Here is a 72,089-nt window from a genome sequence, read left to right as displayed (position 1 = left end):
ATAGGTATTCTGAGATTGATATTGAGGAAGATAGCTTGAATATGAATAAAGATGGCCCTCTTCCAATATTTCTGAAGGTAATTAACAGCCAATCTTTTCTTTCTCTTATTCGTTTATCGTCATCTTGAAGGCTAAAATAGATTGAGATTTTTTTACCAATCATTTCAAGTGCGGGTAAATATGCCAAGATAACTGTAAATTGGATCATGCTTGTGCTATATCTATGCAATGCAGTTTGAATATGTGGAGTGCAAGGTGAGGAATTGAAAAGCTTCCTCCGCCAACCCAGTGAAGGCAGTGGTTTCAAAGGTATAGCCTCACGGCGGAAGTGTCTGCCCTGGTGAAATCCTTGCTTAGATGGGTCCTTCTGGTAGTGGTAAAACAAGCTTGTTGAAGATAATAGGAGGAAGATTGAGTTAAGATGTTAAAGGAAGAATAACGGATGATGATATCCCTTATAATGCAGCTATTAAGAGAAGGTTAGCAAACTTTAAAGAAAGCTCGTGTCTCGTTCATTAATGGCTGCCTACTACTTAAAAATCATTATTCTGTGTCATTGTTATGCCTTTAAATGAATTTTTTGTGCATAGGATTGGACTTGTGACACAAGATGATGTGCTCCTCCCGCAACTCACAGTGGATGAAACTTTAGTCGCTGCATTTTTAAGACTTCCAGGAAACATTATCCGGCGACAGAGGTACCCGGAGTTGAGATGATTATAAAGGAGCTAGGCCTTGAGAGGTAACGTGTGCAACTTTACTGAACAAGGACAGTAGGTAGTTCTTTGCTCGAGTTATAACTTCGTAAGAAGATTATTGCATGATCACAGATGGTGGCACACGAAAATTGGAGGGGCTTTGTTTTTTTTATTTTATTATTATTTATTAACATGGATGTTTGGACGAGTTTGCGTGTATTTTGACTAATTCCATGGATTTTAAAATTAATGATCATATAAGCTTTCAATAATTCTGAAATTTATGGGATTTAAACTGGTAATTTTTAAAAAGTAAATTCAGGACTTAACCAGTTGGAGTATTTTAAAAAAGAAATATTCGGAGGAGAAAGAAAAGGAAAGGTTATGAAATTCTTGTCGACCCTTCATTACTGTTACTTGATGAACCAACTTCAGGCCTTGATTCCACATCAGCCAATAGACTCCTTCAAATCCTTCAAGGACTAGCTAAGGTATCAAAGTAGAAGGGTTGTATTATTTTTCAAATTGATTAAACTCCTCAAGCTATTTGAAAACGTCCTGATAAGAATATGCTTGATGGTCTACAGGCAGGAAGGACAATAATTACTACAATCCACCAGCCTTCGAGCAGAATGTTCCACATGTTTGATAAGCTTCTGCTGATATCAGAAGGCTACCCTTTGTACTATGGGAAGGCTAGAGAATCTATGGAATGTTTTTCGGATTTGCGATTCATTCCTGAGATAGCCATGAATCCAGCGGAGTTCTTGCTGGATTTAGCAACCGGAGTGAATGACATAAGCGTGCCTGAAGATCTATCAGCACCAAACGGGGTCCTTGATTCTGAAAAGGCAGTGATCAATATAATAAACTCTTAATTTCTCTCTCTCTATGACCCTTTTTCCCTACACATGTGCTTCTTAAGATTGGTTTCTTCTGTATTTATTGTATTTAGTACCTTCAAGTAAAATTCAAAACTCAGCTGGAGCCAAAAGGAAGAGAATCACCGAAGTAAAAAGGTACCTGAGCTTCTTCAACTGGCGATTCAAGTTAAAAAGGATTGGCCACTTACTAGGCGGGAGCAGCTCATCATATTAATGTACAGGAAAACATTTAGAGAGAGGTGTAGAGATTATTTTGATAAGCTGAGATTCATCCAAGCGCTAGCAGTAGCAGTCTTATTAGGCCTTCTATGGTGGAAATAAAAAACTGGAACTGAGGCTCAATTAAGGAACCAGGTTAATTTCCATGACACATTTTATGAATCTACAAGTGGAATCAACTTTAAATATTTAAGCTACTTTAGTCCTTTATATCTGGAATGGGCTGTTATACAGGTCGGTTTAATGTTCTACATCTGCATTTTCTGGACATCATCATCGATACTTGGAGCAGTATACGTCTTTCCATTCGAGAAGATCTATTTGGTGAAAGAAAGGTGTCGATACATGACGTCGGGCGACGGCTCCATATCATTTTTGTTTATTTAACAAAAAGATTTTTTATTTTTATTGGGGAAATGAATATTTTATTGGAGTCGCCATCTAGTAATTTGAGGGAACTAGAAATCCCAAATTAAACACTGGTTCCAGAGATTCAGGTACTGGGTTAGTTATGATTAAGGGAAGGTAGACACCACCCTTAAAACATCCTTTCAAAAGAAAGGTTACCCTTACTTGTGTGTTTTTTATTTGATTTAAATGCTATTATATTTTGAGCATATTTGCAATTTCGTTTTTTTAAATAGTTAACGTCGGTCCCTAAAAATAGGAGACGCGTTAAAAAAATGACATCAGTCCCTAAAAATAGAAGACTTGTCTAAAATTATATTTCGAGCTTATTTGCAATTTCCTTTTTTTAAATAGTTAACGTCAGTCGCTAAAAATAGAAGACGCGTTAAAAAAATGACATCAGTCCCTAAAAATAGAAGACTTGTCTAAAATATCGACGTTCAACCCTAAAAAGGAGAATTGCATCTGAGTTACAAAAAAAAAAAACAAAATTTATGGACATAATCCATATTTGTTTGGTATTTAAACTTTTTTATTTGACATCGGTCCTTTTCTATAAAAAGAGACATGTCGATAAACATCGTTTATAGGAGATGCGTTAAAAAAATGACATCAGTTCCTAAAAATAGGAAACTCATCTAAAATATTGACGTGTCGACAAACAACGTTCGTAAGAGAGTCACATTTTTTTAAAAAAATGATTTTGGGGTTTATTATTTTTTATTTTTTTTATTTTTTTTAAAAAATTATAATACACACACACACACACACACACACATATATATATATATATATATATATATAATTCACGTCCTGCATGAACAGTAGGGAAGGAAGAAGAAGGGGAAAGGGAGAAGAAGAAGAAGGGTGGCTTACCTGGCTGAAGGGTTGTGGCTACCGTCACTATTCTGGCTGAGGAAGATGTGCTGCCGGTGGTTGCAACGGTGGAGCTGAAGGAAGAGATGTTGATGGCGTCGGTTTCCTGTGGCAGAGGAAGAAAGAAGAAGAAGAAAAAAAAAACACGCGGGAGGGGCTGTAGCGAGGAGAGAGAAACCAACGGTGGCTCTTGGTGGTCGGCTGGTGGTTTTGTTGGCTGCCTGTGGTGTAGATGATGGTGGGAAGACCGGTGATGAGGGTGGTGGTGGCTGAAGGCCACGGTGGAGAGAGAAAGAAAGAATAAATGTGCAAAAACCAGAAAAAAACTGGTTTTTTGGCTGACTTTGGACTCGATTTTCTCTTCCCTCAGGCCATTAAATCCACCTCTATTTATAGGCGGTGGAAGAGGGCAATCTTGTCTATATTGAGGAAAAATTTCAGCCTTTGATTCAGTTGGGAAGGATCCCAACCATTGGCTCAAAGTAGGTATCATGAGTTGAAAATTTGCAGACAAAAGCTGATTGAGTAGGCCTTTTTAGGCTGTCACCAGTGCTAATATATTGTCATTTAGCCCAACCTAATCACATGGGGTTGTAGAAAAAATGCAGAGGATCAGTTTCATATAAGATTTGTTAAATTCGGTGGATATTAGGTACATTAAATGCAGCTGCAAAGTAGTCAACTAGACCAGCTTTTTTCAAAAAATAAAATAAAATATGTAGACAAAAGCTGATTGAGTAGGCCTCTTTAGGCTGTCACCAGTGCTAATATATTGTCATTTAGCCCAACTTGATCACATGGGGTTGTAGAAAAACTGCAGAGGATCATTTTCGTATAAGATTTGTTAAATTTAGTGGACGTTAGGTACATTAAATGCAGTTGCAAAGTAGTCAACCAGACCAGCTTTTTCAGAAAAAATAAAGAAGATAATGAACAGTGATTTTTGATCAAAGTCCATTTCAGTCCTTTCTCTTTCAATTGAGCCCTAATTGACCCTAAACCTTTTTATTTAATGCAATTAGCCCCCTAATTAACTTGGTAAAAATTAAATTTGGTCTTTTAAAATTCGGATTTTCTCAATTAAGCCCAAATTAAACTCCCAAACTTAATTTTTCACCAATTAAACCTCAAATAAAATTAATTTGACCCATTTAAAGTATAATTAAGTCCTTGCACTTAATCAAATCCTTCAATTGGACCCAAATTAATTCTTAAACATAATTAAAATTTAATTCGGCCCATGATTAAATCAAATTGGCCCATTAAAAATTTAATTATGTCATTGAACTTAATTTTTATGCAAATTCATCCAATAATCATTTAATTTGACCTTGAATTTGCATTTTTTCTTCATTTCTTAGGCACAATAAGGTACAATTAGGCCTTGAACTTCCTCCAAAATTGCAGCTTGATTCCCCGATTTCCTTTCTCCACATTGTCAGCCTTTATTTTATTTTTTTATTTTTATTTTTTGAAAAAGAAATTGATTTTTTTTGGATTTTTATAAATAATAATAGAAATAAAATAACATTCAAGAAAATCTTGTGAGTCCAAAATTGGGTTACAACAGTTGCCCCCTCTTTACAATGCTTACGATGCAAAGGCATTGGAAAATTCATTTTCTTTTGACTTTGCATAGTAAGTTTTGTAAAGAAAAAAAATAATGGTGGTATTAAAAAAAATATACAGATTTTCAGTTGGTCTATTCTTCTAGGCGACCTGCCCAAGTGAAAAACATGAAAGTGTTTTCAACAATGGTTTAGTGAAATACATGAAAGTGATTTCAACAATGGTTTTGTGAACTGACCTGTCTGTGAAATACATGAGAGTGATTTCAACTTTTTTTTTTTTTGTTTTTACTACCACGATGATAAAATGCGAGGAAACTCGCAAGTGGTTTCATTGTTCCAGGCGACCTGCCCAATAGTAAAATGCGAGGAAACTCGCAAGTGGTCTAATTGTTCCAGGCGACCTGTCGCAAGTAAAATGCGAAGAAATTCGCAAGTGGTCTAATTGTTCCAGGCGACCTGCCCGATGATAAAATGCGAGGAGACTCGCAAGTGGTCTAATTGTTCCAGGCGACCTGCCCGATGATAAAATGCGAGGAAACTCGCAAGTGGTCTAATTGTTCCAAGCGACCTACCCGATTGATAAAAGGCGAGGAAACTCGCAAGTGGTCTAATTGTTCCAGGCGACCTGCCCGATTGATAAAACATGAAGAACTCGCAAGTGGTCTAATTGTTCAAGGCGACCTGCCCGATGATAAAATGCGAGGAGACTCGCAAGTGGTCTAATTGTTCCAGGCGACCTGCCCGATTGATAAAATGCGAGGAAACTCGCAAGTGGTCTAATTGTTCAAGGCGACCTGTCCGATTGATAAAATGCGAAGGACTCGCAAGTGGTCTAATTGTTCCAGGCGACCTGCCCGATTGATAAAATGCGAGGAAACTCGTAAGTGGTCTAATTGTTCAAGGCGACCTACCCGATAATGAGCTTCAGGGTTGATGAAAACTTCTAAAGGAAGTCATACCTGTATGGTTGAGATTTGATTTGTAAATCGATCTCAAAGATGATGTAAGCTTCTCACGAAAGTCTTATATGTATAGCTGAGATCTGATTTGCAAATTAATCTTAAAGACGACGCTCAAGAAAGTCTTATATGTACAGTTGAGATCTGATTTGCAAATCAATCTCAAAGACGACGCTCAAGAAAGTCTTATATGTACAGCTGAGATCTGAGCTTCTATTCAAAATGATGGCAAGAGCAAATTCCCTATAAATCACGTAGTATTTTGCAAAAGACATCATCAACTTCTCACATTTTCAATACTCTTAAAGTTTTCAACTTTTGAAGTTTTAATCATGTCTTCCTCTTCTTCCAATGCTAGTGCAAACCTTGTTCCTGAGGCAGAGCCTGTAGTTTGGCGTACTACTTTTGAAGTGAATGGTCGTCCAGTTACAATAGAGGATACTGTAATGGACAACGAAGATACTGCTGTAGCCGTGGCTAGAGACATGATCCTTCCTCGTGATGAAATAATGCTGGCAGCCAGGACTGATATTGAAGTAGTGAATTAGTCACTTGCTCTCAGTATCCGAGCTATTTCGTCTTTGGTGAACCTTGCGGAGCGTCTTCATGCCAAAAGACTTGAGTTGAATACTCAAATTTCTGAGCTCCATCGTCAGATTGAGAATTTAAGGAAAAGACTCCGTGATGAGAGACATCATAGAAACGACTTGGAGAGGAGAAACGAAGAGCTCAACGCACGTGTTGACTTTTGGAGGGACTATGTTAAAACACGACACCTCGAGTTTGAGGAACAAATGGAGCGCATAGTTAACCAGTTTGAGGAATTTCGAGTAATGATGGATCATCATCGAAATGAAAATATCCCTACTTGTCCTCGCAGTGTTTAACGTTCGTACTTGTAAACCGTTTGGCCATGAATAAAAATCCATCTTTCTCGTCTCTATTCATGAATTTTGCTTTTATGGAATTGCCATATTTGATATGATTTATAAGAACTTCATTTCATCCGAGTCTCATTGTGTGAGATATCTGCAAAACAAAATATGTGATGCTTGTGAAGTGAGATGATATGCAATGCATCTTACCTGTTTTTGAAATATAGATCCCTATTCATTGTGTTTGAGGGTCTTGACTTTGAGTGAGCTCTTTTGATTTACGCGTACTTCAAGTCTACTCAAGCCGACCCTTGTTGTTCATTCTTCTAAGGTACGCTTTGTTTAAGTTTCCCAACAGTCACTGCACTTTTCTCTATTGGTAACTTCACTGAGAGAATTAACTTCTCCCTGGCTCGACATTGTTCTATAGGCAACATTCCCATTATTGAAGATTATTTAACCAATTCATATGGTCAATGTAAGAGGATTATCCCGCTTCACCTGGGATTTCATCTTTATTCCTCTTACTGAAGATGTATCAGTTATCTTGTTGTCTAACTGATCATATTGTGAGTGTCAACAATCTCCTTTCATGGACACTGTAAATCATACTATTTCAGCCCTCATGCTGGAAGAAGTCCACAGTTTTATCATGTGTATTTTCCACTAGGGAAGCAAATTTCTTTGTGCCATTAAGGATCTAGTAACTGCTTCTCTGCCCCCTCAGAGAATTAACTGCCTCAATTCATTTCCTCCTTTGCTCTTGTTGTCATTAGAATCTCTGATTTTCTAATGGTGCCTCGTAGTGTGCTGTATATTCATTTTTCTTACAAAGAAAACCTTTTTTCCAAAATGATTTTTCAAAAGATCTGTTTTGTTCTCGAAAACTGAAACTCTCAATGTCTGTTTATAACAATGTTCAGGCAACTCTGGGGCTTTATATCAAATCTCTTAGTAAAAGTAATCTCAGATGAAGGTAAGTGATGAGATGACCTTCTGCTTTGGTTTTCAAAGTGTTCAAGCGATTGCTTGAAGGTATTTTGAGACAAAAGAAGCAATTTGCCTTTTATCTTTAGAAACACTCTTTTTAACAGCATGAATAATAATGAGTAATTATTTGTTACACCATGACTCTTTATGGAAAAGTCTCTTATATTTTGAGAACGTCGTTTATTGATCCAGGTTGCTTACTTGATTAGAAAGGACTTCAAAGGCACGTAATGTATTTTATGGCTCAAAGCTATAAAAGAAAGAGTATTCCATAAGCTCAAAAAAGTGTTTAAGGGCTTATAAACTATAGATCACTATTATCTTGTCTTGGCATTTTCTTTTGCTACCTTGACAACAAAAATGATGATGAATATTTCAAATGAGGAACTTCTGTTTTTTGTTATTCCCATATTTGTTAGGAATTCTCTCAATTGTTTGGAGTTTTATTGAATTCTTTGTTGTCAGACTTTCTTTGTAAGCTCACATGCCTTCAAGACAATTTTCTTAATTATATTTCTCTTTTTGCCCCCTAGTGTAGGGTGTGATCTTAGTGAAGGTTCTTGTGAAAGAAAAAAAAAACTTTAAATAGACTCGGCTCAAATTGGGACTGCAAAGGATAATTTTAAAGAAAGTGAAAGGAATATCAAAGATGGCCTTTCCTCATTTCAAGTGAGATCAGTTAAAACCAATAAACTTTGCCTACATCCAACGTAATGCTTTGGATTTGTAAGATACCATGTTTTGGAGTCCATGACAAACTAACGTACTACCAATCATTATTCATGCTGATAAAATGTGGATCCAAGACATAATTTGAGTGATAGTTGTTCCAATTGCATGTTTTTTTTTTTACTTGTTTGGTCATCTCTTTCAAGGGAATTGCTCTGAACATTATTCCAAACAAAACATTGATTTATTTCATTAAAATCACAAACAAAATCAGTTCTTTTAAAACCTCATTTAAAAAGAATGGATTCTCCTGTAAAAAAGAAGATCAAATTATTGAGTCATTGAGATCATGCATGGGTTTTTTTGGTGAGGTATATGCAAAGAGAATTTCCTGGCCAAAGCTTCATTGATTTGATTGGATGAAACACATCATACATAATACTTTTTCACAGAATCAGAGTTCACAGGCCTAGGTAAATCATCTCCATCCATCCTAGTTAATAACAGAGCTCCTCCGGAGAATGCTTTCTTCACTACATATGGGCCTTCATAGTTTGGTGCCCACTTGCTTCGGTCTTCACTTGGTAATGGCAAGATTTTTCGTAGTACAAGATCCCCTTCTTTGAATTCTCTAGGTCGAACTTTCCGGTCATATGCTTTGGCCATCCTTCTTTGGTACAGCTGGTGATGGCAAATTGCAGCCAACCTCTTCTCACTTATCATGTTCAGCTGTTCATATCTCACTTTAGCCCATTCAGCTTCTTCTAGTTCAGATTATATTAGTACTCTCAAAGAGGGAATTTCCACTTCTAAAGGCATCACCGCTTCCATCCCAAATACTAATGAATAAGGTGTAGCTCCAGTGGATGTCCTTACTGTTGTACGATATGCATGCAGAGTAAAGGGAAGCATCTCATGCCAATCCTTGTAAGTGACTACCATCTTCTGGATAATCTTCTTGATATTCTTGTTTGCAGCTTCAACAGCACCATTCATCTTTGGTTTGTAAGGAGACGAGTTTGAATGTTTAATTTTCCACTTCACACATAATTCTGTGATTATTTTCCCATTAAAATTTTGAGCGTTGTCGGTCACTATCTTCTCAGGTGAACCGTACCGACATATCAAATCTTTCTCAATGAAGCACTTGACCACTTTTTGAGTTACATGAGCATAAGAGCTGGCCTCCACCCACTTTGTGAAGTAATCAATGGCTACTAAGATAAATTGATGCCTATTGATGGCCTTTGGGTTGATTGGACCAATCACATCTATTCCTCACATTGCAAACGGCCATGGTGATGTCATATTAAACAGAGGAGCTGGAGGTGCATTTATCTTATCACTGTACACTTGACATTTATGGTATTTTCTGACATAATCGATGCAATCTTTCTCCATAGTCATCCAGAAGTACCCAGATCGTTGCATTTGTCTAGCCATCATGTGCCCACTTGCATGAGTTGCACAGATTCCTTCATGAATTTCTTGCAATGCTACCTTAGCTTCGATTTCGTCTGGACATCTTAGTAAAGTTCCATTGAATGATCTTTATATAGAATTTCTCCATCTAGGTAAAATTTCATGGCTAACCTTCTCAAGGTCTTCATATCTGTTTTAGATGCCCCCAAGGGATATTCTTGATATTGGATAAACCGCTTGATGTCATAAAACCATGGGTTCCCATCTATTTCTCCTTCGACTGAACAACAATGAGCTGGAAAATTTTTAATCTCAATGTGGATTGGTTGTACCCTGATTCCGTAATCAATTTTGGCCATAGAAGCTAAGGTTGCCAAAGCATCAGCAAACTGGTTTTTGTCTCTTCCCATATGGGTAAAATCTATCTCATCAAAGCCCTCAGTCAGTTTTAAGAGATATTGTTGATATGAGATCAATTTTTCTTCTTTGGTCTGCCATTCACCTTTCACTTGACAGATTATTAACATTGAATCCCCATAGACATCAAGCTTCTTTATTTTCATCTCTAAAGCAGCTTCCAACCCAAGGATACAAGCCTCATATTCAGCAGTATTGTTGGTACATTCAAATTGTAGTTTGATTGAGATGGGATATTGCTTCTGGTCAGGTGAGATTATCACAGCCCCCGCTCCATTGCCAGATACATTCACTGCCCCATCAAAATACATAATCCACCAATCATTCTTCTCTTTGTCTTCTTCTATTATCAACACATCCTTATCCGGGAAGTCAAATTTCAAAGGCTCATAATCTTTGATAGCATTATCTGCCAAATGATCAGCAATTACACTTCCTTTTACAGATTTTCTTGTCTTGTATACAATGTCATACTCGGCCAACATTACTTGCCACCTTGCTATTCGGCTTGATAAGTAAGGTTTCTCAAAGATGTATTTAAGAGGATCCATTTTTGAGATCAACCAGGTGGTATAATACAACATATATTGTCGAAAACGCTTCGTGCTCCATACAAGAGCACAACATAGCTTCTCAATCATAGTATATCTGGATTCACAATCGGTAAACTTCTTACTCAGATAATAGATAGCTTGCTCCTTTCTTCCAGACTCATCATGTTGTCCCAACACACAACCCATTACTTCCTTAGTTACTGTCAAATATAAGATCAAAGGTCTTCCAGGCATAGGTTGCACTAACAAAGGTGGATTCTGTAAGTATTGCTTTATTTTATCAAAAGCTTCTTGACAATCTTTGTCCCAAGTACCAGGATTCTTTTTCCGAAGCAGTCGGAAAATTGGCTCACATGTTGCTGTTAACTGAGATATGAATCGTGCAATGTAATTCAACCGTCCCAAGAAACCTCTTACTTCTTTTTCAGTTTTAGGAGCTGTCATTGCCTGAATTGCTTTCACTTTATCAGGATCGACCTCTATTCCTTTGTTGCTTATCACAAACCCTAGCAACTTTCCAGACTTCACCCTAAATGAGCATTTTGCAGGATTCAATTTCAATTGATACTTCCTCAGTCTATCAAATAATTTTCTTAGAATCTGAACGTGATCTTCTTCATTTGTAGACTTGGCAATCATGTCATCCACATACACTTCAATCTCTTTGTGTATCATATCATGAAAAAGTGTCACCATTGCCCTTTGATATGTGGCTTCAGCATTCTTTAACCCGAATGGCATCACTTTATAGCAAAATGTTCCTCATGGTGTGACAAAAGTGGTCTTCTCTTTATCTTCTTCAGCCATTTTAATCTGGTTATACCCGGAGAATCCGTCCATGAAGGAATAAGTTGAGCTTCTAGCAGCATTGTCTACCAAGAAGTCTATATGAGGCAAAGGGAAATTATCCTTTGGACTAGCTTTGTTTAGATCCCTAAAGTCCACACATACTCTGATTTTGTCATCCTTTTTTGGTACTACCACTATGTTCGATACCCATTGAGGGTATTTAATGACTTCTAGAAAACCAGCATCCCACTGCTTCTTTATCTCGGCCTTGACCTTGAGTAGAATATCCGGGCGAGTTCTTCTCAATTTCTGCTTGACAGGTTTACATCCTTCTATCAAAGGCAATCTGTGTACTACAATAAGACCAGGCAAACACATCCACATACTCTCGTAGTAGTGAGGTTAAACAACATCTTTCTTCTGTAGTAATCAAAGTTCCGATCTTTAACTCTCTTTTATCTTGCTCGGTGCCTACATTTATCACCTCTAATTCTTCTTTTGCAGGTTTCCAAGCATGTTCAGACTGTTCTACCTGTCTAGTAAACTCTTTCATATAATCTTCATTCCATTCCTCTTCGTCCATTGCAATCACATCCTTATCAAAGTTTGGCCATTCATTTTCAATGCAATATGTTTGTGGATTTATGGAGGATTCACTTTCAGAATTCCTGAAAGCGGAAGGTGTTTTGTGTAAATGCGTATCTTGTAGCAAAAAAAAACAATTGTTGAAGAAAATGCAAGATCTCAATAATATTTTAAAAGTTGACTCAATAATTATGAAAAGACCTTATGTTGACATCTTGAACCAAGATTTCCAACTAGGTACAAAAATACAAAGCAAACTACAAAGCAAAGCACACAAAGTACATAAGAGCAAATATAAGCAGACGCTTATTCATTACTTCTTGAAAACAACTGGGGCTTCTTCAATCTCCCAATTATGGAATACTTCGTCAACAGCAAGCTTTTGCACAAAGGTGTTGGTTGGAGCCTCCTCTAGAGAGTGTACAGTTAACTGAGGTAATAGTTCATCTTCTTTTGCTATTTTTGGCTCGTCATCAGAATTCCAGCCTTTTCCTTCACCTTCCTCTACATTGTTGATATCCATGAAAGCAAGTTTCTGCCCTAAGACTTCCATCATGTTTTCAGGTTTCATCACATATGCTGACTTTGGGAAAGAAACATGGATAAGTGGGATTACAATGTCTTCTTCTTCTGGCTTCCTTCCTTCCATTCTGGCCAACCTTCTTTATCGCTTAATCCTAGCAGCTCTCTAGTAATCATCTTTCTTAGGCTTAAAGCCAAGCTCAAACCTTTGATCAACAGCCTTAATTTTCATTATGTTGACTCTCTTGAGATTTCCAGCAATTGGATCATTCTAGAATGGTAGCCCATGTTTCAAAAAGCACTTAGCTATCATTCGGGCAGTATCAGAAATCATTGGTCTTCTTAACACCGTATTCTCTGGTACCCATTCAGTGTTCACAACCTCGAAGGCATAGAGATTTCCATCTTTGCAATCTTCTGCTTTAATATAAGGGACCGACACATTCCTTATCATGAGGGATTAGCCCCTAAATTTTGAGACGTGAATACAACAGGAGTTGCTGGCATAGATATAGATGGAGTTGCAACTGCCGGTTGAGTAGAGGTACCTTCCCCAGACTTGGATACTAGGGCTTGCTCGAGTAGACTTGTAAGTCGTGTTATATCATTTTTCATGTTCTCCAACTCTCTTTGATATTGAGCCTCTAGGTGTGCCCTTTCTTCGTTCTCCATTATCTTCCTTCGTTGTCGAGTGTAATGAATTTTACGGCCTTTTGGGGGATCTATATTTTAACCTGAATGAATGCAAGTAAACTAAATGAAATGCATAAATGGATGCAAAATGTCATATGGTGTATACATGATTGTTATTTTGTTTCAAATTTCCCTTAACTTATGACGAGGAACAAATCAGATCAGATTTTCTTAAGAAAGTTCTCACTAAGGACTCCAAACCTATAGGGACTTAAACCGATTTAGGGGAGAAATTTGATGTCATATTCTGATGGCAATCCCCTTCATCATGTTGGTTCAATTCTGATCTAGTCAAAAAATTCCTCAATAGCAATGGGTCTTTCCATCTCACACTTCCTATAAGGATCGGTGGAGATTTAATGAGAATATGAAATGTATATGAACATGTATGTTAATGCATTGACATTTGTTTGTGTCCTAAAAGGTATATCCTTAATTGATAGGATCTAGCTCATAAGATGTGGCTTAGTTTAGTCTATCCCTAAAGATATTTTTTTTTTGGCTCTTAGATTGCCCGAATTACCCATGGGGTAGTCGGCCTCTTAACCTTATGCAACATGAGTATGGGAAGAAAATTCCACAATACCCGTTACATAGGATGAGTTACAATCCAAGCGAAAGTCCATATGAGCATCAGTGGACATAAGTCACACTTGCCACCTGAATCTTTTTTTTCTAATCTTAAAAAGGATGAGCTCGGGTCCAGAGCTTTTATGGGTTCATTGTGAAGTGTGTGAATACACAAATAAATAACATGCATGCATGTGTAATTAAAAAATGAAATGATTTACAATTGATATTGCATAAAATAAATAGTGCAAATAAAATAAATACTCAAAAAATAAATAGCAATAAAAAAAATGAAAAGCACACACAAGCAGTTGGTTCAACCTTGTCCCCAGTGGAGTCGCCATTTTGTCGATACACGACGTCGGGCGACGGCTCCATATCATTTTTGTTTATTTAACAAAAAGATTTTTTATTTTTATTGGGGAAATGAAAATTTTATTGGAGTCGCCATCTAGTAATTTGAGGGAACTAGAAATCCTAAATTAAACACTGGTTCCAGAGATTCGGGTACTTGGTTAGTTATGATTAAGGGAAGGTAGACACCACCCTTAAAACATCCTTTCAAAAGAAAGGTTACCCTTACTTGTGTGTTTTTTATTTGATTTAAATGCTATTATATTTTGAGCTTATTTGCAATTTCATTTTTTTAAATAGTTAACGTCGGTCCCTAAAAATAGGAGACGCGTTAAAAAAATGACATCAGTCCCTAAAAATAGAAGACTTGTCTAAATTATATTTCGAGCTTATTTGCAATTTTGTTTTTTTAAATAGTTAACGTCGGTCCCTAAAAATAGGAGACGCGTTAAAAAAATGACATCAGTCCCTAAAAATAGAAGACTTGTCTAAAATATCGATGTTCAACCCTAAAAAGGAAAATTGCATCTGAGTTACAAAAAAAAAAAAAACAAAATTTATGGACATAATCCATATTTGTTTGGTATTTAAACTTTTTTATTTGACATCGGTCCTTTTCTATAAAAAGAGACATGTCGATAAACATCGTTTATAGGAGATGCGTTAAAAAAATGACATCAGTTCCTAAAAATAGGAAACTCGTCTAAAAATATTGATGTGTCGACAAACAACGTTCGTAAGAGAGTCATTTTTTTTTAAAAAAAATGATTTTGGGGTTTATTATTTTTTTTATTTTTTTATTTTTTTATTTTTTAAAAAAAAATTATAATAAACACACACACACACACACACACACACACACATATATATAATTCACGGTCCTGCATGAACAGTAGGATGTGAATTATAATTCACACCTACTGTTCACGCAGGAACAGTAAGGAAGGAAGAAGAAGGGGAAGGGGAGAAGAAGAAGAAAAAGAAGAAGAAGAAGGGTGGCTTACCTGGCTGAAGGGTCGTGGCTACCGTCACTATTCTGCCTGAGGAAGATGTGCTGCCGGTGGTTGCAACGGTGGAGCTGAAGGAAGAGATGTTGATGGCGTCGATTTCCTGTGGCAGAGGAAGAAAGAAGAAAAAAAAAACACGTGGGAGGGGCTGTAGCGAGGAGAGAGAAACCGACGGTGGCTCTTGGTGGTCGGCTGGTGGTTTTGTTGGCTGCCTGTGGTGTAGATGATAGTGGGAAGACCGGTGATGAGGGTGGTGGTGGCTGAAGGCCACGGTGGAGAGAGAAAGAAAGAAGAAATGTGCAGAAACCGAAAGAAAAACTGGTTTTTTGGCTGACTTTGGACCCGATTTTCTCTTCCCTCAAGCCATGAAATCCACCTCTATTTATAGGCGGTGGAAGAGGGCAATCTTGTCTACATTGAGGAAAAATTTCAGCCTTTGATTCAGTTGGGAAGGATCCCAACCATTGGCTCAAAGTAGGTATCATGAGTTGAAAATTTGCAAACGAAAGCTGATTGAGTGGGCCTCTTTAGGCTGTCACCAGTGTTAATATATTGTCATTTAGCCCAACCTAATCACATTGGGTTATAGAAAAAATGCAGAGGATCAGTTTCATATAAGATTTGTTAAATTCGGTGAACATTAGGTACATTAAATGCAGCTGCAAAGTAATCAACTAGACCAACTTTTTTCAAAAAATAAAATAAAATCTGCAGACAAAAGCTGATTGAGTAGGCCTCTTTAGGCTGCCACCAGTGCTAATATATTGTCATTTAGCCCAACTTGATCACATGGGGTTGTAGAAAAACTGCAGAGGATCATTTTCGTATAAGATTTGTTAAATTTAGTGGACGTTAGGTACATTAAATGCAGTTGCAAAGTAGTCAACCAGACCAGCTTTTTCAGAAAAAATAAAGAAGATAATGAACAATGATTTTTGATCAAAGTCCATTTCAGTCCTTTCTCTTTCAATTGAGCCCTAATTGACCCTAAACCTTTTTATTTAATGCAATTAGCCCCCTAATTAACTTGGTAAAAATTAAATTTGGTCTTTTAAAATTCGGATTTTCTCAATTAAGCCCAAATTAAACTCCCAAACTTAATTTTTCACCAATTAAGCCCCAAATAAAATTAATTTGACCCATTTAAAGTATAATTAAGTCCTTGCACTTAATCAAATCCTTCAATTGGACCCAAATTAATTCTTAAACATAATTAAAATTTAATTCGGCCCATGATTAAATCAAATTGGCCCATTAAAAATTTAATTATGTCATTGAACTTAATTTTTATGCAAATTCATCCAATAATCATTTAATTTGACCTTGAATTTGCATTTTTTCTTCATTTCTTAGGCACAATAAGGTACAATTAGGCCTTGAACTTCCTCCAAAATTGCAGCTTGATTCCCCGATTTCCTTTCTCTACATTGTCAGCCTTTATTTTATTTTTTTTATTTTTATTTTTTAAAAAAAGAAATTAATTTTTTTTGGATTTTTATAAATAATAATAGAAATAAAATAACATTCAAGAAAATCTTGGTGAGTTCAAAATTGGGTTACAACAAAAGGAAAGCAGACATGTACAGATTAAGCGCATACTATGCGTGCAGCACTCTGAGTGACATGGTGGCTCATGTATATCCAACATTTTTCATGGTCATAGTGTACTTCATGGCAGGGTTCAAGAGAACAGTCCCTTGCTTCTTCTTGAACTTGTTCGCCACGCTATTGATAGCCATCACAAGCCAAGTAATGACCTGTTTGGAAACGTGGTAGATGTTCATAAATTTTCAAAACGCAATTGAACTGCAATGCTAAACAGGGTCTTAAAAACAGTGTGTGTGTGTGTGTGTGTGTGTATACCTGCATGCTTTGTGTGTTTAGGTTAAAATCTATATATATTTATGAGTATCAATTACATAATGTATTTCTTTGTGATTAAAAGGGAGTGGGGGGACTATTTGGAGCTGCAAGTTTGAGTATCAAGAGAGCTGGGATGTTTGCTTCTTTGATATTAATGCTGTTCCTTCTCACTGGAGGCTTTTTATACATGTCCAGGTATGTGAATGGAGATTTCTTTCAAGGGTTTACTTTGTTTACTGGGTAGCAAAATCTCAATTATTTGAGTGAGAGAGGCTGCGAGATAAATTTCTCACGCATGCACCAGTACTGGTTTCAGCTCAAGACTCGATCAGTAAGAGACTTGTAGAGTGGCAAATGCATCAGTACTTTGCTAATGTATTAGTATTCGACGAAACCTCCGAATTCACCAAGAATCATGCATTCCCAGGACTGACTAGCTAAGTTTCCTGAAAATTGATTTTCGAGAAATCATGTTTTAAATTTTTCTGTGTTTGATTGTTATTAGAAAAGTTGATCAACGAAAAATACTTTATAGTTAAAAAAAAAAAAATTATTTTGGTTTCCAGAAAAGTGTTTTTCAGAAAAATTTAGGTGAAAAAACAATTTTCAGAAATTGTAAAAAAATTAGAAATGTCATATTATTTGCTAATTATATCAAATTTGGTTCTCAAATTTTTGATTGCTATAATATTTTGTTTTGAATATTTATTTTTCAATTTCATTTTTTAAAATTTAATTTTTATATTCACTCTGGTCCTCGTTTTTATAATTGTTATTTTTTTCCTTTATCATTTTTTTATTGAAATTTTTTATCTATCAAATTTGGTTCTCATTCTTTTGATTGTTACTTATTTTATTTAAAATAATATATGAAATGTTAATTATTATTATTTTAATTTCTTCATCTTTCATTTTTTTTTAGATTTGATCTCTATTATTTTGATTATTATTTATTTTATTTGAGATAATTTATGAATTTTTTTTTTTCAATTTCATTCTCATCCAACCTTTTAAGTTGTAAGATTTATTTTTTATTATTTTAATAAACTTGAAAAAAATAAAACATTAATAAGTTATTTTACAGCTTATTTTCCATGACATAACCAAACACTGGAAAATGTTTTTCAACTTATTTTTCATTACACTATCAAACATTGAAAAATAATTCACTTTCTCATAATTCACTATCTAAAAAAAAAATTATTTTCCAGCAAAACAAACGGGACCAAATTTTAAAATTGAGTATCTACGGTTGACCCTCATTTACAATAGTATTTAGCTTTATTTATACTATTACAAATTTTGAATTTGACTTACATAGGTAATTTGAATCCTATACTTATATTGATATTAAATAAAGAGGCTTATTAAATCATAATATAAGTTATGTTAGGTTATCAATATGAATTGTTCAAAATGATGCCTAGTGAATCCATAACTAATAGTTTACTAGAATGACTATAATCTTCTTGGTTTTACTTATACTAATACAAAATTTATAAGCAAAATTTTTAAACCGAAGACTTGGGAAGCAAAGATAATGGCAATTCAAGAAGCCAATGATCTCACCAAACTTCCATTAAAAGAGCTCATTGGTTCTTTAATAATATATAAAGCTTTAGGTGGTTTGATTTTACTTCCCAGGGTAATTGACTTTGAAAGGGCATCCCTTTCTCCTCTATAATTCAACCTTCAAGTTGAAAAAGAAATTTGAATTACCTTATTAGTGTGTACTTTCGTTTCTTTTTTATTGTCTCTCTATCTTGATAGCCATTGAACCATACTTTTAGCTCAACATAATATTGTAATTCAACCACATTACATGTCTCTATGTTCAAACCATTCAAAAATCTTGTTATTGTAGCCTCTGTATCCTCTATAATATTAGCTCTGATCATGGTAATCTCCATCTTATTATGATAATCCTCTACACTCTAAGACTCTTAGGCCAAACTTTACTATCTTTGAAATAATTATTTATAATAATAATGTCTTAAAATAAACCTCTTTCTTATGATTCCTTTTATCTCATCCCAAGTTTTTTATAAGTCTCTCTTCATTCCTTATTCTGTCTAAAATAATTTGATACTACCAAATAATAACATCGTAAGTAAACTTAATAACAACAAGTTTTTACTTCTTTTCTTCAAATCAATGATGATAATAAAAAATCAACAATACTTTCTTCTCATATTTCAAATATGCTTTAGGATCATTTTTGTCCTAAAAAACCAAAATTTTAATCTTAATACTACCTACACTTACAAACCTTCTACCCTCAAGATCTCTACGGACTAGCTCATCTTAAAGGCTTGCTACTTTAGTTCTTAATCCAACCGTCTCATTCATAACCTCTTCATATTTTTTATTCACCATCTCCAATTGTTATTGCATAACCAAATAACCACATTCTAGATTATTCCTATCATTTGACAGTGATAAACCACTTTTAGTTGACATCATCAAGATTTGAAAATCATATTAGTAGCAAGAGAAATATATCATCACACACTCTTTCATGTGTTTACACTCATTAAATGTCACTTCTCTTATGTTTCACATAATTTTTTGGCTTTTCACTATAATAAACTCACATTTCACAATTTACCACTTGATCTAAAAACTTTTAGTTCTTTAAGGAACTAATATAGAACAAATTAGAAAAATTAACCATTTAATAGTGCAATCCAAAATAATATATAGACTTAAAAGGCAATAAAAACCTAAAAATTATCAATACAAATCTATGAATACAAAATTATGAATAGCAAGCGAAATATAAAGAATACAAAGACATGAAAAAAATATATTAAAGAATAAGAAAGCTAATGAAATAAGAATCAAATAACCCAAATTAATCAAAGACAATATGTGTGTGTGTGCGCGCGTGCGTGTTGACTTTAGTCAAAACTAACAAGAAATAAAGTATTGACACAAAAACTACCTGTTATGAATTTTCTTTGTAATTTTTAGAAATAACCCAACAAAGTATATCTAAATAATTCCAAAACCAAGATGAGTCACTAAGATATCACAATAATAAAAAAGTTTCAAATTTGAGTTATTGCATCCAAGATTTGATGAAAACCTTTTTATTTTCTGGCCAAACCCTATTTTTTTTCCTTTTTTGATTTATTTGATCCTTTTTTAATGTAAACAACCAGATCACAAATAATCATTCTCTTCTAGATGAAAATAATGATAAAATAACATGAAAACTAAAAGATAAAGAGATGTAACCTGATTTTAAAGCGTTGCTTATATAGTAACTGAATTGAACCTCATGGATATAAAGATTCAAAAACCCATAGTCAAATCGACCATTTCCAAGAAAACTGAATTCAAGTTTGTGATTGAACTTGACACAACGATAACTTATAATGAGGCATCAAGACTATAGAAACTGAACCATTATCTAATGCCTATGAAGAAGCACAAATAAGTAGTATGGAAGATACCATGAAGCTTGGTTAATTCTGCGATGAGTCAAAGTAGTTCAATGAAAAACCTAATTAAAAAACTTTTCTCTCTCTCTCTCTCTCTCTCTCTCTCACACACACACACACATAATATATTATTCTGAAATCAAAGTCTGAAAAAAAAAAACTAATTACTAGTTAAATAACCCTATTATACTAGGTTAAAAGTCTGAGAAATTCTTAAAAAATTTAACAAAAGATATCTAAATAAAATAGAAAAAAAAATAAAACCAAATAAGAAACTAATACAAATCTTACATGGTAGCTTTTAGACTTTATCGCAAGGCTTTCCTAATGTGTGATCAATATGAAGTTTTAACTGTATATAAAATAAAGTCTTTGAAGTCTTTTAATAAAATTTCAGCTCAATGTTTGTTATCATAAAATGATGCACTATGAAAAATAAGCCCAAAAATCACCTCTAGTTGTCGAAATTAATTAGATAATTAAGTAAATGGATCAAGCCCCCTTTCATACATAGATAAAATTGACTAAAGTCTAATCATAACTTGTTGTGGCCTCTTTGAAATCTACATGTGGCCCAAATACTCTAAATAAGCTTATTGAACGCATATATGAGTTTTTTCACCCTTGATCTTGTAATTATCCCAACTAGAACTTCTATTAGATCCTTTAGTGTAGTTTGGATTGCTTCAAATACACCTACGAATAGGGAACTCAAGGTGTTGAGGAAATATTCAATTGTATTGGTTTAGAGTAATTAAAGCATTAAAGATCAAATTTGATTCTTTGAAAACTTTTATATACATATAATTTTGTCCTTTTATGGACTGGTTTCCAATTTTAGTTGTTGTTCTTTTTTATTTTAATTTGATCCTTTCATATTATTATTTTTTAGCAAATTGACTTCATAATTTTTTTTACCTAGATATAAAAGTCTCACAATGTCAAGGAAATGTTTTGGTGTTTGGTTTGTCAAAATATATTTAAATTATATTAATTTAGAGTAATAAGGGCTTAAGGGACCGAATTTGATTATGAAAAAAAAATGAGGGACTTAAGTTAAAGGAAAAGATTAAACTGATTGGTATGTGAAATGCATGTGCTAGAGAGTGGGAGAGGTCGCAATGCTTTGAGGGCATGTACGACCTCCTTTAGTGTATGTATTCTCATTCTTATTGGTGTGTTATCAACATCATTTTATTTTATCTTTTTACTTTTTTCTCCTCAAACTTCATGATGGTCATTCTAAATTTCAAAGTTATCCTCTTATTTTATTATCATTTTAAATTCCCTCCTTCTTTTTTTGATTACTAAGTTTTTGTCAGGATCCTTCTAAAATTTAAAATTGTTTTTAATCTCATCATTTAATAAAAATTTAAAGATTGTCCTTTTATTTTTTATTTTTCAAAATTTGTCCTCATTCTTCTAATTTTTATTTTTAGTTTTTGATCCTTTTATGAAATTGAATTTTCTTTTTATTTGCATCCTTCGATTAAAAAAAGGGCAAAATCTCTTCATAATTGATTTTTTTTTCTAATATGGTCCCCATTATGTTACTTTTTTTTTTGTCATTTTATAAAATTAATTTTTTTAAAAAAATTGAGCTTTATAATTTTCTTTGATTTCCTTTCAATTTAGTTATCTTGACCTCATTATCAGGACCACAAGTTTGACGTGGTTAGCCTAGGTCGATCTAGATCTATTTTTTAGTCATTGCATTTTAATTTAATATTTTTTTTTTAGTTTTATCCTTCAACATTAAGTTACTTAAGAATTGAGCTTCATAATATTTCTTGATTTTTCTTATATTAGGTTATCTCATTTATCTGATCAGGGTCATAAGGTTTTGTGGGCATGCCTGACTTTCTAGTTTATCTTTTTTTATCCTTTTCTAGATTTTTTTTCGTTATTATCCTTCTACATTGATTTTTTTAGGAACTAGGCTCCATCATTTTTTTATTTGCTTTCTCTTGCATATTTTGGTCTAATGAACCAACTTGCAAATTTTGCATGCTCATTCAGGTTGATTTAGGTTAGGATTTTTTTTTAAAATTTTGATATTCATTATTGAATTGAATTAAAACTGAGTTGCATCATTAATTTCTTTATTTTTTCAAGCTCTCATAAAAACTTCTTTTTGTTTGATTCAGTCCATGTATTATTATTATATGTTCTTTTATTATATAATTAAATGATACTAGTAGGGGGTGATCATTTTCGATTCGGTTCTATTTTTATCTAAAAATTAACCAAACCGAATTAAAAAAAAATCAAAACTGGTTCAAATCGACTGGTTTTGGCTCCATTCGGTTCGGTTATTTTAAAACAAAAACCAAAACCCAACCGATTGGTTTTGATTTGGTTCGGTTATTTTATATTAAAAATCAAAAACTATATATTTTTTTTTGTAATTTCTAATGAATTTAGTTTCGGTTTAACTCGGTTTTTTCCTGCTTGACTCGGTTTTTTATATTAATTTCGGTCTGGTTTAGTTTTTCAATTTCAAACTTATATAACCGAACCGAACCGGTCGGTTTTTTAAAATATATTTTTTTTTTCATGATTTGGTTTTTTTTTTTATTTTTTCTAATTAATTTAATCAATTTTTTAATTTTTTTTATAACCCCTGGATACCAGTATCAAATTTACAGCTTAAGTGACAAACTTTTTTTCTTACTTCTCGGAGCACACGCTCAAATATATATTTTTTTTCTCTAAATAAAAAAAAATTTCGGATATATTATTTTCTATTATTTAACATATCCTAAATTTTTTGCCTAATATTGGTTCCGGAGAGAACCCAAATAGATTATTTTAAAATCCAAGCTCCGTTTAAGTGAAGCCCATGCGCCTCTGGCACTCCATTCCTCGAAAAAGCTCATTAGGGTGTGCAGATCTTCCTTGCTGATCTCCGCTCACTCTGCTCTCTTGAAGACAAGCCGACTAAACCATGGTTCACGTCAATTTTTACAGAAACTGTATACCCTCTTTCTCTATGTCACTACCTCCCTAATCTGTTTTACGCGTTTGTAATGCTTAGTTCGATATCTGGGTGAATCTTGAATATTTTTTCTTCCTTGCATCCTCTTGGCTCTAATTATTTTTGTGGATACCATTAGTCGCCGTCTTCGCACATAATAACGTTTTGTAAGATTGAATTTTATCTGATTCCGTGTTTTTTTTCTTTTAAAAAAAAATATCAGATGAGAATGAATACCCATGCCTGAAAGATCATAATTTTAACCTGATAATGGTAGCAAGGCAATGGTCTTAGATCGCGTGATTTTTTGTGAGACAGGCATTTTGTCTGCTAATTATTCAGGACAGACAAAACACTAGATTTGAAAATTGATTATGAATGCCAAGTAGTAAATATGATTTTGTTTATTAGAAATTGATTATGAATGCCAAGTGGTAAATATGTCCAATTGGTATCTACTCGACATTGCGTTGCAAGATATTTTCTCTTTGTTAGCAATAAATCGAAACCTAAGCAATCGACCTTTTATTTTTATTAGATTTGAGTTTGGGTCAGCAGCCCATTTAATTTTCTGATCCAGGACAAATCTTCGAAGCTCATACCTTTTATTTTTATACCCTTTTATTCTTCATCAAAAGCTTAAAATAGCTTCTAAATTTGGTGATCTTATTTTTCTGTCATTAATTTGAATGTGCAATTTGGGTGGTTCTAGATGGGAAGACTTTCAAGAAGCCACGGCGTCCATATGAGAAGGAACGGTTGGATGCCGAGCTGAAACTTGTTGGAGAGTATGGGCTCCGTGCTAAGAGGGAGTTATGGAGGGTTCAATATGCCTTGAGCCGCATCCGTAATGCTGCAAGAATGCTTCTCACCCTGGATGAAAAGAATCCACGCCGAATATTTGAAGGTGAAGCCCTTCTCCGCAGGATGAACAGGTATGGTCTTCTGGAGGAGAACCAGAACAAGCTTGATTATGTCCTGGCCCTCACTGTTGAGAGCTTCCTTGAGCGTCGCCTCCAGACCCTTGTGTTCAAGGCTGGCATGGCGAAGTCTATTCACCATGCTCGCGTGCTCATCAAGCAGAGGCACATTAGGTAAAATTAGTTATTTTTTGTTTGCTAGAATAATATTGTTGTTTCTTACATTATTTTTATAGTACACAATTTCGTTGTTTGCTTAATAAAGTGTCGTTGTGAACAGTAGTTGCTCTTGTTCTTTAGTTGCGTACTGTGTTAATGGTGTTCTATGCTCCTCTTTGGTTGCTGTTTTTTAATTAAGGTACTTGCTACTAGCGGGGCAAGTGTAGATGAGTGACTGTTTGTTGATGAATGCAAGTATTTTATCATCAAATTGACAGCTTAGAAAAAAAGGCTTTACAGCATTTCTAATTTTAGGCATGTAAGATTGCCCTGTTTTTTTTTTTTTATTATTATTGTCATAAACTTTACTTAATCTGGATTAAGTAAAGTTGTGGTTTACATACCAAAGTATCTATTTCATATTAAATAGATTTTACTCTTGTTTCTTCAATTAAGCACAGCATAACAAGTTACTTTCCATGTACCCTACTCTCCAATGCCATTTGTTTTGTGGAGTTCCTCCTTTTGCCATTGTTTCTAGAGCTTTCAAAAATTGGAGAGGTGCCAATACAGTGGTGAGCAATGCATTTGTGTCTTGTCATCAGTGAGCTCGACTGGAATTATCAGTGGACATATTTTATTGCCCCTGGTGTTTTACTTTTTTTGGTTTCCTGTATGTGTCATATAGGCTTGTTCTTAATTGGGAGCCTAAAATCTGCAAATCCACAACCCATTATTAGTACTTTAATAGTTCAATTTTATACATCGAGGCATATATGAGGAACTAATCTACAAGTTTTCTTTCTACGAGAAATATGATAACAAGACTTTGGTAATTCATTGGTATTACCTCAATGGTCAATTTATCATCTTTCTTACTTGGGGATTTTTCTGTTACTATAGTTAGGAAGCACTATATTAGAATATGGAAGATTGCGTGTGAGAAATTCCACATTTTGGATCAAACTTTGGTTGCCAATGCTCTGCTTACTCTGGGCTGTTTATCCCCTAGTAATCGTAAGAGAATTTTGTTGGAAGATGCTGAGGTAAGTGTTTTTCTTCCAATGCTGATTTTATTTATTTTATTCTCAGGGTTGGAAGGCAGGCTGTTAACATTCCATCTTTTATGGTGAGGGTTGACTCCCAGAAACACATTGATTTCTCTCTGACAAGTCCACTTGGAGGTGGCCGTCCTGGAAGAGTGAAGAGAAAGAATCAGAAGGCTGCTGCCAAGAAGGCTTCTGGTGGAGATGGTGATGAAGAGGATGAGGAATGAATACCTGAATAGTAGGCTAGCATCTCTCAGAACCTTGTTTTCAGTCCCTTTTTAACTAAATTTTCATAAGCATATTTGGTTGTATTCGAACTAGAACATGATTTTGTTTACTAGCGAAAAATTAAGGTCTAATGCAGATCTGCTTTTTTCTGTCAAATGCATTAAATGCCTCTCAAACTAAAACATTTAATAATAATAACATTTAATATTTATTATCTTTCATTCCCTTTTCTAATTTATTTCTCCACCATTAGCCTTCAAATTTATCCAATCTATAAAACTATCCAATGCAATATCAAATTTAAAGTTCAAGCCATAAGCTTTAAAAACCTTTCAGTTTAATTTTGATTTAAAGTTTTAGAATAATTTATTTTTATCCTTTCCCTCTTCAATTTTGAGTTGATGAAACTTAATTTTTACAGTTTATCAAAATTAATTAATTAGTTCATGCAAAAAATAAATAATTAATTTAAATAAAAACTATTAAATTAAGTATAATAATTTAAATAAAGAGCTTGACTTGCAATTGAATAACAACCCTATTATCACCTTATTATCATGAGCGCACTGAATGTTAAGGCATATAAGATACTAGCACGGCATATAATATGTCTTTGGTTTTGGATTGATTGAAGGGGAAGTAGGATTTCTTGATGGTGAGTTTAGATGACTTTGATTTCATCCTTGGTTTGAAGAAAGCAAAGGTTACTCTAATGTCATCATACCTTGACGGTATCATGGTTGCTAATGAGTTATGTCCTTATTTTGTTCTTATCATGAGTTTTTGACGGTTAACGGCATTAATAAATGGGAAGACATGGTTTTCAACCATTTCTATTAACAAAGCAATAAGTGTGAGGAAGTCTTCCTTACAAGAATAATGAATAAGAAATTGAACCGGAGTAGTGAGGTGTCGAATGCTACTGCATAAGTGCCTGGATAATATGAGTATGTTTTAGAGTTGTTGAAAAAACATCTATTTAGAAGGGGTATTAATCAATGAATTGAGTTGGTTCTAGGAGCAACACCACCATCTCATCCCTCATATTGTATGTCACCTATGGAGTTGGTTGAATGAGAAAATAGTGGGAGTTAATTGACATTGGATTCACTCAACCTTCCAAAGCTCTATATGTTGCTCTTGTTTTGCTTTCGAAGAAGACAGATGAAAGCCTTAGGATGTGTATCGATTACCAAGCACTGAATAAGGTAACTATCAAGAAAACATATATAGTGCATCTGATTCAAGACTTGAAGGAGAGTCTAAGTGGAGTGTCTATCTTCACAAAGTTGGATTTGCGATTAGGTTATTGGCAAGTGAGGATTGTTGAGGGAGATGAATAAAAAATAATATGTATAACGAGGTATGATGCATGCAAGTTTTTGACAATTCCTATTGATTTAAAAAATACTCTAGCTACATTTTGCAACTTAATGAATGATTTGTATGAATACTTAGATGATTTTGTTGTGGTTTATCTAGATGATATTGTAATAGTCGGAGTGTGAGAGATCACATAATACATATCTTAAAGGTTAAGTAGGTTGAAGGAAATATAAAATGTATGTGAATAGAGAAAAATGAGTTTACAAGGGCAAAAATTATGCTTTATGTCATTTGATGGATAAAGATATGTTGCGGATGGATCTTAGAAAAGTACATGCTATTTTAGATTGACTAGTGTCAACAACCATCCCTGAGTTACAGTCATTCCTAGAACTAATAATTTATTACCAACAAAAAGGCAGCCTTTATCTGATTCGTTAAAGAAAAACTAAAGGTGGGAATGGATAGATGTATGTCAGTGAGCTTTTGATAAGTTGAAAACAACAATGTTTTTTGCTCTAATGCTAAGACTACCAAATTTTGAGTGTCTTTTGAGGTGTATACCGATGCTTTAGATAAGGTAATTGGTGAGGTATAGGTACAAGACACATCCAATAGCATTTGAAAGCCCAAAACTAAATGGGGCTAAACAAATATACTCCACACTTGAGAAAAAATGACTATGTTGGAGCATTGTCTTGGTGTGTAGAGAATGTATCTATTATGACAAATATTATGACAAATACTTACATAAGAAATTGTCATAACAGCAAGCTCGCTGGCAGGAGTTTCTGACTGAATATGATTTTGTATGGGAACATAAGCCATAACGACACAACTAGGTTACAAATACTTTAAGTAGGCGAGAGGTGCTTGCTACTCTATTTGTTATTGTGCAGGTGAAATCTGATATGCTGGAGAGATTACATCAGGTTGTCGAGAAAGAAACAACCTATATGAAGTTGATTAGTCTACTAGGAGAGTAAAGTGTATGATGATATTGGTTGGAAAATGACATTTTTTTATACAAAAGAGGTTGAATATATGTGCCTAATGAGAAGCTAAGGAAGCATTTGATCATGGAGACTTGTGATCTATAATGGGTAGGTCATTCGAGAATGGAAAGAATAATGGCATTTTTGTTTCAAACCTATTACTAGCTAAAAATGGTAAAGGAAGTCCCTTGGACCCGCGAACTTGGAACTACGATCAAAATGGCAGGAATTGGGTCCTGACATGAACTATATGTAAAAATATATCTCATGTTCCAACAAAACAAGGTGAGGTTGTTGCAAACATTACCCTTTCAAAAAAGACCATGGGTATTGGTTTTAATGGATTTGGTTGTTGGGTTTCCAAAAGTTGATGGTGGTAATGGACAAGTTTACCAAGAATGCAGTATTCATTGATACTCCAATGATATTCATTGCTACAGTTCACAAGCAAATTTTGAACAATTTTGTGTTTTTTTTTTTATTATTATTATTAACGTGGATGTCTGGATTAGTTTACGCGTATCTCGACAAATCTCACGAGTCTTGAAATTAATAATTATATAAGCTTCTAGTAATCCTGAAGTTTATAAAATTTAAAACCAGTGATTTTTAGAAAAGGATAAAAAAAAAAATCATCCATTTTCATTATGAAATACTCATGCAATATACCAATAAAAATTGAGTAAATCAGTATTTATCTTTCATAGGGTTCCGTCTGGAGCAAACCTTGACAATTTTGTGTTTTAGCAAACCTAGACAGTTTTGTGCTTTACTCCAATATATTCAATGCTAATGCTAATTTATCAATTTGATCGATCTCTCGAGAAATCTGTTTAACAAATTATATATAAACATAGCTTTTTTTTTATTGAAGTATATTATTCTTTAAACCTTTGCAAGGGCATGATTAAGACGATACACAACCTATTTATACAATGATAAACATAGCTTTTTCTATCAAAGTACATTATTCTTTAAACCTCTGTAATTTACGGCCAGCTTCATTTTCTTGTGCAAGAAAAAATTCTAAAATTACATGTTTTACTAAAAGATAAAAAAAATATGGCCAACACATTCAACCTCGTAAGAATTCCTGCACACCTGTTAATCATCTTATTAAACAAGTTAGAAAGAGCGTACATGGTGCTGTTATAATATTGGTCATAGTTTTTAGACTCGATTTAAAACTCGAGTTTTAGGTTTTGATTGGGTTAATTCTTTTATTTTTTAATAAAAAAACATCATTTTAGTAATAAAAAAATAATAATTGAATTACAACTGGATTTTTGACCAGGTCTTGCCGGGTCACCAGATCATACTAGATTTTTTCTTCAACTTAGCTTAATTTCAGCTATGATCATCGATCTTATCATCCATCTCTCTTCTCTTTCAATTCAACAAGTCTTCAGGTAAATTGTCAAAATTGTTCCAGAGCTTGAAAAGGAAACCCCATAGGAAAATTAGACGTTAGAGAGTGAATTATGCAAAAGAATTCTTGAACAAATTTCTTACACGAAAATCTTGTGCGTAGCAAGTCTTCAGGTAAATTGTCAAAAATGTTCCAGAGCTTGAAAAGGAAACCCATAAGAAAATTAGACGTTACAGAGTCAATTATGCAAAAGAATTCTTGAACAAAAATTTCTCACACGAAAATCTTGTGCGTAGCAAGTCTTCAGGTAAATTGTCAAAGTTGTTCCAGAGCTTGAAAAGGAAACCCATATGAAAATTAGACGTTACAGAGTCAATTATGCAAAAAGAATTCTTGAACAAAAATTTCTCACACGAAAATCTTGTGCGTAGCATGTCTTCAGGTAAATTGTCAAAGTTGTTCCAGAGCTTGAAAAGGAAACCCATATGAAAATTAGACGTTACAGAGTCAATTATGCAAAAGAATTCTTGAACAAAAATTTCTCACACGAAAATCTTGTGCGTAGCATGTCTTCAGGTAAATTGTCAAAGTTGTTCCAGAGCTTGAAAAGGAAACCCATATGAAAATTAGACGTTACAGAGTCAATTATGCAAAAGAATTCTTGAACAAAAATTTCTCACACGAAAATCTTGTGCGTAGCATGTCTTCAGGTAAATTGTCAAAGTTGTTCCAGAGCTTGAAAAGGAAACCCATATGAAAATTAGACGTTACAGAGTGAATTATGCTTTCTTACACGAAAATCTTGTGCGTAGCAAGTCTTCAGGTAAATTGTCAAAAATGTTCCAGAGCTTGAAAAGGAAACCCATATGAAAATTAGACGTTACGGAGTGAATTATGCAAAAGAATTCTTGAACAAATTTCATATACGAAAATCTTATGCGTAGAATAGATGATAAGATATACAAAGAGAAATCTGTGTCTGTTTGTATAATAAATTACAAAGAGAAGAGCGACAACTCCACTTGAACTGTATGGAGCAAGAAAATTTGCTATAACATGTCTAGGACGACGAAAGAATTACACCAATCTCTAAAGCAAATCTCCTTCCAAAATTCGCCATCATCATGGCATGTTCAGTATCCAGTCGGGAACTTGCAATTTCCAAATCCTGCAGCACAAAGTATTTCATCGTGTCAGGTGATGAGCTAGAGATTTTTATCATATAAATTACTTGAACATGGCCGCAATTACACACATCAATTAGGATAAAACAAGCACGTAATGTTGAAAATCTCAACATCAATTATTATCTCTTACTTGCTCATTTTCATACTCTTTTTTTTTAATGGAGACTGTCTTATTCTTCAACGTCTACTCTATCTGTCCACATAGCTAGGTCAATTATTATCTCTTACTTGCTAATTTTCTTACTCTTTTTTTTTTTTTAAATGAAGACAGAATGTCTTATTCTTCAACGTCTACTCTACCTGTCCACGTAACGACGTCACACTTAAGACTTCAGTAATAAATAAGCTTATGTATCTACGGTTCATATGTCAGCTTACTGTCGAAAGTAATGTCTTTATCTATTTTTCAAACTACAGGGAAACAAATATTTGCCCTCAATCTGTAATTGGTTTAAAATTATTGGATTCGCTGCATTTCATGTACAAATCCCAATACCCTATGTGTGATAATTTGTTGGGTTTTTTTCTTCCAGGCGGTCGGTGTTTAAGGACGGAAATCAGATTCAAATCCAAGAGACATGAACTGACTTTAATGGCGGAATCATATTTCATAAATCACAGGTGAACGTAGTGAAAAGATCATTAGAGAGATACTTACTAGGTTGTTGCGTAACCACATAAGCCGCGCCACCAAAATCGCAAGTGCCGGCACCACGAGCTTTCTTTTGATAGTAACTGTTGAAGGCATACGATGCGTGCGCCTCCACCGTGTTTGGATTGTAGCAAGTGGAACCGGACTGAATCGGACGGCAATCAGCCCCTCCCTCGCCACAAGCATAATCGAGCCCAGCTTGGAGTTTCTCAGCTCCCGCTTTCCCATTGGCCACGCACCAAGTTTGACCCACTGATGATGTCGTCGACACATCACCGCCACTCTGTACGGTCGGGGCCGGACTGTTGCTCTTGTTGACCGGCACTGACTGGCCATTCCCTAGCTGCTCGAGCGTAAACGGGACGTCGTACACTTTCTTCTCATTTGGATAAAACAAACCATAGTTTCTTTCAGATGTGGGACCCGGTTTCTGGTTCTCATTAAACAATGCAAACAAGTAAACGTTAAGTGGTTCCTGCGGTCTCAGGGGGGTCCCATTTCCTGTCAGAACTCTCTTCACTAAATTTCCGTTATACGAAGCCGCATTTGCTTCACCGGCACCAACCTCATCCTCGTTCCCTAAGGAAGGCCATCCAGTTTCTGTCACCACCATCTTTACGTCGTTGTATTGAATAGCTGACATGGCTGCATGAACGGCGTCGAGTTGGGCCTCCAAGAGGCTATTGTATTTTAACCCGTTACCCGAATCCACCACACCCTGGTTCTCTTTAAGCAAAGCATAATCCAAGGAGATTACATCAGAGTTTGCAGCGTATGCGAAGAAAGGGTATGCGTTAACCATAAGATATGACCCGGTTTGACGTAGAAAATCCAACATTGGTTTAATAACGGGTCCAATCAATTCGGTTTTGAAGGATCCGGCTGAAGACGGGTAGGAGCTTTGAAGTGCACTGAGAGCGATAGGAGATGAGATTTTAATAGAAGAAAGATTGAACTTGACAAGCGAATTGTGAACATTCTTCATGGCTGGTACGAGGAAAGGTGTTGTGTTTTTCGGGTCAACAAATACTTCATTGCCAACAGCAATGGCTTCAATCTTTGTTTGGGGGAAATGCTGAGAGATGTTGCCCTTGACCCAGGAGTCAGCAAATGACTGGTCTGCAGCAACAGAGGAGAGGAGCTCGTTGGGGAGCGCCACAACAACGTTTATGGACGAGCCGGCGAGTGCTGTCAAAACGCCTGAGTCTGTGTCGTAGAGCTTGACCCTGTTGATTCCCTGTGATTTCAGAAGGCTTACCACTTCTGCTGGTGCTGGCAAGTTGTTGGCTACTCTGCCATAGTTCACTCCTATCGTACCTGCAAAGAACATTGTTATACATACAAGACATAGGGAACAAAACAATTACGCACTGCAAGAAACTAAGCTTCAAGAACGGTACACGTACCAGCGGCGGAGGCATAGAAAAAGGAAAAGGAAGAGAAGGAGAGCAGTAATAGAAAGGAGAAGGTGAAGGTACTGAGGGATGTCATGCTCCGGTGGTTCTTAGAGAGAGTGCAGGGCTAGCTATGGATGGGATTCGGTTGCCTCTTACGTGCTGGGGGATTCATTTTTATAGGCTGAATTGCTGAGTTGGGTGGGGTTCATCATGGGCAGGTGGGGTTGGAGAGAGGTGGAGCCCACGTTGGTTTTGCAGAAAAATACACAGCCCGATAGGTAAATACGGCAACGCGGAGCCAACGGAAACCACCCACCCTCGACACTTTCTGGTGCGGTTGGCGTTGGTGTTGGATATCTTGGCTAAAACTCAAAGCCACACGGCCGTACACGTGTCTAATATCATTTAATTAGATGATAGCAGGAGGACTTTTGGTGTCTCTGTTTACACAGTTTCCATAATAAATTTTGTTTCTTAAAATTATTATTTTTAGATATTTTTAATGTGACAATGTTGAAATATTTTTAAATAAAAAATAATTTAAAAAATAATATCCGATGCTGTACCAAAATATACCTGATCATCTGAGGCATGGTAGCAGTATGGTGGCCTACTTTTCTGACTAAAACGCATCATTTCATTGCGTTGGACATAACGGATCTTTTTGTACTGCGGATGGGATTTCTTTTTATTAGTATTATTATTATTATGATTTTCTCTCGTGCCATTTCGAACGTTGGATTGCCAGCTGTACTACTTTGGCTGGGCTGTCTTGTCTTGTGTTCGTTAAGCGATGACATTACCATGTGGACATTTTTTTTTTATCTTCGTTATGATGACAAGTTATGCTTTTTCTTCGGTGGTTCAACTTAAGGTAAGGCAAGTAGGTTTGAATCCAACTATTAAATTCCTCTTCTTTGTTATTGCGTTAGGTAAATTTCATTTTTTTTAATTAATTTTTTATATATTATTTAGATAATTTTAATGTACTCAAATTAAAAATATTTTTTAAAAAAACTAAAAAATTATTATATTAATATATTTTCGAGTGAAATACAATTTTGAAAAAAACAATCATTATCATATTTTCAAATACAAATATTATCAAAATATCTTGATATTAAAAAATAATTTTAAAAAATAAAAAATATTATATTAATATATTATTAACACATTTTCAAATTCATATACTGTTAAAATAGAGAATTATCACGTTTGTGCATGTACCCTAGGATGTGATCCTAGCACCTATGAAAGCGTGTGAAATGCAAAAGATTACCTCTGTAAGTTATCTTTTTAATCTTATCTTTAGTCATTTGATTATATAAAAATAAGATAATGTTTTGATAAATAATTGAAAATCTATGTCTGTACTTGTTTTTTATTAAAATGAAATTAGATACTAAAATATGAAAAACTTAAATTTAAATTTATTTAATATAAAAAGGAAGAGAAAAGAAGATAACACCTGTTTATTTTTACGTTTCAAAAGTATTTTTAAAAAAGAAATTTAAAAATTTTATTTATTTTTACTTTAAATTAATATTTTTTGGTATTTTCAAATTATTTTGATATGCTGATATCAAAAATAATTTTTTAAAAATAAAAAAATATTATTTTAATATATTTTAAATAAAAAAAAACAATTTAAAAATCAACTTTATTGTATTATCATTAATTTATAATAAAAATAATTATGGAAATCACCCAAACAAGTATGACGAGGTAGGTTCCTTGACATTTGGTGCAGACAAGGGACGGTCATGGGTTCATACTTGAAGAAGGATTAAGTGTACTTTGGCTGCCTGCTCGTGGAAATAATGGAGCCGTTGCATTTCCTCCTTTCACTTTGCTTTTGTTGAAAAATATCAGACTTAGTGTGGTGCAATTGATCACCATAACTACATGGATAAGGGGAAAAAAATAAAGAAAATATTTAAATATTAAGCATGGTGATAAAAATAAAAAAAAATAAAAAATTGCTTTCTCTCTTGAGAGAGAGAGAGTCAGAGAAGCCATGTATGAGACGTGTCCTAATATAAGAAGGAGGTCCTATTTATGATGGAAAAAGACAAGGTATTGATAAGGAAATTTGAAGATGCTCTAAACATAAGTGCCATGTGGCCTGAACTTGTCCAATGATAAGATGACAAGTGGCCCGACCTTCAATGAAGGAACTTGAAAGTCCTGTAATGGATGGCATGTGGTCGGGCTTGGATTACATGGTATTGTCACGAATTCATACCTTAGATCGAAAATTTCACGGGTTAAATATAATATCTTGATATTTTAAAAATTCTTCATTTATTATACATTAAACTTTTAACTTCCATGCATTTGTACTTTTTTTATAAGGTTATACATAACAAAAAATCTATATTACAAGTTAAAAAAAAACTAATAAGTTTATAAAATTAGTTGAATGCTTACTCATTGTTTTTTTTATTTTTATTAAAATAGTGAAAACCACCATTGAACATAAACACAACAAACAATACCCCCTAAACCAACACTTGTTGATTTTTCACCCTAAACGTCATTATTTCTTCAATTTTCCCCTTATTATGTATCTATTGAGAAATTAAATAAGAAAACCCATAAAAATCATCTCAACTCCACCTTTTTTCTCTATTAATAAACATATTTTTCTGAGTTGGTAAGAAAAAAGAAGAATTGGTAGGACTTCCATGAGTTTTTTCTTCAATTTCTCAAAACAATTCTAATAGAGAATCATATTAAAAAAATTCATATTATTTAGAATAAAAATCATAGAAATTTTTAGTTAAGAAGGATATTTGTTTTTCTACTTTAAGTTGAGGACTTTTTCCACTTAGCCTTATATATATATTAGCAAACATGCCTCAGTCCTTCGTATAATTTTATTAAAAATTTTAAAAGCTTAGGGTTAAATTAAATTAAAATAAAACTGATTCCAACAAACATTTATTTCATTCCTAGCAAAGATGTTCAAATGCAAGGGTATTCTTTTAAGTGTTATTGTGCTTGTTATAAGTAAATAATGAAAAATGGAAAATGCACATAAGTTTCATTTGAGATGAAAGTCATAATTTTTAATATAAGATTAACCAAATATATTGTTGTAACCTGATTTTAACCCTCTATTTTCTAAATATTTTCTAAAAATTAAAAAAAAAAAAAAAGTGTTTTCAGCCATTTGCATGTACATTTTATGATTTTTAATTTGTTTTAAAAATTAAAATTAAAATTAAAAAAAATATTTTTTAAACACATTGACACTGTTTTCATGATTTTAATATCTTTTTGAAAAAAACTTAAAACTCAAAAATATATTGTTGACATGTTTCTATTGTAACCAGCAATATATTTTTAACATGTTTCTATTGTAACCAGCATGTTAGTGAAATCCTAACATGAACACATCGATCAGCAACCAATTAACCATGTAGAAGAAGAAGACCTGAAACTTGAAGCGGTATGATCTATCTCTTGCATTATTGGTGAAGCTCACATGTAAACCCTTAGTTAAAAATATTATGGTGCTACAAAAGTATTGAAAAAGGTTAACCCAATAATAAAAATACGATATGTATATTATATATATATATATATAATTGGAATGAATTTTTATGGATTAAAACTTCAATGTAAGGTAAGTTGTAAAAATAGATTGAGATGGGATACTTAGGCAAACAAAAAATTTACTTGAATTGCAATATAATGGTAGTATTGTAAATATAAATTATAAGGGGCATGTAAATAGCTTTCTTGGCTTCTCAAGGAAGCCAAAAGCTTTTGAACAATTGAGAAGAAGGGGGTAATGATTTCTTGATTTCTTTTTTATTTTCTTAAATTAAAACACTTAAAGAGAGGAAGTTTTAAGTATTTAGAGAAGCTTTTAAGGATTTAGGAAGGGATTTCAAGCTTTTAGTAAGGATTAAAAAACTACAAAACTAAGGTTTAGAGCTTGAAAAAAGTAGCGAGAGTGAGGAAGAATAAAGGAAATCCTTGTTAAATCATCCTTGTTTTAGTGTTATTCAGAGGTAAGAAACACTTTCACCTTGATTGATTTAAAGTTTTGGTATGATTTGAGAAGTGGATCATTTTAATATCATTATGAAAATTTGAATTTTGTATGTTATGTATGTAGATTATTGTTTTTATGTTCTGATGATGTCCTAGGCAATAATGAATGGGTTAAGTGATAATTAGAAGAAAATTTAAAAATGAAATAGTTGTTCTTGTGTAATGAGGGTTTTGGGCAGACTAGATCAAAGAGAAATTGGACTTGTTGGATCAATAGACTTATAAATCATGATAAATAGTGTTAAAGGAAGAATTTAATGAATGGGTAGTGAATTAATTTCCAAAATCCAAGGAAAAAAAAAAAGAAGCATACCCCTTCACTATTAGAATGTTTCGACCTAGTGTGTGAGCATAGAGTTTTGCATTTATTTGATGATATTATCATGCATTTTGGTGAGAATTATGTTCATTATATTGAAAATGAGTGAGAAACGTATTAATTATAGAAAATTTAGGAAAATTCATACTTATTGTGATGCAAATCAGCTCACAAACACCATCAACAATTCATTATATGTTCTAACTGGGTTAATTATAAGGTCCAAAGAAAAGGTATTGAAGGAAGCATTGAATAACCTTGTTTTACAAGTTTTAGCCAGGGATAACATAGGAGATCTATTGGAGCATCAAGATGAGACATTAGTCCATTTAATTCAAGTGCAAGAGAGGTCCAATCCAACCTTATTTAGGCTCTAAAATTTTGGTAAAAAGACTGCCAATTTTTCCCAAGCCTTATCTTTTATGATTCCTTATGTTTTATGGATTCCATATTAACTAAGAAGTCATTATAGTTTGTGGAAATATTAATTATTTTCTTTATGTATTAAGGTTTTATATTTAAATTGGTTTCCATTTCAGATTAGGAAAGTATGCAACAATCTATGCTTGAAGAGGAAACAAAATGGCAACAACTTCTCCTCCAAAAAAAGGAAGTAAGAGGTAACAAGTTTTCCTTGTTTTCAAGGAAAATAGTGACAACAACAAGATTCTACATAAAACCTTGTTTCATATTTATTTAGTTTTTCTTTTCTTCTTCTTCTCTCATGGCAGCAAAGATAAGTTATTCTCATGGGTTTTATTTATATTATAACTTATATTTTGGCTATCTAATGGGGGCAACATCTTTGTCATTGTTTTTAATAGGCTTAGTTTGTATTGGATTTGAGTTTGATTAATTAGCTAAGACCAAAGGCTTGATTAGGCTTAATTAATAATTAGTACTCAGATATGGCCCAAAGCTTGTTTGGGTCCATACATTTAGGTTTATTAGTATATGTTTTAGGTTAGTTTTGTAAATGGATCAATTTAGTCCAAAAAAGTACATCTATTTTATTTTTAAAAGTATAAATATTCTTTGTAAGGAAAAAAATATTCAGACATGATAATGCTATTGCTACCAGATTTATTCAGCTTGTGTGAGAGAGATTCTCACATTGTTTGGTTCTATGATGAATTAAATTGACTTTATAAAAAAATAATTGGCTTCATGACATTTTCCTTATACTTCTCATTCACAAATTGGTATTTGTAGGGTGGAGGTTCTTATTCTAATAGTGTTAATGCCTTATGAAAAGTTTTCATTGTATCACACTTCTATTAGACTTGTTTTGGCTTTTCAAGATTTATTGACAATCTAGTTGGGGTTGTGTGACCATAAGATCACGAGGTTCATATTAGTTGGTATCAGAACTAGGCTCTGAAATCAAGTTATATCTTTTTAAAAACTTTGTTTTCTTTATGTTTCATAAGTTTAGTTGTGTTTTTCACTCTTCTTCTTTTTGTGTTTTAGAATCTTAGTACCAGAAAAAAAAAATATTATTGTTTCATTTTGTTACCATCTCTAAATATAGTAACATAAAAAGTAAAAAAAAAAAAAAAGGGAGAATAGATGTTATTCAAGCTAGTTTCAATTTTATCATGAAAACATAAACAATAAAGAAACCAAATAAAGCCATCTTGAAATCACCTCAAAGTCGATATATTAGTTATTTAAGGTGAAGTCACACTATATATTAAATTTGGGCTCTTTCTGATATTGTTTTATTAGGGTTTCAATTCTTAGTTAAATTTTATCGCAAATTGATCATATACAGGTTTTCGATACTTGGGTATAAGAAAGAAATCTATAAACTTAAATCATGAGGTTTGCATGTGATCGATCACGTGGTCACGCAACCCACAACAAGATTAACAACGAATCTTAAAAAGTCAAACCAGGTTTGATAAGAGCATGACATGTGACACAATGAAGACATATCTTATGACACCAATATTATTGGAATAATAATCCTCACCCTATGAATACCAATTCACGAACGAGAAGTACAAGGAAGATGCCACAAAATCAGTTAATCTTTGATAAGTCAATTTAGCTCATTAAAGAACTAAAAAATACAAGAATCTCTCTCACACAAGCTGAATAAATTTGGTTGCAATAGTATTATCATGTTTGAATATTTTATTCTTACAAATAGTATTTAAACTCTTAAAAATAAAAACTCTAATGGATATACCCTTGTGGGCTAAATTGACCTACTTACAAAACTGATCCAAACCTATATTAATAAACCCAAATGTATGAACCCAAATAGAGCTATAGCTTAGAACTAATTATTAATTAAGCTTAAACAAGTCTCGGGTCTTAGCTAATTAATCAAGCCCAAGACCAATATAAACTAAGCTTTTTATAAACAATAGCAAGGTTATTGGCCCCATTAGATAGTCTAAATAGAAGTTATAACAAAAATAAAACCCATGAGAATAAATTATCATTGATGTTGTGAGAGAATAAGAAGAAAAGAAACAAAATAAATATGAAACAAGACTTTATATAGAACCTTGTTGTTGCCACTATTTTCCTTGAAAACAAGGAAAACTTATTACCTGTTACTTCCTTATTTTGGATGAGAAGTTATTGCCACTTTGTTTCCTCTTCAAGCAAGGACTTCTTTGTTTTCTTTGTTGCATACTTTTCTAATCTAACATGGAAACCAATAAATATAAAATCCTAATAAATAAAAGAAATAATTAATTTTATCACAAACCATAGACTCTCCACAATTAATATGGAATCATAAAACATATGGAATCATAAAAGACAAGGCTAGCTGAAACTTGAGGAAAATTGACAACCTTGTTATTGAAATTTTAAGGCCCAAATAAGGTTAAATTGGACCCCTCTTGCTCTTGAATTAAATGGATGAAAGCCTCCTCTTGATGCTCCAATAGATCTCCTATATTAGCCTTAGTCGAAACCTATAAAATAACTCATTTAATGTTTCCTTCAATACCTTTGCTTTGGACCTTGTAATTAGTCCAACTGGAACATGCAATATGTCTTTGATGGTGTTTTTGGGCTGATCCGATCCGCTTCATCTTTGTTAGAAGCATAATTTGTCCATTTGCCAAATAAATAGGGGATTAAGATGGTTGATTTAATTGACACAGAAATTGTATCAAATTGTGTTAAATGAAATAAGCGAAGTATAAATAAGAATTGAATTGCATGAAAAAACGAAAGTAAAATTCATATTTCCTTTATGAAATACTCGACCTAGGATATTTTTAAAAAATACAAATTGAGTTATTTAATCTGGTAGAAAATTTATGCTTGAATATATTAATAAGAATACCTAAGGGGTGAGGGAAATGAAAATTTGTTGGAAAATTTTGAATACTAAAATATAGTGCCATTATAGACCATATTTGGCCAAAAGGAGAAGAGTCAATTCTATTTGATTTCTTGTTTAAATAAAGTTAAAATGGATGAAAAAGAAAAGAGTGTGTGTGTATATATATATATAAGGAACTTTTAAAAAGTTGGACAAAAGTAAAACTTTTGGAATAATTTTTCAATAGTGTTCATGTTATGATGATGTTTGTATTTATATCATATCAGGAGAAACTGCGGGTTCAAGATAGCAGTAATGGACTATATCAAGAGCTAAGACACCATGTAAATGTTTTGCTCAACCACCATTTAAATTGTTAAAAGTTCTTGTTAAATAACTATAATTTCTTCGTATGTTTTTTTTTTTTTTTTTGTCAAACAAATTTCAATGGTTGTTGATGCAGTAAATGATGCAACAAGCCGGGGGGCAATTCAAAAGGCAGCCTTCGAATCCACAGCCCTGGTCGTTGCTAGTGTTCGTCAAGTTTACCTGCTAGTGTCCATCTAGAGTTTAGATTGGGCATGCTGCAGAGTAGTTGTAGGAAAATGCAAGTTGAGCATCTGTTGGGGAACGACCTCTTTGAAATTCTTTTGATAATGGAATTATACATGTATATCTTTTAGATGGTTTTTGCTGTTTTTCAGGCAATCTTTGGCCTTGAGCAAGGTCTGCAGGTGCTTTCTTTCCTTATTCTCTTCAAATTGTCTGGGACTCAAACTCGACCTTCTTCTTTAGAGTAAATATGCTGGTGCCATGTGCTTTCACTTGGGTCTTGAACTTTTCTTGCATTTACACCATCGGCCGCCTCCAGTTGCAGCCATTTGGAAATGAGACTGCCTTCTATAAAAAGCAACACCACAATTGCCTATGGGGCCAGTTAACCAGTACTGCAGATATAACCCTAATGCCATCATTAGAGTGTGCTCCTTTTGGAAATGAGGAATGACCAAAGTTGTCCCAGTGTTTAAGAACAAGAAGGCGTTGAAGAATTTCCTAATAATTTAGAGCCTAGCTAACAAGATCTAAAATGATTCAGTTTTCTTGAATAGTATTTAGTTATTATTCAGAGACAGAAAGTGTGTGTCTTTTTGCATTGAAAGTTCAGCAATTCATTCCAAAACTATCTTGAAAACATTCTTTAACCAAACATGTTTGCTTTTTGCCTCTTCCCCATGTAACACTAATCAATCACAACCTTGGTGGCTTTTCTTTACTCACCAAAATGATTGAAAGCAAGGAGAAGAAAACATATCGGTGCATGATAGATACAATTATTGTGTATTTGCTCATTCCACCCCACCATAACTCAGTTTTACATCACGAAAAAAAATAAAAATCCAGCAGTAATCATCCTACAGCTCCTATCATCTTTAGTAAATATATTGTGGGGACATAGATAGTTAAACATACACTTCGGTTGAAGCCCTTATGTTGGAAAGACATCGTCAAGACTCCACATGCGGACTTTGGATGCAGCAAAACCATTTTTTCTGAAAATCAGTAAATTATCCATGTTAAAATGGAAAACATAACACCCATGAATTTATGAGATAGAAAAGATTGTGGCCGGCCATGAGTTTGTTGTGACATTTCTGTGCTGTTTAGAAGGAACTTAAACTGCAAAACTAAATAATGTCTCACAATATTTATTATCAGTCCATTTCCACCCATCTAAATGGACTTTCACAATGGTGTGTCATGAATTACAATTGATTAGAAGATAGCCACATCCATGTGGAAAAGAAGACCAGACCAGAAAGTTCCGTGTTCTATCCTCTCACAAAATCTCTGAGCAGAAATCGCTGGCTCAGATGACATGGTTAGACTATCTGACCCTTTCCCCAGCATTTTTTAAGGCCATAAATCTGCAACTTTACTTCTGTAAAAGCTAAATGATATCCTTCTATTTATAATGCAAAATGATATCCACAATATCACTGGCCACAGGTGAAAACTCAACAAAAATCAATCCAATGATAGGCTGCATCAATTTTTTTCCCTCTGTTTTGTTCAATATTGATCAAGGTCTCTTAAGTTGTTGACATCAATAGTAAAACCCACACACTTGAAAATTAACATGCACACAAGCATAGAAACATAGCCCATTTAAGCAAGATGATACACGTTACTGGGAAAAGATCATGCTATCTTGGCTGGCTAATGTATGTGTCATTTGCAAGACACATGCCTTCCCTGCTAAAAAAGCATTATGTGATGGGGAAAAAAAAAACTTACAGGCTGAGATTTGGCAGGATTTAATCCAGGCTTAACATGAGAATCAACAACCTTTCCTGGTGATTCCGGTTGGCCACCTGTCTTCTTCTCATCCCTTGCCTTGTTAAAAATTACAGTGAATCCCTCAGCTGATGCAGGATCATTGACATCCCATTCACCAAATTTTGGCAGTGGCCGACCTGTGTCCTGTAGACAAGAAAGAAATGAAGAGAGCAGCCATCAAGATTCTGAGAGCTGTATAAATCAGGGAAGAGCCGTACATCGAGCAGCAGTGATTTTTCACTTAACAACAAAAACTACAAAGATTTAGAATTATGAGAACAGATATTCAGTACAGCAACATCATACTTTCACTGTGGTCCAATTGAGTTAAAAAAGGAGCTCAACAAATAACAAGGACAACCAAAAAAATCATACAAACCATGTGCACTAGTTCTACAGAAATAATTAACCAGAACTGAAAACACAGTAATAAATTTAAACCTAAAGCAGAAATCTCATCTGATACAGAGGAAACCACAAATATATTAAATCAGAATTGAAATGATCTAGTGTACCATCACATATGCAGGGGTAGAAGAAGCTTAACAGCAAGCATTTATAATTCTTAATGCACATAGCCATAAACAGAGGCAACGCCACTATATAACTAGGATTAAGAAATCTATGATCCAATAAATGGAGCTCAAACAAGCCATTAAATTCCTGAAAAGCATAATGCAGAGACTAGCATGTATGAGATAAAAATGGCGTAGTTTCTTAAGCTATGCTAACATATTCAACTCATCAACTTCACTTTCAAGGATCTAGTCGCTTCAGCTTCCCAATCATATGCTTGTTCATGTTAGCGAGATAATTAATTCTCTTCATTATAAAATGACATTTTCTTGATTCTCACAAGCACAAAAGGGTCTAAAAACACCCCGTAATGAAAGAATTGCATAACATTTTTTAGTTGTAAGATACCAATAGCTTTTCCAGCTCCTAAATCTATGAGCGCTCCTAGCAAGCTCTTAATAACTAACACGGATCATCAAAGAGAAGCAAAAAAAGATAATTTTCCAAATAGAAATCACTTCGTCCATAAAAAACATGTAAAGTTCATTAATTAAAATTCATAAATATAAAATTAACGGGAAAAAAAAAAAAGAAAAAAAAAAGACTGCTCTAACCATTAAATAACATTTCCTAAACAGTGGTAAAAAAAAACCCACAAAATAAGAAACCAAAATCAAATCAACATAATTCATGAAGTAAAAAAGAAAGAACATTTGTAATCAGCAGCAAAAGCCAAACCATAAAAAAATCTGATACAGATAAAAAAAAACCCAGCAAAAGTACAATTAAACAAAAAAGAATAAAAATAGAAACTTTAATACACTCACACACAATAATCGGTATGCATATAGGGGATATAGACTATTATACAGAAACTACATACCGACATGAATTCTAGAGAGAGACTTTCAGGTGAAGCAGGGAATCGATTAAGAGAGAGAGAGAGACAGAGTGTGCCTTTTGGAGAGAGAGACAGTGTGAAATGGGCTTTAAATGGGCCTGTCTGTATTCTATCATGAAGGGTATCAACTGTTTATTTGTAATACTAACGGCAATGCTAATGGTGCCGTTACTCTATCGTCATCAACAACGTGGCAAGAGTGTTGATAACGGAACGGGTACTGAGCTGGCAAACAGCGTAATTGGGAGAGATGGTGCGCTACGTCAATCTGTACGGTAAAGGCCGCCCAACATCTTTTAAGTAATGGTTATTTTTGTATTTTAAAAATATTTTTAAAAAAATTAAAATATTTACTTTTTTTTATTTAATTTAATATTTTTTTTGGTATATTTAAATCATTTTGATGTGTTGATATTAAAAATTTTTTAAAAAAATAAAAAAATATTATTTTTATATATTTCTAAGTTAAAAGCACTTTGAAAAGAAACTGCAACCACACTCTCAAACAAAAATTATTTTGTCTCGTGTTAGTTTGTTTTTTATTTTTAAAAGTATTTTAAAAAAATTAAAAATATATATATTAATTATTTTATTTTATTTTTTAAAATTATTTTAATATGCTAATGTTAAAAATATATTTTTAAAAAAATAAAAAAATATATTATTTTGATATAAATAAAAATAACTTTAAAAAATAACCATCACAATAATACCAAATAAACTCTTATCAAAAAAAGTTGGCAGGTTGAATTTTAAGTTATTTTTTTTATGTAAGATAAGAAAGTGTTAGTATTGTGAATGTAATTTTTATACCATGAAAACTTTTAATTGGGAATTAGAAAGCTAACAAGTGTGTTTAACAAAAATATAATGAAAATTAAGGAAACTAATAAACCATAAAAAAAGTTATTAACACTAACTAGGAACTAAAACGAAAAGTTAAAAAATAGAAGCATGTGATGATATTTGATCTCGCGATGTTTAGTTTTTTAATTTTTTTTATTTAATTATATGATAATAAAAATAAATTTTCATTACAAATGTAATAATTTTAAATTTTGTAGACAAAAATGTAATTGTAAATATATTTTTTTACTAATATTTTTTTAATATACATATCAATAAATCAATTACTAACATTATCATGGAAAAAAAATAATATTATTTAAAAGTAATGACATGTTGGATAATTATTTAAGCATCATCTAAATAATTTTATTTTAAAACAATTAATTTAACAAATAAAAAAAAAAAAAAAACTTGAAGGTTAAGCATGTATGGGCTGGACATGCACACCTCCTGCCTAACATGAAAATTCAAGTCGCATGCCTTGCTTTTTTATTTTATTTTATTTTTTATTAAAAAGGTGCATGTAGTCCACCTTAATTTGTTTTTCTAAATTTGGAGAAAAATATATACAATAAATATTTTTTAAATAAATTTTTCATGTGCATTTAAAAAATTATGCATATTAGATTCATATATGCCTATCAAGAAATCAATTGCTAATCTTACCATGAAAAATACTAATATTATTTTAAAATAATGACATGTTTGATAATTATTTAAACATCATTTAAATAACTTTATTTTAAAACAATTAACTTAACAAATAAGAAAAGAAAAGAAAACAATATAAAAAAAAATTTGAAAATCAGGTGTCCATTGGCTAGACATGTGCACCTGTCCCTCATGAAAGTCAAAGCTCACATATCTTGCTCTTTATTTTATTTTATTTGTTAAAAGGATACTATCATCAACCCTAATTTCTTTTTCAAAATTTGGAGAAAAAGGTATATAAAAAACTTACAATGAATATTTCATATGCATTTTAAAAATTATGCATATTAGATTCATATATACTTATTATGAAATCAATTGCTAATATTACCATGGAAAAAACTAATATTATTTAAAAATAATTACATATTGGATAATTATTTAAACATCATTTAAAAAATTTTATTTTAAAAGAATTAATTAACAAATAAGAAAAGAGGATAAAATCCAACTATTCAATAACTTTCTCTCTCTTAGAGATTTTTTGATAACTTTCTTTATTTTTTATTAACATCTAAAGATTGAAATGTAAAACAAATAAAATTTAAGGCTAAAATAAAAAATAAAATAGATGAAATATAATAAAATATTAAAATTGAGGGACCAAAGTATAGATTTACACACTTATTGAATAGTATAAATAGAGAAAAGACTAACAATTACTAGTAATTTTAATTTTGGTTAATGCTCTTTTAATTTTGTACTTCTCAACAACTATAAACTTTTTGATGCAAAATCAACATGCACGAAATCCCGAAATAATTTCCAACACCCGAGGCATGTGTAAACACAAAAATCTAAAGAGAACAAAGAATATAAGACAACACAAATAATTCCAAGGGCCAAATTGAAAGAATTTGTAGCTTGAAGATTTTTTTTTTAAAAAAAAAGAAGCTCCAGGGACCAAGAAGGAAATCAAACAATGCTACATTGCTTATGAATAAAAAAACAGTGATGCTACAGAAAAATATAGACCACACGATGCTACATGATTATTTTTAAAATCATCTTTCTTTTCTATTTAATTAAAATAAATATTCATAAAAATTTTAATGATTTAAATTCCAGGGAAAAATATGTATTTCTCTTGCCAAAAGTTTTTTTTTTTTTTTAACAAAACCATGATTTTGTTTTATTAACAAGATGATTATTTGAAAAAAGGGATTTAGATTAAGTAGGAAAATATATATTTCTTTAACCAAAAATTCTTTTTCGTTATTCATTTACTTATTTTTAGTTTTGATGAAAATGTAGTTTTTTTATTTATTAGAAGCATGATATTTTAAATAATAACTCATCATTATCTATAAAATAATTTTAAATTAAGATATAAAAAATTGTTTTAACTATTTTTATGCTACAATACTATATGAAAAATAGAAGAATAAATAATTATAAAAATATATAAAAATAATAAATAATAAAATATATAATTTACTCATATGGAATATCCATGTGCTATTTGAAAAAAAAAATGCACATATTAGTTTTATATATAATTATAGAAGATAAAAAAAACTCAAGTCTAAAACTCAAATCTTATTTAAAAGGCATGAAATAATTAAATAATTTTTAAATATTATTGTAATTATTCATCTAATTATAATTTAATTTTTAGATATAAAAAATTTATTTAAAAAAAGAGGATGTTCTAGAGAACAAGCCTTTCACCACATACTCGGCTTTAACAATAAAGGTTAAGCACATCTTAGGTTTTGAAGTCCATGCTTGCTTACATGTGCTTTTGAGCTGTAGCCAAATTTTTTAAAAAAAGGTAGGGAACAAGGTGTTGTTCCTCAATAATAATTTTGTATTGGAGTCCTCATTTTTTGATATTAAAAACTAAATTTTTAATTTTTTTTTAACCCAAAAATATGAAGGAAGAAAAAAACATCTTATAGACCTTTCAAACACACATTTTAATAAAATATATTTTAATTAGTTTAAAAACTCAAAATCAAATCAAAAACTTTTTAAAGCCCTATCTTTTTTTTTTTTCAAACTCATTAAAAATATAAACTATCTTCATTAAGTTTTTTTTTTAATGAATTTATAAATACCAAAATTAAAGTTATAAATAGCTAGAATTTGATAACCCGAGAGTTTATCTCTCATCTTTTTTTTTTTTCCCTCACAACATACTCTTTCATTCCTTAAAAGCTAGGAATTGAAATATTAAATAAATATATTATTATGAATAAAAGCTTAGAATGTCATGTAATTTGAATAGTAAAGATAAAAAAGTTTTTTTTTTTCAATTTCAATCATAGTTATTTTAATTATTATTGTTTTACCTAAACTCTATAATTGCAACCGGTAACAATCTTTTCCACATTGAATATGCAAGAGCTTGTAATGCGAAACAAAACCCAACATATAAAACCATGAAAAATATAATCTAGAAGGACTAAAATGGGAATAAATGAAGTCTATTGATTAAAGTGCAAATAATTAATAACTTCAAGGACCTAAATGAAAACAAAATGCGTATGAATTGTGGGATGAACAATTTGATGTGAGAGCATAAACAATGTGATTAATTATAATAAAACTCTATGCTCTAGTTTATAGTTAAATAAGGACTGCTCCTTTTGCTTAAACCATCCATGTCTTGTAGAATTTTTTATTTATTTTTCTTATTTTGTTCATAACAGATCAAAGTCTTAGATTTCAATTTTGATGAACAGATTTAATTAGAAAATTATTACCCTTCCGGAGGGAGGAGGGAGGTCCCAGTTTAATAAAGCTAACAAGTAAAACAAGTAAATATGGATTGATGAAACTATCTTAGTAAATATACCAGTGGTAAAAGTTTAGGATCAAAATGTTTGTTTTTCTTGTAATCTCAATTTTAAGTCTTGTGATTACTAATATAATGGTCACTAAAAACTTATATTGTCATTAATTTCAGAACTTGTAGAATTAATCGAGGTACGCAAAAGATAACTCGAATATTTATATTAATAAAAAAAAATATGAATAGATGAAATAACCAAAAGCTATAAACAACTTCATGATCAAATAAGTTACATGTATTAATATTATAAATAAATTCTTGAATGTCCTCTAATCTACAAACAGTTTTATGGTATCCATTAATTTTCAAATTCTTTGTATTTTTTTGTAAGAAAAAAACTTCCATAAGTTATAAAGTTATTACAAAGACTTTCGTCCACATGTCCCATCATATTTGATGTCTTTATTTTATTTAAATCATCAAGATGTTTCCACAATAACAATGTCGTAAGAGTGATTTTCTTCTTCTTCTTTTTTCCAACTTCAGACAACATATTTGTGTCATAAAAAACATTTTCAATGTGTTTTGGTTAGTTGTTATGAGACAGAGATTAATTTTTTTTATAAACATAACTGGATGATGTAAGAGATCCCCTCACATGAATATGTAACAGATTCTCAAGAATCTGTGACAATTTATTTTTTATTTTGTCCTCTTTTGATTTAGGATTTGTCGAATAGCTATAAAAGAAGCAACTGGGATGGCCAGGATTGATCTTTGAAGCGAATCAACAGTGGTAAGCCTTTAACAATAATTGATTTTTTTAAGATTGTAATAACAGTGGTTTTTAAAATATATTTTATTTAAAAATATATTAAAATAATTTTTTTTTGATATCAACATATCAAAACAATTTAAAATCAAATAAAAATAATTTAAAATTTTTAAAAAGAAGAACGATGGCTAGTGCTTAATAATTGGAACCCATCTTTGACTTATACGACAACGTTGAATGGGGTAGAAATGGTCAATCTACAGTCCAGTTTCATGAATCATATTTTTTACTTATAATTTGAATATCAAATTTGTCATTAGAATTCTATAAATTCAAGGATAGAAGCATTGTAGAGCATGGAAAAACTCCTTCAACTTCGGGATTTTTTCATCGGGAGTCCTGACCACTTCTAATTGATCACTATAAATCTTTTATTCTTTCAATTGAGCCCTTATTCTTGTTAATTCCAATTCTATAAAAAGTACAAGTATTTTAATTTTGCCCTTATCAATTTTACTCCTTCCTCAATTTAAACTAGACTCATAATTTAAAGTTGGTGGTCTTTTTACCCAAGGACTTCTAACAAGCCCAATTTAGTAATAACAAAGAGAACTATGCTCAATACTTCTCAAACTTATCCTAAGTTGACATTGAACCAGCTAAAAGAAAATAAAAGAAAAAGGATCTTTTCTTTAAGTGCAGCGGCAAATGCTACACATAAATGTGGGCGCCTATAGTTATTTTTTATAGAAGAGGATGATATAGTTGAAGGCGAAGAGGTTGTTTCAGGTATGGGAATCTAATTGATTTAGTGGAGGTAAAAGATCTAAATGAAGTAGAAATTTCACTCCATGCCATGATTGAGGTCACAAATTAATTGTTGGTTCTCCCTAAATTGCCTTTTCCTTTTGAAAATATAAAAAAAAAATAAAAAAGAAAAAGATCGGTAACTTGAAAAAAAAAAACAAGCCGAAAAGGATTTCAAATGCATAAAGGAACCAAGTTGGAGTTTTGGACAAAATTAGAAGATCAATGGTATCCTATTATACCCAAGACTAAAAAAATAATGCACATTTAAAGTTGAATTAAATGATTATTGAACGGATATGCATAAAAATTAAGTCCAAGAAATAATTAAACTTTTAATAGGCCAATTTGATTTAATCATGAGCCCAATTAAAGGTTGAATTATGTTTAATAATTAATTTGGATAAAATTAAAAAATTTAATAAGATGTAAGGACTTAATTGGATTTTTAATCGGTCAAATTAAATTTATTATGGATTTAATTGGTGAAAGAATAAGTTTCGGAAGACTAATTTGAGATAAATTGAGAAGATTGAAATTTTAAATGACCAAATTTATTTTTTACAAGTCCATTGAGTGAAATCGGGGACAAAATTGCAAGAAAATCAAAGTATGAGATGAATTAAGGGTCAAATTGAAGAAATTCACAACCAAGAATCTTTTTGAAAAAATACTAAACTTCGGGAACTCAATTTAATTGAAACCATGAGTGAAATTGAAGAAATTAAAATTTTGATGGTGCATTAAAGATTAATTAAAAATATCCTAGACCAATGATCGTTTTATAAAAAGTGTAGAAATTGGAGGATTTAGTTAAAGAAGGCCAATGATGAAATTGCAGGGAATCTAAAAAATTAGAACTGATTGGGGGTTCCACTACAAAGTGCCAAGAGTTTAGGGACCAAATCAAAAAATCTAGTGATTTTAGAATTCATTGTCATGTTTCTCTAAACCTGAAAAGTTGTCTATAAAGCCCTTTTTCAAAGTCATTTAATGCACCACTCATGTCTTGAATAGAATGTAAAAGACACTATATGGTAAAGCTCAACCCGTATTACACCCCGAGCTTTATTCCTGCTAGTTTGCCATAAAAAAAAAACTACAAAAAAGGTGACCCAAAAAGACTAACTTGATCAGCCTTTGTAGTCTAGTTTCGCAAATTGTGATTGTGATTTTTGATCAACGATTGAGATCATTCTCATTTGAATTAAGGGTTAAGATTTATACTCAATAAAGACCAGATGTCCTTCTTTCACCTCCCTATAAATAAAGGTGGATTTTATGTAAGGAGGAGAGAGAAAAAGGGGGTGGAAAGTGAGAAAAAACTAGTCTTTAAACTGTTATTTACCTTCTACCCTCAAACCCAACATCAACTTTTTTCCAAATAGAAGACTTCCTTCATCGTTGCTCATCTTTTAAATAAAACACCCTTTATTTCCCATATCTCACTAAAAAAACACATGCTAGTCATTCTATAAGTCCAACAATACCAACTTCTACACCGTGACCAACAACAATAGCACCATAGGCTTCCCCCAACAGCTTTAACCTCTGCAACGTGACTAACAATAATAGCATAATAAAGCTTTTTCCAACAGCATTGTCTCCTCTTCCCAGTAGTAACAGTCCCCTTTACACTAGGTAAGCTTGCTCTTTTTTCTCTCATGCTATTGTTTATGTGTCTATATATATATATATATAAGTTTTGGGCCTTCAGTAAGCCTAACCCGACCGGGCTAAGCTTGGATCTCAGGCTCAACTAGCCCATCTCTTAAGCTAAATGTATGTTTTTCAAACACACCCTAGTGCATTTTTCTTAGTTTTAAATTTTTTTTTTATTTTAATGTTTAGCCTAATAAGCCTAATAAAAAAAACCAAAAAATTCTAAAAAAATCGCAAGGACCATTTTAAAATTATTTATGGGTTTCTTGCTTTTTTTTTCAATAATTTTATTTAATATTAGACCGTAGACTTACAATCTAAATTATGGACTCGATATTAAAAATACAAGAATTTTCTCAAAGATTTTGATAAAATTTCAAAAAAAAAATCCCCTTATTTTAAAAAATAAAAAATATATTTTTTAAAATAATTTCATTTAATATTGTAGATTTACACTATAAAATACAAACTCGATATTAAAATACTTGATTTTTCTCCAAAATCTCAAAAAATCAAAAAACAATTTTAAAAATTCCCTTATTTCAAAAGAAAAAAAAATATGTACTGTTTTTACGCATACGACCGAATTCGAAGGATTTTTCATGCATATTTTTTTAAAAAAAACCAATCATATTTTTATCATGTTTTAAATGGATATCATAACCAATTTATGATTATCCATTAGGGTTTAATCAAAATACCAAAAAATCCACACAACAATTAATTTTTTATTTGGAGTGTTAGAATTTAACTATAGACTTTAATATTCTAGGGTATAAAATTACATTGTAAAGTATACCCTCAAGTATTAAAGATACAAAAATAAAAAATAAATACGATGTTAAAATTTAGATATTAGAAATAGTTAAGATTTAACCCGTAGAAACTTCTTCATGAAGTAAGATTTGCCTTGAATTTTAAATGAGATCAACAAATAGAAATATGCCTTAGATTAATAATTAATCTATGATGCGGTTTACCATAAATAAGGTGTATTACAAATGATGTGTCTTTTCTTTGCACAACTAGTCCCCTTACTCAGACTCTTGCAGATCATTAGGTTTTTTTAGTAAATATAATACTAGGTTATGACTCTTGAACCCTATAATCATAACTTTATGATTAAACCTAAACACCTCTAATTTTCAGGAGACAACTTTGCCATTCGATGTCATGCATATTATGACAATTAGCAGTCCTAATCATAATTAATATTCAGGTAGATGTGACTTTGGTGGATACAAGAAGCACACATGATCGTGATCGAGGAAAAAAAAAAGCCTAAATCTATTTAAGAATTACTTAGGGAGTTTGGAGAAGGTTTTTAAGAATCTAAAGGACTACCTTCAAAAAGATCTCATGATCATCGTATTGTCATATAAAAGGAAACTTCCCTAATAAATGATAAATGTGTGACCTTACATGTATCCTTACTATTAGAAAGTTGAAAAAGAAAGATAGTGAAGGAATTACTTTAGTTAGGAATCATTAGGCCCAACCAAAACCCATTTTCATCAATAATTCTACTGGTAAAAAAAGTTGATGGGTCTTGAAGAGTGTGTATAAATTATAGAGCCTTGAATAAAAAAACTATTAAAGATAAGTTTCACTCTTATGGTTCAAGAACTCTAGAACTCTTTGATGAACCATGTGAATCAAAATTCTTTTCAAAACTAGACTTAATGTTTGAGTTTTATCAAATTAGAATCTAGAATAAAGATATTTCTAAGATTGTGAACTCATCAAGGTCATTAAAAATTCCTAATGATATCTTTTGAGCTTACTAATACCCCATCTACATTCTAAGAACTTGTGAATGAGATATTCATACCTTATCTTAGAAAATTTTGTTCTTGTTTTCTTTGATGATATAATAATTTATAATAAATCTAAGAAAGAGCATTTAAGTCATATTGTTACTCACTTTTGACCTCATAAAAAAATAAAAAAATAAAAAGAAATAGAAAAAAAAATTCAAAATACAAGAGGATATACAGAAAAAAACCTAGAATATTATCCAAGTTGATAGTTAATGACCAAAATGACAAATGAAAAAGTTGGAAGACCAAAATATACAAGATAGACAAAATTAGCAGCCCAATTTTGATTGACAAAATAGCTCATTGGTGAAATATTTTTATTTTGGATAAAGAAATACAAATTTAGATATGTAAAGATTTAATGAGAATTTTAGAAAGACTTAATTAATTTTACTAAAAATTTAATTATAAGAAAAAATGATTTTTAAAGTTAATTTAAATTTTAATTGAAAAAAATTAAAGTGAGTCAATTTATAATTTTAAAAAGTTAATTTGATTAAATCAAATCAATTGCATAACTAATAATTGAGTTTTAGTGTTTATAATGAGGGATGAATAGAAGTACCATGTTAATAAAATTAATAAACGGAAAACCGCATTAAAGAAAAATTTATAAAAGCAGAGGCACTTGTGAGCTTATCAACCACACTTCAAAATAGAATTATACCATTATACTTCTCAAATCTAATTCAATGTATAGGAAAACATTAATATACTCAATATAATGCAAGAAAGTAAAAGTGCTGACATTGATTGACGAGCGTTCGAGTGTGAAGAAACATGACCTGGTTCGTTGGAATTCTTGCCTTGGCCGATGCTTGACAGCAGATTGATCGAGTTTCGCAACCTGTCAAATCTTTTTGTTCTTAGCCTCTTGTTTGCAGTCTTTTAAGAACTCAATTTTTTATTATTTTTTATTCAATTCACCGACAAAACAGCCTGATTGCAGAAGCAGTTTGTATAATCTTCGACTGACAGAAATCAGGTATCCAACATTCGAATTGAGTTTTGGCACCAGTTGAAGAATCCTTTCAAGGAGAAAAGCAGTGAGGAAAGAAAACATGCAACTACTGCTAGATAAGTTATCCATCAAGATATAATGCACATTGAAGAATATTAACAGTAATGAACAAAAGTTGTATAAACAATGGAACGAGAGACTTATCCCCATATGCCTGACATGGCAAGTAACCCTAAAAAAGATATGTATTTCGCAGCTGATAACTACAGCAGAGCTTCAGTTACCGTGCTGGTGCAATTTTGAGGCACCCCTACAGCCTTTCATATTATGCTAATCCTCGTCCGCTTTGAGTCAATCCTCAATCTGCTGCATGGAAATTTAATCGAATAAAAAACAGTTACTGATGAGTTATTGGATACAGAAACAACACATCTGCAAAATTTGTCCAGAAAGATATGGTGGTGGAAAACTTACAGATGATGTAAACAAGAATAAATATAAGATAATACATCACATCTTATAGACAGAATGTTGATTATCCCAGCCAACATGTTAAACTCGTTTAACCAAAGCCAAATCCTTCACTGGCTTCATGAATAGCAAGCAGCAAGCGTTCTTGAAGCTGTTCCCCGGAGGTATACTCAGGAAGGTCTAGCTGATTGAAGCTGGAAAAAGAAAAAAAAATAACAAGGACCAACAGAAAATTCCAATATCAGGAGCAAATTTTGGGCTTTTAAGTAACCATAACAGCACAGGGCTTCTAGCTGACCATGTGTGAGCAGAAGGCAAACGCTCAGGAGCCCCATAGGCTTTGTGAATCTGAAGCTTTTGGGGACCAGAGATACCCTGCAATGCCTTGAAACCCTCCAATGGAACCTGAAAACCCACAGTTAGTTTTTACTAAAATTCCAAGTTCAGATAGTTGATCTGCTAAAACCATGCACAAACCTAAACACCAATTCAACAAAAACATTTATCATGCAAAATATACAATGAAGTGACCAATTATGTATCTGTTAGAATACATCATATGAAACATATTCATAGAATATCCAAGCATACAGTACAACAAATCACCTTCGATGTTCCAGTGACGAACTGCAGTAGTCTGGCCATATCTTCCTTGTTAAAACCTTTGACGACCTCCCAAAACCATTGAACAACACCAGATGCTGAAGTATAGCCAGTATACTCAGTGTTGGCCTCCAGATCATCCACTGCAACAGCAGTGTTACTGGTCAGGTATTTCAAAGAAAAAAGAACCACATAAATTGAACAGGATAACAAAAAAGCCAACTCACAATCAATTTCAGGAAGTCCACTGATTAGTAGCTCAAGCTCTTTATCGTTGAAAATGGAAATAAGTTCCCTTGGCACCAATTCATTAAAACCTTCTAGGAAGGAATTAATCTGAGGACGAATGGCGTTTGTCAATATATGATCAGCAACAAGGTCTACATACTCATGCTTTGTTTCTTCAGTAACCCTTATGTTTCTTCCTCCAGGTTTAAGCTCATAATCAGTAACCTTTTTCCAAGCAAAAAAGCACGAATAAATGCAAGCTCAGGAGCCTCATAAAACTTGGAACCATTGTTCAAGCCCAGGAAGAGGATAAACACATAACAAGAATATTGATAACAATACAAGGTTTCGAAATGCTGAGGGTACCTGAGTTTTCTCATAAAGGATGTGCTTCTCCTCGTCAGCATCCATGCTGAATGTCAAGTCAGGTATATCACTAACATCATTCTGAAACAGATGAGATACAGCAAAAGATAATAACTGTCATGCACTGGGGAAAAACTCACTTCATAGCAAAATGTGGGCAAAAGCACAACTGAATTCAGAAGAGGGGATCACAGATTAAATTCACTAACCTCCAGCATCCACTTCAAATTCTTGTAATAATCAGGATCAACAGCCTCTATGTCATGGTATGTCACCTTTGCACCAAGAATATGCTTGTAGAAAGACCGAGTAAAGTAAACATCCAAAAGTTGCCCATCAAACAGTGCCTTCGAAACCTACACAAAAGCTCATAAGCAATAAAATCAGAAAACTACCTAATTCAATAACAGTGGTACAATCTAGTTCAGAAGAAACAAGTTCTGGAGCATTACCACACGGCCCACAAACTTGAAGTAAGACAGATGTTCTGTCTGATAAACAGAATTAGGGTTTGGCTGAAAAGTCACATTATTCCCGACAGTTGTGAAAAGCAATGCTCCCTTGTCAAAAACAACCCTTGACAGCAATTGATACCATTCTCTAGTCAAACCTCCAGCATCAATACCCTCCTCACCTTGGAACTGAACATTCAATCTTCCCCTGAGATCCTGAGTAGGTCGCATTCTCAATTGATTGTATGAATCCTCCAAAACATATGCTCGCCGAACACTTATCCGCAGAGGACCAGAACGTTGTTGCTCATGCTGTTGCCTTATTCTGGAGCGGAAATATGCCCTCTTGTTATCAAAATCAATAAGTCTGGGAGCCTTCAGCATCATAGAAAGTGATTTCTCCAACAAGCCAGGATTCTGCCTTATAAAAGTATTCAAAAGCCGGCGATGCTTCTCTGCAAATCTGGAAAATATGACAACACCATCAAGCTTTCTCTGAGAATCTCCAATGCATGCAGTGGTCGAGGAGGAGCTCCCTGAAGATTCTTTGACTTCTCTCGCAGTTATGGTCTCGTGATCTTGTTGCACAATGGATTGGTTTGCCTGTAGCTTTTCACACAAAACAAAGAAAGCTTCAATGAAAGGCAAGAGCCTCTGGGTTCCAGGAGGAAGAGGGGATGAAGAAGAGCCCCCCTGTACAAGCTCCCCTACATTTATATTTGATACAGTTGGACTGAAAGTGCTCTGAACGAGCTGTGTCTCTGTCAAACTAATACATTCGCTCAATTCTAGCCACAATGGCTGAAGTGCACTACTTAAGTTCCACATGGTAGCTTGCTCCTCTTGTTCCCCACCACTCTCAAGGTCCATATTCTCATCAATAGTGGGTGAGGTGAGTGAGCTGAGTGCCTGTAGCACACGTAGGATTGCTGCCCCGGCCATGGAGCCAGCACTTAGACCTAGCATGTGAGTGTTCCTCAAGGTGACAAGCTCACTGACAGCTGAACTGCTCAGCCCACGAGCTAATTCTGAAAGCTCTGAAGTAAAGAATTTACGATGGGTTGCAACAATTGAGGCCAACTTCTTAAGCACTTCTCCAGCTAGCATATATACTTTATCTGACAGCCTGGATTTAGTCAATGGAACAGATTAGTGATTCATTGACAAATTCACATGAACAAAAAAAAACTAAAGAAAAACAGAGATGAAGTGAGATAACTAAAAGAAAAAAAGATACATAGATAAATGAATGGCACATTGCTAATGATGGATTGACCAAAAAAAATGAGCATGTTAAGTTGACTGATAAGACATGGAACTTTCAAAATGTTAGATATAAGAATTAAAGCCTGAAAGTACCCTTCACAACCAAGAAGGCTGCACAGATTGCTCAACTCAGGTTGTGGTAACTTCAAGAAAACACTGCATGCATCAATGATCCTATTTCTACTAGAAATGGACCCAGAACTGGCAGCCTTGTCCTCTTGACTTGGTTCTGCTACCAATGGTGGAACACTTTGAACACCACCAGGAACTTCACCGGCAGTTTGTTTTTGAGAAGTCTCCTGTGCCTGTCCAGATTGGGCATGGCTGTCTAATTTTGATGCTGCCGTGAAAACTACTACTTGAAGCAATCCCATGACCTGCACCACAACGAATTTGTCTCATGCGTGAAATCAAGAAACACATTAGAAGAAAGGATCAAGATTATACCATCAATATAGGGAAAACATGCTACAACGAAACATGAGCCAAACTACTAAATATGCAAATTGGATCAAGAAAAGTAAAGAGATGTCAAACCACTTCCAAACCAGATTGCTCTTACCTGCTCAAGATGAGTAGTGCTGTGTAGAAAAAGTGGTCGATTCAACAGCTTCAGAAAAAGGATCAAAGGAACATTATCAGTATTGCCCAAAGGTTTTAACGAATTATCTCCATCTCCAATTTTCTCCTTGCCTTTATCAATCTTGGTTTCCAGATATTTTGGACTTGGAGGCTCCAGAACAATTGAGGGATCAAAGTAGAACAACATATTGGCAATAGAAGAATGATTTGTAGCCAAATAGGTCAAGATTTCTAGAACTCGACGCAAAACCAAGGGAGGAAGTCCTGTAAAGAAAACAATCAGAATTGATAATTTAAAACATATGTTAATTGGAAAATTATGATTACAACAGATGGGGAAAAAAGTACCATCCATCAACTGCGATCGACCATAAACAACATTTGACTGACAACCATAAAGCCTCTGGGAGTTAATTGCTGCCAATCCACTGACTGACCCTTCAGCCTCGGGTTTAATCATATTGAGCAAGAGACAAACTAAACTTGTCCTTGTAGTACTATGTGCACAAAGGTTTAACAGAAGTCTCTGTAGAAGGCCTTTCCCAAGGGGCTAACATCATAGAAATAAAAATGATTGAAAAAAGAAAACCCAGTTTAGCAAAATATCACGATGCAGTAGGGATGTCATGACTATATTGTAAGATCATTATGCAGAAAAAACTTTAAAAAAACTTAAAATAAAAGATTTGGCATTATACAGTCTGAACAATGGGCATTCTCAAACATAAATTCTTTTAATTTACATGAACTCCAAGAGCTCTAAGAGCAAACCTTTAATAGCTGACAGTCAGAAAGAGGAACTAATTGTGATAATGCAAGCTTCTATGGAAAAGAGAAGCACATCCTTAATGTTACTGGAACTTTAGTGTGAAACAACAAAGTAAGCCAGAACCAGTCAAGCTATGCAGTACTTGCAATTCAGCTCCTACTAGCTCACAGTACCAAAAAGAGATTACCTAGTATCGCATCTACCCCAATATAATAAAATCCCTGACTCATTATGAGCTCTGAGCACAGACAAATATTAATCCTCAAATTAAATCCCTTATCTTCTTCTATTCATCCAAATCCATCAACATTGAATATGCGGAAGCAAGAGCCAAAGAGTCATCTTTTCTCACAAACAGCCTTGAATCACTAGCTTTCTAAGAAAATACACACTGAACTGGGAAAAACTGCACAACTTTCAAGGGAAACACAAACTGTTCAAATATTGTATAAAATGGCATGATACAAGTTACTATTAGGGTCCATCTAAAGTTTAATGCTCATTGATGTATGGATCATAACATTAAGATTTTAATAAAATGTAACTTTGTAAAGTTCTTGATCATGAAGAACTACTTAATGGAGGACCACAGAAACAGAAGTCTACAGTTTCTTGAACAGATTAATTCAGTCACCAATCATTCTTTTGACTAGACTATTAATCTTCTAGAATTAATCAAAATACTAAAATTCAGAATTAATTAAAACTACATATCAAATAATTCTAAGCCATTTTGCCAAATTAAAAGAACAAGCACAAAATAAAAGTTCATCTCCCAAATAGCAAGAATGCAAGATTACTTTCCAGTGAAACATAATATGCAGAGATCACCAATTACCTGTGCCATCCTTAGCAGGTGGATCAAAGCTTTCAATGCATTGGTATCCAAAAGTGGCTCGCCTTCAATTTCATTCACCTTCATGCCATCTGCAAAAGCAGAAGCAGCCCTCTGTCCAATTGTAACTCCAACACCCCTGTCCATCACTGTCTGCCTATCAAATCCCAAACCATTTCTACGACTATTTAGCCTGTGGCTACTATCAAACAGGCTGTGAGCCTGATAGTGACTCATTGCTCGGTCCCGTAGCATTTGGGCTTCGGCAAGTAATGGAGAAGGTAATGCTGATAATACTGCTTCTGAAGAGGTCAAAAGCACCTGGATCAAAAGCAATCATCAGAGGGTTATCATTACTCAAGAAGCAATTGCAGGCTAAGTTAAAAAACAAACCTCTTCACGCACATCAGCAGGAAAAGTAGCGATTATTGAAGCATTATCCATGTCAACAGGCTGTCCTTCAGCCTGCTGTGCAATCCGCTGTGCTCGTTGTTGTGCCAAAACCTCTGCTTGGATGTCTGGTGGAAGGGCAGCCAAAAATTCAGGATCAATATCTTCAACAGAAGGTGGAGTGTAAGTTGGAGGTTGAACAGACTGAGCCTGCTGGGAAGCTAGAACCTCTGTTCGTAAACCTTCAGGTAATGCCTCCAGGAAAGTTGGGTCAATTGCGCTTGTAGTGGGAGTCTCATTATCTATACCATTTTGGTCAGCCTGAGTAGCATCCTGAGCAACCAATGTCTCTTGCCTGGATGATGTCTCATCAGCACCTTGTTCAGAAGCAGGCATGGATTGCCCAGGCCAATTTCCTTCAGCATCAGCACCAGTCATTTCAACATCAGCATTCATCTGATCCACATCAGGCATCATTGAAACAGAATTGGCCAACAAAGGATTATTGCACTGATCATCTGTTGAGGATCTGACATCCTGAACAGGCACATCATTGAGACTTGCATGTGCTTCAGGGACCCCTTCACATTGCAAAGAAGCATGATGTTCTGCAGAGTTGACATGCTCTGGCATTGTCTCGACTTGATCACATGCAGTGCCATCACCATCTCCAATTTCCATGTTGTCAAGATCATTTGGTGTACTGTTGTTCAGAGAAATTGGTTGAGCTAACATAGGTTCATCCACCTGTAAATCTTCACCTGAATCACTGAATGAAGACCGAGAATCAACCTGCTCATTGCAAGGAATGGTTTCAGCTGTTGGATTAGGCTGATAGTGGGTAACTTCATTGCCATTTCCTTGCTGAACTTCATTTTGTTGACTGCTGGTGTTATCATCATCCACCACTGCTTGACCATTATTGGATGGAGGATTATGAGATGGTTGATTCTCCTGGACTCCTGAATTCTGGAACTGCCTCTCAATGGGAGCATTGCTTGTAGGTACACTGCACAGCTGTGAGATGAACTGCTCCTCTATTGCTTGTGCAATTGCAGCAGATTGGGCACCTGCTTGTGGCTGACCATCATCAGTCCACCTTCCATCACCAGGCCCTCTCCGCCCCTGTGTATGCAACGAGTCCATTCCTAAAGAAGAATCAGACAAAGGTGGGGGTGCTGCCCTACCCAAACGATCACCAAATATTCTACTAGGTACATGTTCAAATGGAAGAACAGGAGCATCAAACATATAAAAATGAGGTACATCAAAGCTCCCATATGACAAAGCTTCTAAACCCCTGGATGAATGCCCACCTGATGACCACATAGAAACCAGATCATCTGACTGGGATGGCCTTAACAGCAGAGGATGCTGAAATCCATTTGTTTCTGTGGCAGACCGCTCAAAGGAAGACCTGCCACTCTGACGCCGATGACCAAAACCCAAAGGCCTGCGAAGACCGAAAAGATCATCCACATTCACCCTTTCAAATGGCTCAGCAGCAACATCAACCAGACCACTTGAAGCTCCAGGCTGACCGAGTACCTGCAAATGATCCAACCCATCAAGGGCCTCCCTCCACCTGACCTCTATAACACGATTCTCATGAAAATCATCTTCTTCATCAATCATCTCATCATTATAGTCATCTGCCAAGCCAGTATCATCATGATCTTCCACATCAGTGTCAGCAAGAGACATCATGCCAGCACCATCTTCAGTGATATCCTCATCCTCCCCCTCATCATCATCCTCATCCTCGTCACCATCATCTCCCATGTCATCATCCTCATCACCCATATCATCACCAGTCCTGTTCTCAACACGAAAAGTCATCTCAATTTGGTCAGTGTTGCGTGACACACCACCCTCTTCCATTTCTTCATGCATGAGATCCATTCCAATGTCCACCGATGGATTGGTTGGCATTGTATCTTCCGACTCTATCCTCATGTCTTGCGCTGCTGGCTGATTTTGATGTTCAGCATGATTACCCTCAACATGAGTAGTTCCTTGCTGTTGCTCAATGTCAGTATCCTCCTCATCTGGGGCTTCCTGTGTGGCATCGCTATTCTGATTAAGCTCCATGGTCTCCACAGCTGATGCAGCTGCCTGTTCATCACATCTTCCATTTGACACAGTTGTTTTCTTCTTGTTCAGACCCTCAGATTTAAGAACCTGCTCACTAGCATTGGCAGCCCTTGACAGACTTTCCAAAGCCTTCAATAGAAGATTGACAATCTTAGGAGCATCAGGATGGTCCAAATCAATCACTTGAAGAATGCTAGTAAGAGACTGCACCATTCCTCCATCTATCATGCTTTTTGCTATATCCAGTGAGCATCCAGAACCAGGTAAGTGGCTGGAGGATGCATTTTTAGACAAAATTGAATATACCAAATCAGAAAAAGCAAAAACTTTTTTATCAGGCAACAAAATGTTGTTATGTGAATTGCTCTCCAAGTATGAGAATGAAGACATAGCTTTCACAAGTTCATTAATCACTCGCCTCCGCCCTTCACCAGATCGGCCACACAAAACAACAATGAACCAAGAAGCTTTTTCAGATAATTTGTCCCTCCATTCATCAGGTCCTGCAGATTTATCTGTAGATATTAGAAGCAACTGGTGTAAGATATGATGAATTATCCCACCTTGCCCAGAACTATCTGTTTGATTAGATCCCCGCAGATGACACAATTCCAAGTCTCGTCTCAGTATGACCCCAACCGCATGCACATACATAAGAAGAACATCACTCAACAACTTGAGAACAAAAGTCACTTTAGCCAGTCCAGCAGATCTTTCAGATTCAGACTCCATTTTCTTTGTCTCGTCAACCTTGGATTTTCCCTTTAATTTGGTAGCAGGTTCATCCACATCCATCAAATTTAAATCACCAACACAACCTTCTGGACTTTTTGGCAAAGGATGTTTCAGAACTATATCAAGAAGCTGATCCATTACTTGAGTAAGATTGGCCGGAATCTTTTTATGGCCTTTGGCACATTTACCTGAACCATCATGCATCTTATTCTCAGAAATCCGGACAGATTCTTCAGCACCTGAAGCTTTTGATTTGTCCCTTTCCTTCTCTTTTTCCTTCAATAATACCACAAAAGTCCTCCCTCCTGATGATTCCAACTGACAAGCTGCAGCTGCAGCTTTCATAAAAACCACAGGATCTCTGGAAATAACAGGTGCCATGGATGTCAAAAATGTCCTTGGGAAAATACGCCCAGCATGGCGATTTCCGATCAAAGTTTGACGTATCTCCAATTCCATAGCATTTTGTAGGGTATGAGGATCTTCAAGGAGGTGCCGAATGATGGCAGATGAAACAGTGTCATATCCAGGGAAGAAACAACTTCGTGGAATACTAAATAGAGCAGTTAACCCTCCATTTTCAAGAAATTGCAACGCTAAAATGTGAGTTTTTGTCAGGCGAGCACATAACTGCAGAATAGCCTGCATGATCACAGCAGGAACATGCTGTTTCATCAAGTCATAGGCAACAAGTAGTACTTCACGACTCTCTTCAATAGTCAGGTAACCAGTTGACTTCCCCAATAATTTCTCAAGTGCTGTGCCAGATTCTTTCTCAGGAAAGTCTGAAGCCACCTTTTTTTCTGTACCTGATGCCAGAACTGTTGAGTCAGGCAGAGATACTGTCTGGGTTCCTCCGGTGGTTTCAGAAGAGATTCTAGGCCTGGATTGCAACATGTTATCCAAGATGAGCAGTAAGGCACTAATGCATTTTGGGATAAGAATTTCACTCCCTGATGCGTTTCTAGCCTTGAAATTCATCAAGACATTTGTTACAGCAGCAACTATACCATTCTGTGCAGCAATTTCTCGAACAGTTCCATCCTCAAAAAGGAGCAATGCTAAAATATGTGATATCATACACAGTGCACTGGAATCCTTGGAAAAATCCAATGGGCAAAGCTTTAGCTGCTCAATAAGATAAGATGCCACCTTTAGACGGTCTTCTCCTTTGTTCCGATTGCAAAGGGTCACAAGCAAATCCGTCAACGAGAATGCCATCGTATCACTACTCTGAAACAGCTTCACAGATGCAGCAAGTATATCTTCAACAGGAGGCACCGTCATTTTTCCTTCTTCTGTCACGGCATCTATTGAATTATCCTCATCGTCAATTTTCAATCCTTCAGATGAACTTCCTAGTGATAGCGCAAGTGCCCGAGCCAACTCATCATCCTCCTGCACAGGATCCTCAGCATGACTAAACAGCCACTCCATGGCCATTTCAACACTATTTGTTTCCACCCGTCTCAATGCCTCTTCAGCTCTTGCCCTTGTAAAGCCCATCTCAACAATCATAGCAATTGTATTTTCATCGGGTGGTGGGAGCATGAACCTTTGGTTTGTACTTCCTGCAATGCCACTTCTATTCCTTTTGACATCTCCAACACCAGAGTATATGTGCGTAACAAGTGACACAATAGAAGAAATGAAGCCAGTGCTGCAACTTGGAAACATTGGGTGGTTCCAGACAGATAACATGACATCCAGAACCTGAGACTGCAGCATGCGAACAAAGACTTCAGGGTCCTTAGGAACAGGAAATAGCCCAATTGACAAACCAGCTGCAACAGGCTGAACAAGTAGTTGAACTTGGGATCCAGATGTTGAAGATAAAAGCAGAGAGGAGTTAACAAAATACTCGAGCACACAGCAGTAGCTGTGTAAAGTGTCAAGTAGCCATGTGCTGTGAGACAAATTATTTCCTTCACCTGCCTTCTCATGGTCAACTGAGGGGTGTGGAAAAGGGTAAGGTAGTGTCCATAACAGTTGACTTGTAGCTTCAAATGTAGTAAGCAGCTCCTTAAAGGTTCCATGTACATAAAAATTATTGACCATTGATGCATAACATGTACGCCTCCTGCTGTCAAATGTGAGGGCTGCCATGTCATCAACAACCTTTCCAAGATATCGGCACTTAACTGACAGTGATGTGTCAATTCCAGCAGTAGAATACCCTGAGAAGCTGAGAGCCTCAAGATATATTTTAGCCAAGTTAGTTCCAAGGGTCTTTGAAACTGCACTCAACAGCCCTACATCAGCCCTTCGACGGTTTGGAGATGTAAATCCCTTCACAAGGGCAGAAAAGAAAGAACGTAATACAAAAGCCAATTTGTTTAGAATCTCATCAGGAGTTCTACTTTTCAACTTTGGCAAAGATGTCTCTGGTTCATCTGATGGGATCTCAGAGTCAACGCTTAAAGCATCCAAGTGCTGACCAGTCCTCCCACTTCGTATACGTGCCAAGCCATGTCGACTACGGCGGTGCAAGCCCTCACCTGAACGAATGACCGAGAGAAATTCATGTTCCCCACCCCAAAGGGACTGAGAACCATTCCTAATAGAATCTGGGTTCATGTATCTCACAACTGGAATGTTTGCGTCATCGTCACTTTCTCTTACCACAGCAGTTGATGAAGACAGGTCAGTCCCCTGTTCTGCATTTCTCTTTTCATCCACTTTGGAGTCATTATACAGAGAAACTTGCCAAATTATTTCCCGGTATGCCATCCCAATATCCTTCAACACATCAGCATCTGCAGTGCCCAATTCAGAGACAAAAGTACTATTCCCCTTCAACAAAAAATTCGAGAGAGAAAGTATACATTCAAGGCTGGAAAGATATCTCAGAACCTTAGCTTGCTTAGCAGATTCAACCACAGCAAGATGAGTCCCCGCAACTGAAACTAATAGTTCATTTGTTGATTTTAGATGTTCTCTCAAGAAGGCACATACTGCCCTAGCCAAGGAAGCAGAATGCTGAGGTGAGAAGTTCTTAAACGCAACAGATATGATCTGACCAATCGATGTTGAAATAGGCATTAAAGGCAAAGTAAATAACTGCAGAACAGCATCAATTCCCTTCTTCTCAACAAATATGTGACATGTGTCAGAATTCTGGAGAACTGTTTCAAGAAGACGAGCAACATTGCTTAAACATTCAGGAAAAAGTGAGTCAACATTTGCTGCTGAAGCATCAGATGACTGCTCAGTGGTCTGCTCCAAGGTTTCCATCCTGAAACTTCCCCTTTCATCTGACAGAACCAGACTCCTTTCTTCAGCATCAGTTTCCATTGGAACAGGAGCAGAGCAGGACGGATCAGTGGATGGGCATGAACCATCAACCCCAGACCCAATTTTTGTAATGACATTTAGGATCTCAATCAACATATCCACTCCAGGTCCTCGTAATGAGGAAGCATGGCGCATGAGTTCATCCAGTCCAGTAGACAAGGACCCTGGTGCCTCACCAAAAAGGGCACGCAAATACATTTTGGATGTAAATATTTTCACGAAGCACCTTAGAGCATTCCGATCCTTTACAGCCTGAAGACCATTATTATTCAGGCATAGGGCATCCAAACACTGAGGTATGCACATTATGGCTTCTGAAGAGCATAGAACACCATCCATTATTGCATTCAAAAAAGCAGAAGGAAGACCAGCTGCATCTAAGATAGGGAAACAGGTAGGATCTTTGTGAATTAGATCACTCATGACAGTTGCTGCAAGTGAAAACACCCCTCCACCAAAATCTTTTGCTCTTCTGAAGATTAGACATAGGCATTGGGGCAACAAACTGTCCTCAGATCCATAAATACGAGAAGTGTTCCCAGCAGCATATGTTCCAAGGGATATCGCCCTTAGCAAAGCTTTCATCAGTAAACGTCGATGATAAGCAACTAATGCTTCAGAATACAGTGGGAGTAGCTCTGAGGAAGCACTTGCAGCTACTTGCAAATTCCTTGTCCTTGAATTAGAATCTTCACCTTGTTGCTTTGAACAATTTTCTACATGAGACACTTCTACCTTCAGTCGAGAGATGGTGTCATCCAAACCACCCAACTCTCTGAATAATGCAGTAGCAGGATTACTGTAATCCATGAATGCCTCTAGAATGTGCACGGCTGCGGCTACCAAATGCAAATGCTGAGGGTCTGTATCTTTGAGGAGGGGTAGAAGAGTAGGAATAAACCCTGCCTCGCGCATGGCTGAGCAACCTGATGATGATGAGACCAAAACAGTGACAAGAGATAGTAGAGCTTCAGCAAAATCAGCAGACCATTTTGATGAATCACTGATAATAACAGAATCAATGGCTTTTTGCATGAGGCTGGACAGGATGCCGCGGTGACCACCAGATGTGACAGCAGCCAAGACAGTTGATTGGCGGGACCTATCTTGAGAAAGAGCAACCAATGATAACAAACAAAGAATTCGAATTTTCTCAGGCACTTCATCTTCATAGCTCAAAAGTGAAACTAATTCATTGACAAACTCAGGCTCAGAGTTGAAGAAAGAAACTAGAACATCAGCATCACTGCTTGCTTGAACAAGAACAATGAAAGCATACAAACGGATGCATGTGTACAATTGGCGAGAAACCAAAGGGCGAAAAGCCCTTGCGAACCGCAATCTCGTCAATAAAGAAAATCTTAAGCTGGGAGGTACTTTATATTCTACAACTAACTTATTCAAAAGCTCACAATCTGTCTCTGGACAAGTATCGACATTAGGTAAATGAATAATTTGTAAACCCTGAGTTGGCTGTTCTATGGCACTGAACTGACTTGACAACTCGTTCAATGCATAGAACTCAAAATGAAGGGTGCAACCTAACTCGTAAGCAACAGGGTCACATCCATTTTGTATAGTAGACGCAACCAATCCAAGACCCTCATCCTTTCCTCCCCAGCCTTGTGCAAGAGAAAATAACTTTGTATTCAAAGACAAATCTCTAATGGAATATCTTCCAAGAGTCTTGTTCAAAAAAGCTGCCAGAGTCTGCAAGCAAGCCTCTACTATGTCCGCATCAGTGGAAGCCAGAAGGTTAGAGAGATGCTGCTGCAACAACAGAGGAAATAGAGAAGCAAATTTTTTAAGGAATTGAGGGTAAAAAAAGGCAACTGTTATAGAAGCCCTTAAAACATGCCTGTGACGGGATTTTATCACCACTAAAAACATATACAAAGGATACTGTGCGAAAACCACAGCCTAACTGATAAATGTAAAACAGAAGCAGCACTGTTTGCCCAACTATTAAACACACAGGATGCATTTCATATAGGAACAACAATACCTCATAAGAACTATAAAGGTGCTTGTTTGTGCAGTTCTCTAAAATTATTCTGATAACACGAAGAATTTGAAGAAGAGCTTCTCTTGGAAAGGGAGGATCAGATTCCAAGAAGTTGTCCTCAACCTGCAAGTCTTTTCTTGGCTTTATGTGCTTCTCAAAATATGAATCAAAATGATTAAAAAGATCAACCCAATGATGAAAATCTCCCTGCAGCAGTGTGAAATGAAATTAAATCAACCCATTCATAAATCTGCATAAAAGCAACCCTCATACTTCGTCAGTTAAAGGATGTAAAGTTACCTTATCGAACTCCCAAACAAAACCTTTTAGGGGTTCTTCTATATTCTCAAGTGGACTGGTAATAACACCATTGATGAAGGACTTAATTTTGGGAGGCTGACACAATTCAAAGGACACAACGTTATTTAACAGCGTGCAAACACTGTGGGAAAACAAACTCAACCAGAATATTACTATATGGACATAAAAGACTTGCAAACCAACAGATTTCCTTTTCTATACAAGGCAGGCAATTCTCTAGAAAGAACCATTTCAAATTTAGCAACCCCTTACAGCAATAGCATAAAATTCTACCGCTTCAAAATTATAAGCAAGCAGAAGCGGATTAATCTAAAGTGAACTCCTGAATAATAAGTAGCATAGCAACCATAATTATGAAATTTTCCAATTAAAAAAAAAAGAAAAGATAAATTAATAAAAAAGATTGAAAGAAAACAAACACCGACTGACCACTTCTGTAGACCTCCGTTTCTTAAGCTTTGTCATGGTGATTTAGACAAGCATTTATGATCAATTAGAGAATGAGAAAGGGTTTGAGGTTTTTATATAGAGCATAAGAGACAAGTAGACAAGGACACCACTGCCTAGGAGAATAAAGCTAAAAAAGAAAGAGGGTATTGCTTTTTTTTCAAAACAACTAAAATATTAATTAAATATAAAAATAAAAATATATTTATAAAATTAAATTATAAAAAAATAAAAAATTGATTTGGTTTGATTTTGATTTTAAAAATATAAAATTAGTTGCTTCAACTTTAGGCAGCGTTTGGTGCTGCGTTTGCACCTGCGTTTTGCCTAAATTTGAATTTTTTTTTTTGTTAAAATTGAGTTCGGTTTGTACTTTTTGGATCGTTTTGATGTGCTGATGTTAAAAATAATTTTTAAAAAATAAAAAAAAATCATTGGCATGCTTTTCGGCACGAAAAGTTATTTAAAAAGCAACCGCTACCACACTGTCAAACACGCTAAATCAAATCAATTCAAATAACACTAGAACAAGTTAATATATATATATATATATATATATATATATATATATATATATAAACTAACTTTTCTTTTAATTTTAAAACCTAAATTTAACCAAATTTCGTCTTCCAATCTTTTTCTCAATTTCTCTATTTCCCCTCAAGCTTTTTCATTTTTAACTAATAAATACTCTTTTATTTTGTATCTTTTCTACCTCGGCTACATTCAAATGAATGATGTTATTCTTTTTCATTCTTTTCCCTTCTTGTAAGATAGCATCTCGGAGTTACTTCTCGCTCAAAGCCATCACTTGTTTTAGGAAAGAAGGTTTTTGACCTCAAGCACCAAACTACAAAATCTCCATATCACAATTAAACCTTTCAACACTAACATCATGAAACTTCATAATGCTGATAAAAAACTCATTAAAAAGCAAGTGATCCACCCTTGTTGCCAAACTTCTCTAGACCTTAACAAAATATATTTGGTTCAAACTTTCTTTTGTTATTGTCATCTTTTGTAAATAATCTAGAGCCCCAACTAATGTTTTGGAGATTGTTCAACTTTCCTCGTATTTTCTTATTAGTGTCTCCTATTTTTCATATATTCTCGACACCTAGCATCAAATCCCCTCAGAACAACAATTGATGGTCTTTCAACCCACATTTTTCTAACATTTTCCAACATTTTTTATCTCCTTATAAAAAATGCAACTAACATGTCCATTAATTTGTCTTTTTATTGAATTTTTTTTTCATAAATTGACCGAATCAAACCGAACTAAAATTGGGTGGTTTGAGTCGTTTTCAATTTAGTTTTATTTTTAATTTTTTTTAAAATCGGTTGGTTAATTTTTAGGAGAAAATCGAAACAAACCGAAAATGCTCACCCTTAATCAATTCATTGATTGCCTTAAACAATTATTTCTATGAAAGAAATCTTTATAAGTTAGGGTGAGTTTGTTTTTTTCTGTTAACTTTTTAAAGAGTTTTTCAAGTTGTTTTTTAAAAGTATTTTTTATTTTCAAAAATATTAAATTGATATTTTATAGATTTTTTTTCATATATAACTTTAATATATTGATATATAAACAAATCTGAAAACATATTATTTTAATGCATTTTAAACTGGAAAATAATTTTATAAAAGTATCATGCATTACATTATCAAGTATATGTTTAGTATTGTGATAGCTTTTGTGGTTGTGGTTTAAAATTTTAGTTTTTAAAAAACTTACCGATGAGAAATTTTTCTTAAACAAGGTTTTAAGAGAGAGTTTTCAATGGAACATCCAAAACTATTACATGTGATGATTAATTGAACTCTTTCAAAATTATGATATGGGCAAAACATAGTTTCAATCACATTGCATCACACTCCCAAACAATTATTCTAAAGAGAAAAGAAATGGATTTTTTAATAAAATATCACAAAAAAAAGTTTTGGAAAATAAACACTACACTTAAAAGAAAATAGCAAGTTTGTGCAACATAGTAGATTATGTCATTCTTAATTATGTAACCACCATGTTCAACCATGTAACCCATTAACTAAAAAATTAGATTAACCCTAATTAAACACCAAATTCAAACCCTAGCCTAACTAAATCCCAGACACAAGCAATAAATTCAAACCTTAAACTTTAACCCTAAATAAATATGAAAATCAGTTAAACCATACGACAAAGCGCTAAAACCAAACACAAATCTAAATTCAAAATACTAAATCCTAAACCTCTAACCTTCTGAGTGTGTAAAATATAAAAATCATGGTTTTGCATCATCATTATCCCATGAGATTTTTTTTTGCTTTAACTTGAATCTAATCCACAACCTTTTTTTCCTCTTTCACATAACCTTTCTTTAGTTCTTTTACTTATATTAAAGCCAACCTCACAATCTCTTATAACATTTATGCTCAAATCAACTTTTCCTATCACATGTCTCTATTTTTTTCCCTAACATGTTTTACAAGTTCTAAAATATTCTATTATTCAAGTTTTATCATTAACACTAGAATGTTTATTTGGTTATCATAACAACAAAATCTAACCTATAAAATAATAATTAGTTTAATGATGTATCATAATTTCATTGTTTCACTCAACTATATTGCCTTCATTCATTTGGAAATGTCTAGTTTGAAATTCTAAACAACCTAATTATGAAAATTAAAAATTTGCTCAATAATAATAATTTCTCAAATTAGTAAGCCTAAAACAATAATGATTTCATTGCTTCACTCAACCCTAATATCTTTGTTAACTTGGAAATGATTGGTTTAAAATTCTTAGCAATCTAATTATATAAATTCAAATTTGCTCAACAATAATAATTTCTCAAACTAGT

At 33.9% G+C, this 72,089-nt stretch overlaps 4 protein-coding genes and 1 pseudogene across 6 annotated transcripts; 2 read left to right on the top strand and 3 right to left on the bottom strand.

Annotated features, from left to right (window-relative positions):
- Positions 1-17,169, top strand: part of LOC118035388 (ABC transporter G family member 26-like) — a 17,306-nt pseudogene extending 137 nt beyond the window's left edge.
- A 5,993-nt stretch (positions 17,170-23,162) lies between these two features.
- LOC118035372 (small ribosomal subunit protein uS4y) lies at positions 23,163-25,860 on the top strand. Its single transcript, XM_035040926.2, has 3 exons — positions 23,163-23,346; positions 24,061-24,442; positions 25,520-25,860. Exons 1-3 carry the CDS (start codon positions 23,319-23,321, stop codon positions 25,701-25,703), a joined length of 594 nt encoding a protein of 197 aa, XP_034896817.1. The 5' UTR covers positions 23,163-23,318; the 3' UTR covers positions 25,704-25,860.
- A 4,426-nt stretch (positions 25,861-30,286) lies between these two features.
- On the bottom strand, positions 30,287-32,795 carry LOC118035341 (glucan endo-1,3-beta-glucosidase 12). The gene is made up of 3 exons (XM_035040864.2): positions 32,640-32,795; positions 31,240-32,550; positions 30,287-30,562 (listed from the first exon to the last, which is right to left on the bottom strand). Exons 1-3 carry the CDS (start codon positions 32,722-32,724, stop codon positions 30,528-30,530), a joined length of 1,431 nt encoding a protein of 476 aa, XP_034896755.1. The 5' UTR covers positions 32,725-32,795; the 3' UTR covers positions 30,287-30,527.
- Positions 32,796-41,451: 8,656 nt separating this feature from the next.
- Positions 41,452-44,167, bottom strand: LOC118035371 (protein NOI4-like). The gene is made up of 3 exons (XM_035040925.2): positions 44,043-44,167; positions 42,602-42,787; positions 41,452-41,856 (listed from the first exon to the last, which is right to left on the bottom strand). Exons 1-3 carry the CDS (start codon positions 44,046-44,048, stop codon positions 41,812-41,814), a joined length of 237 nt encoding a protein of 78 aa, XP_034896816.1. The 5' UTR covers positions 44,049-44,167; the 3' UTR covers positions 41,452-41,811.
- Positions 44,168-54,468: 10,301 nt separating this feature from the next.
- LOC118035403 (E3 ubiquitin-protein ligase UPL1) lies at positions 54,469-69,365 on the bottom strand. 3 transcript variants are annotated; one of them, XM_035040956.2, is made up of 16 exons: positions 69,223-69,365; positions 68,773-68,868; positions 68,473-68,679; positions 60,348-68,237; positions 59,958-60,275; positions 58,699-58,900; positions 58,331-58,614; positions 57,862-58,145; positions 56,503-57,628; positions 56,260-56,406; positions 56,051-56,131; positions 55,684-55,909; positions 55,460-55,599; positions 55,152-55,258; positions 54,857-55,047; positions 54,469-54,748 (listed from the first exon to the last, which is right to left on the bottom strand). In XM_035040956.2, exons 1-15 carry the CDS (start codon positions 69,256-69,258, stop codon positions 54,945-54,947), a joined length of 11,247 nt encoding a protein of 3,748 aa, XP_034896847.1. In that variant the 5' UTR covers positions 69,259-69,365; the 3' UTR covers positions 54,469-54,748; positions 54,857-54,944. The 3 variants fall into 3 exon arrangements, with proteins under 3 accessions (XP_034896847.1, XP_034896846.1, XP_034896848.1); XM_035040955.2 differs by having other exon boundaries at positions 54,469-54,745; XM_035040957.2 differs by having other exon boundaries at positions 54,469-54,745; positions 60,348-68,234.
- Positions 69,366-72,089: the final 2,724 nt, after the last annotated feature.

This window comes from Populus alba, chromosome 11 (genome assembly GCF_005239225.2).
Source record: "Populus alba chromosome 11, ASM523922v2, whole genome shotgun sequence".
Classification (NCBI taxonomy): Eukaryota; Viridiplantae; Streptophyta; class Magnoliopsida; order Malpighiales; family Salicaceae; genus Populus; species Populus alba.
This window is presented reverse-complemented; position numbering and strand designations above follow the sequence as displayed.

Coding starts and splice junctions, on each gene's coding strand:
- LOC118035372 (XM_035040926.2), top strand. CDS start 23,319: ATGGTTCACGTCAATTTTTACAGAAACT. Junction 23,347..24,060: donor CGTCAATTTTTACAGAAACT/GTATACCCTCTT, acceptor GGGTGGTTCTAG/ATGGGAAGACTTTCAAGAAG. Junction 24,443..25,519: donor ATCAAGCAGAGGCACATTAG/GTAAAATTAGTT, acceptor TTTTATTCTCAG/GGTTGGAAGGCAGGCTGTTA.
- LOC118035341 (XM_035040864.2), bottom strand. CDS start 32,724: ATGACATCCCTCAGTACCTTCACCTTCTCCTTTCTATTACTGCTCTCC. Junction 32,551..32,639: donor TTTCTATGCCTCCGCCGCTG/GTACGTGTACCG, acceptor TGTTCTTTGCAG/GTACGATAGGAGTGAACTAT. Junction 30,563..31,239: donor TGTGGTTACGCAACAACCTA/GTAAGTATCTCT, acceptor TTTGTGCTGCAG/GATTTGGAAATTGCAAGTTC.
- LOC118035371 (XM_035040925.2), bottom strand. Junction 41,857..42,601: donor ATCCTGCCAAATCTCAGCCT/GTAAGTTTTTTT, acceptor ACTGATTTTCAG/AAAAAATGGTTTTGCTGCAT.
- LOC118035403 (XM_035040956.2), bottom strand. CDS start 69,258: ATGACAAAGCTTAAGAAACGGAGGTCTACAGAAGTG. Junction 56,132..56,259: donor ATTTGAAGTGGATGCTGGAG/GTTAGTGAATTT, acceptor CATCTGTTTCAG/AATGATGTTAGTGATATACC. Junction 55,048..55,151: donor TTGCCTTCTGCTCACACATG/GTCAGCTAGAAG, acceptor TTCTTTTTCCAG/CTTCAATCAGCTAGACCTTC.